Source organism: Neolamprologus brichardi, chromosome 6, assembly GCF_056152115.1.
Source record: "Neolamprologus brichardi isolate AB-2024 chromosome 6, ASM5615211v1, whole genome shotgun sequence".
NCBI classification, from domain to species: domain Eukaryota; kingdom Metazoa; phylum Chordata; class Actinopteri; order Cichliformes; family Cichlidae; genus Neolamprologus; species Neolamprologus brichardi.
In genome coordinates, this window is record NC_142109.1 from 20,243,797 (window position 1) to 20,314,361 (window position 70,565).

At 40.4% G+C, this 70,565-nt stretch overlaps 6 protein-coding genes across 11 annotated transcripts in view; 5 read left to right on the top strand and 1 right to left on the bottom strand.

The window, feature by feature from the left end:
* The first annotated feature begins 3,947 nt into the window (after positions 1-3,947).
* On the top strand, positions 3,948-16,537 carry fip1l1b (FIP1 like 1b (S. cerevisiae)). 6 transcript variants are annotated; one of them, XM_006787333.3, is made up of 16 exons: positions 3,952-4,253; positions 4,616-4,670; positions 6,566-6,632; positions 6,738-6,850; positions 7,552-7,616; positions 7,736-7,846; positions 8,842-8,972; positions 9,626-9,744; positions 10,164-10,217; positions 11,368-11,467; positions 12,202-12,358; positions 12,455-12,536; positions 13,858-13,913; positions 14,063-14,252; positions 14,607-14,753; positions 15,922-16,537. In XM_006787333.3, the coding sequence occupies exons 1-16, from the start codon at positions 4,175-4,177 to the stop codon at positions 16,064-16,066; spliced, it is 1,671 nt and encodes a 556-aa protein (XP_006787396.1). In that variant the 5' UTR covers positions 3,952-4,174; the 3' UTR covers positions 16,067-16,537. The 6 variants fall into 6 exon arrangements, with proteins under 6 accessions (XP_035762183.1, XP_035762184.1, XP_006787396.1 ...); XM_006787335.3 differs by having other exon boundaries at positions 15,925-16,537; XM_006787334.3 differs by having other exon boundaries at positions 3,955-4,253; positions 13,861-13,913.
* A 2,233-nt stretch (positions 16,538-18,770) lies between these two features.
* Positions 18,771-20,604, top strand: LOC102783772 (uncharacterized). The gene is made up of 6 exons (XM_006787337.3): positions 18,771-19,054; positions 19,431-19,573; positions 19,690-19,751; positions 19,865-19,978; positions 20,117-20,215; positions 20,305-20,604. Exons 1-6 carry the CDS (start codon positions 18,950-18,952, stop codon positions 20,430-20,432), a joined length of 651 nt encoding a protein of 216 aa, XP_006787400.1. The 5' UTR covers positions 18,771-18,949; the 3' UTR covers positions 20,433-20,604.
* A 15,070-nt stretch (positions 20,605-35,674) lies between these two features.
* LOC148102530 (uncharacterized) lies at positions 35,675-41,269 on the top strand. Its single transcript, XM_087841810.1, has 6 exons — positions 35,675-35,833; positions 38,880-39,025; positions 39,114-39,175; positions 39,329-39,442; positions 40,230-40,328; positions 41,014-41,269. Exons 1-6 carry the CDS (start codon positions 35,717-35,719, stop codon positions 41,181-41,183), a joined length of 708 nt encoding a protein of 235 aa, XP_087697936.1. The 5' UTR covers positions 35,675-35,716; the 3' UTR covers positions 41,184-41,269.
* A 9,049-nt stretch (positions 41,270-50,318) lies between these two features.
* On the top strand, positions 50,319-55,340 carry LOC148102531 (uncharacterized). Its single transcript, XM_087841811.1, has 6 exons — positions 50,319-50,476; positions 53,523-53,668; positions 53,757-53,812; positions 53,967-54,080; positions 54,678-54,776; positions 54,949-55,340. Exons 1-6 carry the CDS (start codon positions 50,360-50,362, stop codon positions 55,023-55,025), a joined length of 609 nt encoding a protein of 202 aa, XP_087697937.1. The 5' UTR covers positions 50,319-50,359; the 3' UTR covers positions 55,026-55,340.
* Positions 55,341-64,538: 9,198 nt separating this feature from the next.
* Positions 64,539-67,952, top strand: LOC102779920 (uncharacterized). The gene is made up of 6 exons (XM_087841812.1): positions 64,539-64,704; positions 66,123-66,268; positions 66,357-66,412; positions 66,581-66,694; positions 67,291-67,389; positions 67,562-67,952. The coding sequence occupies exons 1-6, from the start codon at positions 64,588-64,590 to the stop codon at positions 67,723-67,725; spliced, it is 696 nt and encodes a 231-aa protein (XP_087697938.1). The 5' UTR covers positions 64,539-64,587; the 3' UTR covers positions 67,726-67,952.
* A 2,015-nt stretch (positions 67,953-69,967) lies between these two features.
* chic2 (cysteine-rich hydrophobic domain 2) overlaps positions 69,968-70,565 on the bottom strand; it is a 4,692-nt gene continuing 4,094 nt past the window's right edge. The window contains exon 6 of the mRNA XM_006787338.3: positions 69,968-70,565. This exon is cut by the window's right edge and continues 579 nt beyond it. The gene's annotated coding sequence lies outside the window, so the exon portion shown is untranslated.

Genomic DNA, 70,565 nt, shown 5'->3' on the forward strand with positions numbered 1-70,565 from the left:
CTCCCCGGGAAAGTCTATGCCAGGGTGCTGGAAAGGAGAGTTCGTCCGCTAGTCGAACCTCTGATGCAGGAGGAACAATGCGGTTTTCGTCCTGGTCGCGGAACACTGGACCAGCTCTTCATCCTCTCGAGGATACTTGAGGGTGCATGGGAGTTTGCCCAACCAGTCTACATGTGTTTTGTGGACTTGGAGAAGGCATTCGACCGTGTCCCTCGGGGTGTCCTGTGGGAGGTGTTGCGGGAGTATGGGGTGTCTGGCCCATTGCTACGGGCCATTCGATCCCTATACAACCGTTGCAAGAGCTTGGTTCGCATTGCCGGCAATAAGTCGGACTCGTTCCCGGTGGGTGATGGGCTCCGCCAGGGCTGCCCTTTGTCACCGGTTCTGTTCATAATTTTTATGGACAGGATTTCTAGGCGCAGCCAAGTGGCGGAGGGCTTTCGCTTTGGTGGCCTCAGGATCTCATCTCTGATCTTTGCGGATGATGTGGTTCTGTTGGCTTCATCGGGTGAGGGCCTCCAGCTCGCACTGGAGCGGTTCGCAGCCGAGTGTGAAGCAGCGGGAATGAGGATCAGCACCTCCAAATCTGAGGCCATGGTTCTCAGCCGGAAAAGGGTGGAGTGCCCACTCCGGGTCGGGGATGAGGTCCTGCCCCAAGTGGAGGAGTTCAAGTATCTCGGGGTCTTGTTCGCGAGTGATGGGAGAAGGGAGCCGGAGATCGACAGACGGATTGGGGCTGCGGCTGCAGTAATGCAGACGCTGCACCGGTCCGTCGTGGTGAAGAGGGAGCTGAGTGTAAAAGCGAAGCTCTCAATTTACCGGTCGATCTACGTCCCTACCCTCACCTATGGCCACGAGCTGTGGGTAGTGACCGAAAGGACGAGATCGCGGATACAAGCGGCGGAAATGAGCTTCCTCCGAAGGGTGGCTGGCATCTCCCTTAGAGATAGGGTGAGAAGTTCGGCTATCCGGGAGGGGCTCAGAGTAGAGCCGCTGCTGCTCCACATCGAAAGGAGCCAGCTGAGGTGGTTTGGGCATCTGACAAGGATGCCCCCTGGGCGCCTCCTGGGTGAGGTGTTCCAGGCATGTCCCACCGGGAGGAGGCCCCGGGGCAGACCCAGGACACGCTGGAGAGATTATATCTCTCGGCTGGCCTGGGAACGCCTTGGTGTTCCCCCGGATGAGCTGGAGGAGGTGGCTGGGGAGAGGGAGGTCTGGGCCTCTTTGCTTAGGCTGCTGCCCCCGCGACCCGGCTCCGGATAAAGCGGATGAAGATGGATGGATGGATGGATGGATGATTACCTTGTCCAGTGAAGTTTCACTTCTATCAAAGCCAGCTAGAGGCAGAGAAATGCATGAACAACTTACTGCCCAGAATAGACTTTGAAATACTTTGATATAGCTGCTATCTTTATTCATTTTTGCAGCATATCAAAGTAGTATAAGCCGAACATTCAGCCTTGCAGTCTTGCAGAAACATTTCCAAAAGAGTGGAGGCTGTTCTACAAATGGAAGAGTGCTCATCTTCACAAAGAATATCTACATGTCCATGCACTTTTGTAAAATATATTCAGGGGTGCTTCCCTGGCTTTTTGTAGGTAAAATGTATCCTTAGAAGTGTATAACTTTATTTATAATAAAACTGTGTAATACATTAGTTGGCTTATATATTCAAATCTTCAAAATAATAAAGGTCTAAACATATTTCAGTGGAAGCCAGTACCACCTTTACCTCTGGCTAAACATTTTTCCATGGATAGACAGAAGCCAACAGATTATGAGAAACATCAAAACATTTTGAAGGACTAAATAGTTCAGCTGAAAACACATTGCACTATATTAAGTGTGGCATCCCATGATATACTAAAAACAAAAGTAGATTTATTTATGTCAATTTACCAGGCGGTAATGCAAACAAATGGGAGGCTGAAGCATCTACATGGCTTTTTACATGAGGTACAGTGTGTGCCCCAGGCCACTGGCTGTACTGCCTTCAGACTCAGACACAACTTTCTTAAACAGATCAGGCACTTTGATCATTTACAGCATAAGTGCAGGGGGGAGCTAATTTAATGAACGATGAAAGCACCATGGTAAGACGTGACACTGAGCCTTCGTGCAGGACAAGGAGCTTGAAACTCGCTCAGCTAAATGGAGTAACAGTGGCTTTTTTTAATCATCTGGACATGTGCTTATCCTGCTCTGCTATGCTTCGCATGTGGTGAGGCTCTGAGGGGCTTCATTTTTCCCAATGCTTGTGGAGATAGGAATATGAGACAATTTGCTACCAGGGTTTCAATCAATAACAACACTTATACTTTCTTTAATAAGATGAAAAATGTAAAGCACATTGCACAAGTCTTATGCCAACCCTAGTTTTGTAAATTTTTGCTTCCAAGGTGCCAGACTTTCTTCTTATTCTTTAAAGTGGTGTTGTTCAATACTTTTGTTCAACACTGCGCTTCCCGGGGGGGTTTTCTGTGGACATTGGCTGCTTTTTCACCAATATTCAGTCCAGTCTTTGTGTCTGACCTTTATCAGGTAAATGTGTTATGTCAACACATAATGAAGTCTTAGCAGAGAAGCTAAGATCAGATAATAAGCCGTATGCTTTGGCACTTTGGTAACTTGAAGCCTGTCAAAAACCACAAAATTTGTTCCCATTTATGAAGCGCAAGTATGTAAGTTCAATAAGGAAGATTAGTATTGACTCATCTGTCTGCTTTCCTACGTGGTTGGCTGTCAGTCTATTCTTTACATCACTTACATTTTCCCACTCTGTAAAACTCAGTGCTGACACCATTGCTTTAGTCCAGTCATCTTTCTACCAATCAGCCTCCACTCTATGTACTTTACATCGCACTGGGCATCTTTCATTCTTCCTTGCAGACTCCTTCATGCAACCCACCTCCTCCCCAATTCCGCCTCATGCAAACCACTCATCCAAGCCTCCATCTTATCTTCACCACCACGAGAGTCTAGACTGCGGAGCGAAAAACTTGACATAACTCAGGATATGTGCAGGGTATCCATTAAAACCATTTGAGGAAACTGGAATAGAACAGTAAAAAAATAATAAGTGGCAGGCCTAAAAAACTCTCTACAGCAGATGAACAATATCTGAACGCCATGTCCTTAAGAACTAGAAGAAAATCTCACAAAGACCTAACCCAGGAGCTGAGAGTTGCATCTGGCCTCTTCAGAAATGTTCTCAGTGGAAGCGCGGATAGCAAGAAGCCTTTCTTAGTGAAGGAAGGGAAGAGAAACAGGGACAAAAGGCTGAGGTATGCCAGATTACATGAGAACTGGACTGAAAATTAGTGGCAACGGATCTTTTGGAGTGATGAATCCAAACTCACTATGTACAGAGGAGGTCAGGAGAGAGCGTACAGCAGTGAGTTTTTAGGGCCAAATATAAGACATGATGGAGGCTCTGTCTGTCTGACTCGCATCTGCTTCATTTCTCATAATAACGATGATCCGAAGTACAGTGCCAATGCAGTAACAGTATACCTGGATTCAAAAACACAGAAGGATCATCATCAGATTGGCCTCCCCAGAACCCAAACCTCAACATCATTGAAGCAGTGTGGGATCATCTTCACAGTGAACAGAATGAAAAGGCAGCAAACATCTGCAGAAGAGCTTTAAATGCCCTTCAGGTTGTACTGAGTAATAAAGTTTATCATAGCAAAGTTTCACTTTCTCCTAAAAGAAAAGCAGAGCTGGAAAAGAGATTGAAGAAGCACTTTTGGGCATGCATTTGGTGGTTACTTTGAAAAATAATCTAACTAATTGTCACAGCACAAAATAACGTTTCATTTAATTCTCCTGAAAGTTAAACCGCCATCATTCCTGTTACTGAATTTTAGATTTTCTTTCACTGTTCATGTGTTTAAAAAAGCGACATAAAAAAAGGAGCCGTTATTCTGCCCGCTGGGGGCGCTGTATTTTCTCCTATCACTCTTGACATTAGCGGGGTGCCACCAATCTCTTCCGGGTTCACTCCGACTCGCAAAGGTTGGAAATGAACCTATGAAGACATAATTTATGTACATAACCACGTTTCCCCGATAAAGGGAGAAGTTGTACTGTTATTTTTGCACCTGTGAGCTTTAACGAAGCTTGTAGCTGTTGAAGCCGCTTCTGGTTTAGCTCTCCGTGTAAGTTGAATATGTCTGCGGAGGAAGCGGACAAAACAGCCACCACTGATGCCAGCGCCGGAGACGAGGAGGAGGAATGGCTGTATGGAGGTAAAAACAACCACCTGACGTCCGCAGAAACGGTTCATTCGAACCGACAGAGACGTGGAACACGATCTCTCTCGCTATGTTCCTAATTAACTGCTAACCAACAGATATCACTGTGCGCTATCCCGTTAATCACGAGCGTTAGCCTGGAAGCTAAGCTAGCAGCGGGTTTTTGGTCGGCCTGTTGTGGCTGCACCGCTCAAGTCAAATCATTTGAGTGTTACTCTGGCTTGTTATAACGTTTAACTGGACTATGAAGTGGCGTATGTATTTTCTGCACCTCACCTTGTTAGTAAACAAAAGTTTAGTTAAATATGTATTAGATAACGATAAATGAACTCAGTTGCTTTTAATTTCTGTTCCAGATGAGTCGGAGAGCAAAGACGAGGATGAGGAAGCCAAGCTGAACGCTGCTGTCAGGTAACTATAATTCAGTCTTAGCCTGGATTTAAAACAAAAACCCTCTGTGTGTAACACATTTCAGGGTCAACGAGCGTTGGCAAAGTAACTAGCAAAGGTAATATAGTTCAGTACAGCTATCACTTCTCACGAATTCTAGAAGTATTTACATTTTTAATAATTTTTAGATTTATTGAGGTGGATTTCAGCTGATGCTGTATCCCTGGGGAGGGACAAAAGGCACTATTAGTACACACGCAGAGGTCACTTTATTAGCTGCACCTTGCAAGTAAGTGGGTTGGACCGCCTTTTGCTGTCAGAACTGCTTTAATTCTTTGTGGCGTAGATTCAGCAAAGTGATGGATGATTTCATCGGAGATTTTGGTCCATGTTGACTTCATGACATCACGCAGTTGCTACTGATGAATCGCTGTACATCCATGAGAATCTGATGAGATATAGGTAGGCTGTACCCTACCTGAGAACCTCAGGTAGGATATGGTGTTTAAATAATGCTGAGTTGGTGTTATGGGAGCCAAACTAAAAATATCTCCCACTCCATTACATCACTAACAACGCTAAGCGGCAGCTACAAGGCAGGATTTGTCAATGCTGTCATGATATTCGTGCCTACCATCTGAATGTTACAGCAGAAATCAATTCTTTGGTTGGTTATTTGGTTATATGATCTACTGCTGCCGTCCTCAGCTTGAATCAACCCGACCATTTACCTTTGACCTTTGGCATTGAGAGAACTGGATAGTTTTTCTTTCTTTATTTTCCCAAGTCCATTCTCTGTAAACCCTAGAAATGGTTGTATGGGAAAATCCCAATGGATTTCTGAAATCAGCCATGTCATGCTCCCAAACTAAAATCACATGCTAGATGCATTTACTGCTATGTGATTGGCTGATTAAATTGCTTTACATCTAGTATGTTAGAATATTATTGAAAAGAGAAAATTATGAGGATGTTGTTTGTTAGTCGTTAAAGCTACACATCATCTCTTCATTTATACTCTGCTACATGTGCTGCAGATGCTGATGGCACTATTGCTGCTGTCATAGATTCATTGATCCTACAGGGGGAAACTCTGTTACAGCAGCAGCACAAAGAATAAAATTAGTGTAATTAATCTAATCTTGTTTAGTAAAGGTACCTCTGGCTCATAGTGAATGCTTTATAATGACACCATTATTAAATTATACCCAGCCTTAGACAGATTTATCTAACATATCTGTGACAGGCCAAAAATAATTTTGGCTTACTGATATATCATCACTTGGGCTCCACCTAACATACAGACATCTTACAGTTACATTATGTGCTTAAATTTGAATAACAAAAGTGGTTAAACATATTAAAAAAAACCAAAACAAAAAGGCAGCAGGTCACATGAGTATGTGTACATATCTAGTTTAATTAAAAGCTACTAAAGGAGACAAAAACAAAAACAAACTAATAGTCTTTTGAAACATAATTTTCTCCTAGTTTTTTTTTTTTTATTACATACAGATAGATAATAGGACAAAATGTAACACCTTGAACTCTACAGTGAGGTCATGCTGTGGCAGCTTTATGTTTTAAGTGACATTTTGGTGGCATGTTTTGTTTTTCTAATACTTGTTTTCTTTAAGATAAGGGTCACTGCAAGTAAATATAGTGTATAGTATAGTGATAATAAGTTATCCTTTGATTAACTTTTTCTTCCTTATTAGAATGGCCTCTGTTAGGATGTCAGTGCTCTGATGACTGAATAGTTTAAAGAGTATGAAAATGATGTAAATCAGATGTTGTGGCCTTCATAGTCACCAGATCTCCAACCAGGTGAAAAACTTTGTGAGATTTTGGACCCAGAAACTTTGGACTGAGAAGAAATTTTATATTTGGTCTGTTGTGTCTAATGTTTTTTTCAGTGCCCCTGCTGATGCTTCAACAGATGATGCTGCTGCGCACGCTACAGGAAATGGAGTTGCATCTGAGGTGTGTAGCTTACATGCACAGTTTCAATATTTTTTGTTTGTTTTTATTACAAACTTATTTCCAACTCAATGAATGTTTCATGTGTTTTTATTTCTGGATTTTCAGGCCACAGGTGAGGCTGCAGGCGAGGATGTGGAGAGCGACAGCGACAGCGATGATGACGACGATGATGTCCGTGTCACGATTGGAGATATAAAAACCGGAGCGCCACAGTACACGTACGTTTGAGGCAAATTGTGCTGTTGTACATATTTTTACAGTTTGTGGCTGGTTTATATAAAAGCTGCTGGGTGAGGTTTCGGATTCGGAGATGGCTCATCACCTTGCTTGTACCTTCCTTGTGATGTAGCGTGGTGGTGTCAGCATCGTGCTCTGTAAGGTGCTTCTCAGTAGCAGGAAAACTATTTAGAATTTAACAAATAAATAATTCAAAAAGAACCTCAAAGCAAACCTCACAATGCAGCAACTTTAGATTAGACTATCAGTGCCACAGTAAGTGTAAGGAAACTACGAACATGGAGTCGCTTCAGGAAAATTCTGACTGTCCTCGAGTCTCTGAAATAAACAGAGATCCCAATTGAACATTTGTGAAGAGATCTGTAAGCTCCTCCTGAGAGGATCTGCCAGGAAGAATCTCAAATGTCATAATGACTCGATATGGAATCCTAATGAGTGAGTCAACACTAGCTGTTTGTACTACAAGCTTCTTAATGCTTTGACATGACGGAGTTAATGGACTTTTTGATCCACTTATAAAACAGGATGCTTCAGTGAACACATAAGTTCAAGTGAGCTATCAACAGCTAAATAAATCAATTTGCTGAAAAACTGAAAGGGTAATGTGAATATGGTAATTGTAATTTGAAGTTTATGTTGGGATGTTTCATTCAGAGTCTTAATACTGTTGTTTTCCTCCCAGAACTTATGGAGCCCCACCTGTCAACCTCAACATCAAATCAACAGGCTCCAGACCTTATGGACAAGGTGTCGTTCTCTACTGGCTTAATCTCTTTTTTTCCTGAATAAAAACATACAATAAAGACAGTTTGCCTGTTTCATTACTGTGATGTCTTCTTGTAACTTGTTGTATTGTTTATTTTCAGTTTCCGCAAAGCTGAAGGGAGTGGATCTCGATGCACCTGGAAACATTAACGGTGTTCCAGTACTAGAGGTCGACATGGAGTCTTTTGAAGAGAAACCATGGAGGAAACCAGGTGCGTGTGTGCTTGTGTCTGTGTCTTTGCTTTTATAGACAAAATATTTAAAAGCCAGAGGCTGCCTCCAAAAGTGAGTAAATAAGCATTTTATATCATATGGAGAAAAAAATAAATGTCTTACAAATTTCATTTTTACTACCGATCTCTCTTTAAATGCTTTTTATTGTGTTAGAAATCAAACACACATTTTTTTTTTTACTCTAGTGTTCCCCCTTCCCAAAAATCTTCTATAGTAGAACAGCTCCAGCTAAAATGACCGAAAGAAAACATTGAGTCTACGAGATCTAGGTAGAAGAATTAAAACTTGCAAGATTTCCGTAGGTGAATCTATGAAAAGATTGTAAACAGTAGCCTGCTGTGGTGTTTGTCTATGGAGCCATCATCTTTCCACTTTCTGTAGCTGTACGACTCATGGTTGCCTACCCTGTTGGTCTTCCAAGTATTGCCAGCCATAAAAAAATGCTACATGGTGGAGGCACTCTTGCTTTGTGGTCATTAACACCCTCTAATCAGAGCCTAAAATGACTAGCATGGTTGTGCATTAGTCCTATGCACAGCTCTGCAGACCATTGTCTACATTTTGTATCTGCTTAATGTCACTGTCTGTGACAAGCAGAAGTCACTGCTCCTTTTATCTTTTGCATCAAGTCTGTAGTAGAGATTTTCTTAATATTTTAGACACCACAGTGTGCAAGTTGCAGGATGTTTGCTGTTTAGTACACAAATATGACCATGTGTCTCTAATTCCATTCCATAGTCCATAATTGTTAGTCAACAGAAATATGGGATTAATTTTTTTTAAACTGGTTGCTATTCCTTCCTTTTTGAAAATTGCATGGTTGACATCATGGATCCAGTCTTAGCCAAATCTGTAAATCCATATTTTCTCCTCAGTAAAAAAAGAAAAAGAAAATCAGAGCACCTCTGATGATTTTTGTACAGAATTTCATAAAATGTGCGTGTTGTTTTTTTTTTTTTTTTTTTTTATGTAGGAGCCGATCTGTCAGACTACTTCAACTATGGCTTCAATGAAGACACATGGAAGGCTTACTGTGAAAAACAGAAGAGGCTGCGTATGGGCCTGGAGGTCTCTACAGTTGGCTCAGTGACAAGCAAGATCACTGTAAGATATCACTGCACCACTGCTGGCTCTGTCTTTGTTTGTTTTTGTACTCCAGCTCCTGCTTCCACCAACCCTCAGTTTCTTTTTGAGCATTTTATTTGACTTTATACAACGTGTAAATGCCTAAACGTTAGCAGATCTAACAGCTAAATGTTTCATAGCTGTTCCATACAGGTCACAAGGCTACGAAAGCTGTCTGACCTCACTACATGTTTTAGCTTTTGTCTTCAGTTAACCACCAACGCAGAGCATGTGGTAATGTGGATAAATGAGTAAAGGCTTGCATTTTTAGGAGGCAGGTTCTACAGGGTGTTCACACAGGAAGCGATTAGCAATGTGGTAGCAACCAGAGTCAGTGACATACTGTGATGTCAGTTGACCTACAGGGGAAAGAACAAAGACATTTATGTCATGTTATTTTTGTATCTAGGTATTTTCCTGGAAATCTACCAGCATCTGAATTTTAATTATAAGAAACATAGCCAATGTGTTTCCAAAAACATGCAGCTACACAGTGACTTCAAAACCATGATGACAAATGTAGAATTTTGTGTACTGTTGCATGACCATTGCTTGACCGTATCTACTTTAAAATCAGCACCCTTGTTCTCCTTCAGAAGACACATGAATTTTTTTGTGTGGCTCTTTTCCAGGTTCAGCAGGGCAGAACTGGTAATGAAAAAGACATACCCAGTTTGCCAGTTCACACCTCAAAGCCAGACTTCACATCTCCTGTCAGCTTGTATAAGTCTGCTGTCAGTCAGGTCACCAGGTAAGACTCCTGCCTCTACATTCACATGTTTAATATTTGGTAGAGAAACACACTTACAGTTTTTCAGTAGAGGTTAAGCGCACAGTCAAATACATAATCCAGTTATGGGGCTAGGGACGGTTGGATGAAGATGCTTAAAACAACCACATACAGTTAACTGGCCATCTTTAACGGAAGGACGAGGAGTAAATTGTTGATGGTTTTGGTACAAGAAAGTTAAAATTTCATCAGTTTATTGTGTTAACAGTTTTTAAATCCAACATTCGCAGGCACCGTCTTGGGTCATAAGGAGACACAAACACACTGGGCCACTTCCAGAATAATCACCAGTGTGCCTGTGGTTAAAATGAGGCGCCTTCCCATGGTTTTTATTATGTGTGTTACTCTCATTACCCCTGTCCTTTGTCTCAAAATGGTAGGATCTCTCCCCCTCAGTGGACTGGCCCGCCTGCTCAGGACATGTCTTATTATACGTAAGTGGGCATGGCCTTGTCCCTCCGAGGTTAAGGGGGCCTGATGGGAAATGCATAGATGTTTAAGGAATGGGCTTCTCTGGGTGCTTTTGAAGCCTCAAAGACAGCTTGATTTTCACCCTTGTTTCTTTCTGTTTGTGTAGTTGACTTGCGTATGTGGACATCACATTTTGGGTTGTCTAGACAAAAATACTAAATTGTGCTCTACAAGGGCCTGATATCCACTTACGGGGACATTATCTTGCCACTGTTCTATCAAAATTTAAAACAAGTGTCCTCATTTGTGGATCTCATTTTTCTCATAAACAAAAATCAGGTAATTCGTTGTTTTACATTCATCAGGTCCCAATCAGCCCAAATAGCAAAGAGAAATTGAAAATGCATGCCATGAAAGAGTTCGGGTCTTAGGAGGTTAAAGCTAATAAAAATGACAAATACTTTCAACACAAATAGGTGGAAAATCAATTTAAAGATGTCTTCTCTTTTTAAACCACTATTTTCTTAAGTGTGTTCTTTAAGGGTGTTATAGTTTTTATCTGAGACCCAAAAGGCTGATTTAACCAAGCGTAAAAAGAAAGTTACAAATTGTTTTAGATCTAAACTTTGGCTGATTGTTGCAGATATGATGGTGTCATGGTGGCTCTGCAGCTAATTGAATTTTAATTTCAGTTAGAACGATGGCTTCTGCTGATTTATCAAAACAAGATAATCGAAATAAAACAATAATTGTGCCAAATTTTGTTGTGTTGTAATGCTCTAAAAGTCCTAAATCACTTCATGGCAAATTCAAATTTACTTATAATTTAACGTAAAAATTAAATTAATAATGTTTATCTCTAAATTTAAGAAGAAAGTGTGAGTATTCATGGTAAGTAGCCTTTATCTCAGTGTTGTTGTTTTTGCCATAGTTAATGAATACTGTCGTTATGTATGCTGGTAAAACAGCGTACATAACCATACGTACCCCTGGTTTACTAAATTACCAGACAGAAACTGACACTTTTTGGTGAATTTGGCTTATAGTTTATTTGCTCATTATTTTTGACTGTAGTACATTTGAAAGTAGCTGGAGCCCATTTTCTTTGGATCCTGCTCGGTACCTTAATGTACTTTTTTTTAAAAAATTGTCTTTTTTTTTTTTTTTTTTAAGGAAATCGAGCGGCACAATCGATGTGATTGGTGGACAGTTGGCAACTATCAGCAGAGTTGAGGGTCGACGCCGACATAATCTAGAGGGCAACAATATTCAGGTACAAGCAAAAACAGAAACTCACAAGAAAAACCTCCAGTTATAGTTTGTTTATGCGTCTTTCACAGTGAACATAAGGCCTGATTTAGATTTCTGTGGGGAGTCTTTTTGTAGCTTATGATGTAACCTACATAAGTGGCCAGCATTGTTGTTGGCATTTATGCTCGTGCTGGTGTGTTAATTATCTTGTGGTCGCGCCCCAGTGTTTTATATGCACACCCAGCCGATAGAAACAAATAAAATGCTTGGACTTTTTTTCCTTCATGGATTCCCACTCTTTGTTGTGGGTTTTTGTTTTGTTTTTCATCTTTAGAGGCAAACATTTTTTCTTCTTCTTTGTATGTTCCCTCACATCCATTAGGATGGTTTCAGCAATCTCCCTCCAGGAATTTGATGACATTTGTGAGTCCTATGAATCGTATTCCTTATACTGAGCAGTGATTGTTATTCTTTCACTGATGAACTCAAAAACAGCAGGGAAAAAGTAACTGGAAATGCACAAGAAGAGGAATCGACAGTACTGACAGTAGATCGGCACTTTGTCCACCTGACATGTTTCTGGTGAGGTGCACACTGGGTTACGCCTCAGGATTTTAGAAGACTTTGTGGTTACGGAGTATGGCAAACTCAACTTCTGATAGCATCAGTCAGCTGTTTTTAGTATGTTGACAGACATTAAAACTGTGTGATGTTTGCTCTCTCTGTGTTCCTCCTCATCTCTCTGTTGTTGTGCAGGTAATCTCTGAGCACTCGACATCAGAGGCTGAGCCTGCTCCTGCTAAGATTCCCACATTCTTCCCTCCCGGACCACTTCCTCCAAACATTCCCCCACCGCCATTTCTCCCTCCGCCACCAAACGTCAGTACTGCACCTCCACTCATCCCCCCACCCAGTAAGTTCAGTTTACTGTTCATTGTCATTATCATTATTATTGTTATGCAATATTTTCAGCATGTTTACTCTCTTCACTCCTTCTGCTTCTTTGTAGGGTTGCCCATTACTGTCCCTCCTCCTAGTTTTCCTCCACCAACTAGTGGGCCTCCTCCTTCTATCATCCCCACTATGGACAGGTAATGCGTCTGTACACACACACACACACACACACACACACACACACACACACACACACACACAGTTGCAGTTCAACTCTAGCACTTTAAATATGGATGTTTTTAAAGCTAGTGCAACATCATAATGTATAGCTTGAAAACAACTTGACATAACATAAATATAGACATGTATTCACAAGTGTTTTCAGCTGCATTTTACACCTGTGCACTAGAGGTGGGAATCACCCTACGTCCCACGATACGATATTATCACAATACTTGACGCACGATACGATATTATTGCAATTTTTTAAAATATTTTGCGATATTCAGATTCTGTACATAAAGGTAAACTTTATCAATATTCATTTTATCTAATATCAAAGTCTCACACTCAGTCTTTTTCTCATTTTAGTCAGTTTTATTGTTGACAAACTGAACGGTTTGTATTACAGTCTAGTCCAACTTAACTGAATGCAACCATCTGGTACAATTATAGCTATTCTGAACTATGCAATTTATGAAAACTATGCAGCCCATTCAGCAACTGAAGAATTTGAAAGTAAATTAAAACAAAATATAATTTTACATTAAATAAAAAAGTTTTAAACTTAATTAAAATAAAACATGTCTTAAATTAAAATAAGTAAACTGTCATGTTTATTGCTGCCATAAAAAAAGTTAAACACATTTGGACAGTGAAGGAATGTCAGGATTCTTGCTCAGAAAAAGGATCAACATGCTCTGAAGTCAGAGCATAAAAACCTTTTTTGTAACAAAATATTGATTTCTGCTGTCCCTGTATCGATACATTATTAGCAAACAAAATATCACGATACTACACAGTATCGATTTTTCCCCCCACCCCTACTGTGCACACACTTTAAGTCTGTTTTCTTCTCTTTACTACCCCAAACATGTGCACTGGTGCACTGACCTGCAGTTCAGTGACACTGTATAGGTATTATATAAAAGATTTGCCTTGGCCTTTTGTTTTTTTTCTTTTTGGTGCAAAATTTAAAGTACCCCCCCACCACCCCACCCACACACACACACACACACACACACACACACACACACACACACACACACACACACACAGTTATTCAAGCTGTGCAACCTTGGGTTAATGTGTAAGGAAACACAGCCTCATGTTTTTTAATGTGTTTTCATTCAGTTCTAAAACTTGAGAAAAGGTATGATGACTATATAACAAAACATATCAATGCCATTTGGTGCTGCATGACTTTGTTTGAACAGTAATCGTTGCGTCAGTGAAAAGGACAACACGCACACACACATACACACTGAAGTAATGTTTCCTTTCTGTGTGTTTTCGAAGCAGCCATCCAGGAGGTTATGATGGACGCTCTGTTCCTCCGTATCCGTTTCCTCAAGGTACAGACCAATGTAATCTGGCGCTGTCAGTGACAGATGTGGCCAACGCTACGAAAATGCATGTTGATGCATACATTTGCACCATCACCATTTGTAGTTACATATTTTTATTTAAATGAACTCCAGCTTTCCCTCTTATTTGTTTTCAGGTGCTTACCCTCCCCCCATGGTCGGAGGTGTGCCTCCTCCTTGGCCTCCGATGATAGATAACTCCAAACCTTGGGATTATTATTCCCGCCGAGATGACAAAAGAGACAAGGACAGAGAAAGACCCAGAGAGAGGACACATGAGCGGGAACGAGAGAGGGAGCACAGCCCTTCAGCTATGAGCTACACCAGGTACACCAGTGGGACAAAAACAGAGTAGTGAATGGGCTGCTGGGGGATTTGAATGGCATCTGTAAAGCCACAGAAAGGGATAAACAAATAATTTGAGCAGTTTGTTTTCAGCTGTTCGCGGGTATTGGTGTATCAGTGATCATACATATAGTCGTCACGCGGTTGTCAAACTCATCACAAATGTTACTGAGAGCACAGACAGAGAAGCTTTTACTAATAAACAACATCTAGGAGAGAAATTAAGAGTAATAAAAGAAAAGTGAACAATTGATGTTAAGACGCTGCTTTAACCAGAGACTGAGTTGTTTTATATGTAAATGAAGTAAATTCTTCTTTCCTTTTCGTCTTCTACAGCGACGAGGAGCGGTATCGGTACCGTGATTATCAAGAGCGTGGTTACGCAGAACGCCACCGTGACCGTGCAAGCCGGGAGAAAGAGGAAAGACACAGAGAGAGGCGGCACAGAGAGAAAGAAGAGGGACGCCACAAATCCTCACGCAGGTAAATGAGCACACAGTTTTTCTTTCACCCCTGTTGTGTAACTAGTTTATTTGCTAAACTGGAACATTTTATTTATTGGTTAGTTTTCTGGTCTTTTAAAAGTGAAAGCCTGTCACATAGATAACGCTGATGAAAGTTGCTCTCTGTTTTATTTATTGGGCTTATTTTAACTCCTGGGAATACTATAAATGGATACTTTATGTAAATATTCATGCATTTCTGCAGACAACAAATTTTGATTCTGGAGGTTCTGTGGTTTCCTGTTCAGGCCAATCATATATGAGCAGGCAAAAAAGGGATTGCATTAAATAAACTCTATTGCAATTTTTTTATTTTTTATTTTTTATTTTTTTAGAACTAATGAATCATATCTGTATCCTTAAACACTGATCACTGGGAGAAACAGGAAGTATTAGTCCTGATACACACCGACTAAACCAGAAGCCCTAAAATATTGGGTGTTATTGTGTAGACAACGCACAGACAACACACACAGGGTTCCAAGTTGATTGGACTTTTAATCACGTAGCGTTGGTGTTCTAGAGCTAAGCTTATGTTGTGAAATGAAATGTAAACATGTGAGTTAAACAGAAATATTTTAGTTTTTACGAATTTTCAGTTGTTACATATGAAAGTAGAGTTTAAACTAAAAGAAGTAGCAGTTCACTAAGTGTTAGTTTTATCGAGAACTGTCCTTCTAAAACGTTGAGAGATTCAGTGTTTTTAAACAATTAAAAAGTCAGCTGTAAACTGTGAAGTCACAGAGCTAACATCAGCAGTCGTAGACATCTCATTAACAACAACCCCCCAAGAATTTTCAGACAATTTGCTGTCGTCATTAAAAATGTCAAATGTGTGATATGAGGATCAAAATATCAGAGGAACAAAATTGCTCAACTGACAAACCCTGAAAATAGGAAGGTTTTTAATACTTTATTTTCTTTCCACCTCTCTGCCCTGTCTAACCCACGGTTCCTCTCTTCATTCTCCTTTGTCTTTGCCCTCTCGTCTCTGTTTCTCTTCTTCTCACCTTTCATCTGTATTGATCTCGACCTTTTTTTTGTCCATGTCTCTTTTTTACCTCCTCTTCCTTCCCATCTCCTTACACCTGCCCTTTACTTCTCTTCCGATCATTTTTTTCTCTCCTGTCCTCTTCACCTTTCATTAGCAGCAGTAGCAGGAGGAGGCACGACAGCGAGGAGGGGGACAGCCACCGACGGCACAAACACAAGAAGAGCAAGAGGAGCAAGGAGGGCAAAGAGGCCAGCGAGGAGATCAGCGCAGACCAAGAGAATCAGGAAGCCATGGAGTAGCGATGACCACTTCCCATCTTTCATCCCTTCATTTGTCTCCATGCTGACCAGAAAGGGAGAAAATGAACGAGAGACCAAGAAAACCAGAAAGTGGCTGAGTGACAGATGGACCTGTCACTCTCCTCTCCATCAGTCTCCATTCTCTTCCACCCTGCTGTCGTTCACCCTCACCATCACTTCAGAATAAATGGAGCAAAGGAGGAGGTGAAGGAGGAATGGTCATTCTCCTAACCCATCTTTTCCATCTGATCAGGCAAAACATCATTTGGTCTTTAACCACCTCATTTTTCTCTCTGCCCCTTCTTTCAGAGCACTGCTGTAAATTAGGCTCAAAGATTTCACTGTATAGTCGCTATGATCAGCAGAATTTGCTCTTCTTCTGTTGTTTGTATGTTGTCCATTTGTTCTTGTCCCCAATGAAGACTTCCTTAGAAAGCTGTCAGTTAAGTTCAATTAAACACTTTTTGATAAGATGTCTTTTTGTGACTTTTCTTGGAATAAATACTTGTCTTCTGTTTTCATTTCTCCAGAGCCTAATAATGTTTATCATTTTTAATTTTATAGTCTTCCCCATTATGCATCTTTAGTTCACAAATTGATAAAGTAGAAAATATGTATGGTTTTTTTCAGATTACAAGAGAACTTGATACACACTTTTCTATATTTTTATTCCTGGACTCTTTAAAAAAAAACAACAAAAAAAAAAACCAACCAACAAAAAACCTTTGCATGATTCAGTCTAAAAATAATCCTTATTTATGTAACAATGAACTTTGGAGTAGCCCCTCAGTTCATCCATCACCTGAATCCAGACTTGGGCCTTTAGACATCTTTCTTCTGACTGACTGCATCATAAAAGACGGAGGTCAGGTGGGTTGGTTTTTCTCTGCTCACAAAGAAGCTACAAGGAGAAAAAAATGTCTTAAGCTGAGGATTTTGAAGTTGATGTGTATCCTATGCACACGAACTTTAATATGAGGATCAACCATTGGAAGAGTACATGACAAAATAGAAATCACAATGGACCCTCTTTAACTTCAATCATTGAGTTCGTGTAGAACAGGTGCTAATTCCAGGCCTCAAGGGTCGGTGTCCTGGGTCAACACACCTGAATCAAATGATTAGTTCATTACCAGGCCTCTGAGGAACTTCAAGACATGTTGAGGAGGTCATTTAGCCATTTAAATCAGCTGTGTTAGATCAAGGACACCAACCCTTGAGATGTGGTGTAGAATAATATATGTACAGAGTTTTACATCAGAAAGCCTTCAAATATTAAAATCCCCTCATTATATATCAATTTAAGACTGGGCTTGTCAGTTAAGTTGGAAGCATCTTTTGTCCAGGAGTTAAAATATTGAAATGAAAACATTGTGTTCTTTTTGTCTTTCCAAGCATTTTCCGCATCTTAAAACGACTCTTCAAAATGTGACATTTTTTTCTGAATTTACTTTTAAAAGTTTTAAAGTGTTGGGTTGCAAACCTCTCTACTTTGATCTTGTCTCACATTGTCTCTGAAGTCTTCTGGTTTGTTGTAAACGTAAGACAAAAGCTTTCTGCTGGTAACCATTTCAAACAAGCCATACTTGTTTGTCCATTTTCTAATTATACCCATATGAACTTTAACATTTGGTATGCTAAGGCCTGTAGCTCTTGGGTTTTTTGTATTTTCTCTAACCCTTAACTGAATTTGCCAGGATATCCACTGCTTTTTTTGTGAATAATCTTGTTTTTTGTAGAATACTTAAAATTGTTTGGAAATGAATAACCCTTCCTAGATCGATGTGCATCAACAGTTGCATCTCTAAGATCATTGCCGATGTCTTTCCTCTTTGGTGTTTTTGTCCTGAATGCTCCAGACCTGCAAACTGCTAAAGATTTGTGCTTTTATAGAGTCTGTATTTGGATGAAGGAGTCAAATTTTTTTCTTTAATTTGTCATTTGTTATGGGTCCAATTACAGATGACTACCGTATGAGTTCTGACAACAATAAACTTGCCTGTTTTCAGTTACCTTAGAGTCAGTTAAATGCAAATAGAGGGTGTTACTACGGAAGTGCAGAGCTGCCACCCAGGCAAAAGAAAAATACAAGTGTATCACGTTATAACGTGAAAAGTTTATTGTTCTAACAAGATACTTTTTCTGTTTGTACAATATACTATCATGTTTGTACAATATACTTTTCACGTTTGAACAACATAATATCACGTTCGTACAATATACATAAATATCACGTTCGTACAATATAATTATCACGTTCGTACAATATAATTATCACGTTCGCACAATATAATTATCACGTTCGCACAATATAAATATTATATTGTACGAACGTGATATTTATGTATATTGTAATAACGTGATATTATGTTGTTCAAACGTGAAAAGTATATTGTACAAACAGGAAAAGTATCTTGTTAGAACAATAAACTTTTCACGTTATAACGTGATACACTTGTATTTTTCTTTTGCCTGGGTGGCAGCTCTATGCTTCTGTATGTTACAGATATGCAATAGTCCAAATTTTACTAACATAAAAGGATAAACTTGTGATCTCATGTATCCATGAGTATCAGTGACTAATCGGGGAAGATTATCTCAGTGAATAAAGAAAACATCAAACGCACTTTATTACAGCCCACACAATGCTCCCTGTTGCATGTGATTGGATCGATATTCCTCAAAGAGGTCAAAGTCTTCCTTCGATCATCCCCTGCTGTTTGCCTTTGCTGCAAAGGTTCACAGCACAAGTGAATAAATCCTGCATCCAGAGAAATCTGTGAGGCTGTGAAGTCAAAATAGAGCTTGGAGGCAAACAGGGAGGCAGTAACAAAAGAAGAAGAAGGAGGAAATCTTGAAAAGCAGAAAGGAGACATTTAAAAGATGAAGTGTGTTGTTCTGTTGCTGAGTCTGCTCTCGGTGGGACGCTCAGCTCCTGTGAGCAGCTGTGACCCTCTGATAAACCCAATAACTGTCAACACGGATGAGGTAAGTTGCTTTGGAGCAAACTTGTCCTGATATTGGCTCTTGGAGGGAGAAAATTTAGAAAAAAAACAATCCATTGTCAGAATTACAATACAATTAAAGACTTCATATTGAAATTTAGGGGTAGTGAAGTCCTGGGATTGCATCTAGCACCTGGCTGGTTGGTCTGTGTGGAGTTTGCATGTTCTCAACATGTTTACATGGGCGCTTTCGAAGTACTCCGGCTTCCTCCCACAGTCCAAATACATGCATGCAGCTCTTTTTATATCCAATCAATTTAAACATTTGATTTGGGTTTTTTTTAATGTTTTGTTCTGAATAAAATATAGGGTTTTGTATTTTAAACATACTTAATTCAACTTGTGCCTGTGTGCTCCAGATATTGGGAAAATGGATATATGTTGGGGGAAGCTCTGACCTCCCGGGAAGCCGTTCCCTGGCCTTCCTGCTGACCAGCGTCTGGTTGAATGTTACTACAACTGCCAACAGTAACGTCCTCAATATCCTGCAGACTCAGAGAATGTAAATGCTCCCTTAAGCAATTTTAACACAATAGCTGAAGTCATTTATACATATTTATTTTCTATGTTTATTTTGATATCTCTGAAGCTCTGATGCTTTTATTTTCTTCCTTACAGACATGGTGACTGTTCGAGCATGACGTATAATGTGGTCTTTGAAAACAGCACAATGTTAATCAGTGAGTAAAGAATGGCCACAGAGGTTTTACATGCAGAGGAAACCTGCAATCACATAGTTTCTTGTGATTTCCAATCTCAAGACACTGTTTGTTTTTTTGTTTGTTTTATACAGAGGAGCCTTTTTACCTAAAGGAGGTCTACCTGCCAACTGGCTGCTCTGACTGTCTGCTTGCTTATGAAGAAGTCATCTCTGGGAAAGATACTTTTACCAGCCTTCTTCTATTCAGTAAGAAACACACATCCCACTATACCATGTGTGAATCCGGAACTCTTTTTTTCTTCTTACTATTGCTTTTTGAAGCATGAAAATCTGTAGAAAAACATTTAGTTACACCCCCCCCCCCCCTTTGCTCTTTATTTCCAGGCAGGAAAACGAGTGTCTCTCCTGACGTTGTGGAGACGTTAAAGAAACAAGCAGAATGTCTCCGGATGTCATCACCCATTATGATGGACCCAAACAACGGTGAGAGTTTCAGCACATTTCTCAACATACTGTGTCACTATTATGTCATAAAAGCTGGTTTTTTTAATTTGTATTCTTTGCATATACAGAAATCTGCCCTGACAACCTCCCGCCCTCAGAGGGGCTCAGTGCCCTCAACAGCTTATTAGAAAACAAGATGGCACATCGAGTTGCAAGAGTCCTGGATGTTCTTTTTGATGTGTTTGTGAACTGGTAGTTTAGTTCCTTTAATCTCTGCTAAATGTCCCTTTAAATCGGAGAGATTGGCCAGTTTTTTTGTTTTTACTTTCATTCACATTATTTCACATCTGTAAAACATATTTAGACAAACTTATACGTGTTAGAACACAAAGCAGAAAACAAACTATGTCAAAACAACCATTAAAGGTGAGGAAATTATGAAATTTTGTCAAAGTCTGTGTTTTAATAGTTCATTATTTTTTTGGTTTTCCTTTTCTTTCCCTGTTCACATGTTATTTTGATTTTATTTATTTATTTTTGCTTGTTTTTATTTTTGGTCTCTCTTTTAGTTGCTGACAGTTCATCATATGAAACCTAAGCTAAGCTAAGCTAACCTAAGTTTGCTATGATGAACAAAACCTTGAAAACCATGTCACTTGACACTTGGATTAAAAAGGATCTGTAGGAAGTCTGTAACATCAATGTACCTCTTAGTAAATTCAGAATACAATATTGCAGTCCACAGTAAGTGGTTTTAAAATCAAAGGCTTTAATTAGAAAGCAAGACAATTTTTCTGCCTGACGTGTATTAATGAGCATATATGGAGAAATGTATTAAACTGTATTTTAGATATAAGATCTTGGATGGCAGAAAACCTTTTACAGCTTAACCAGGACAAAACTGAAGTTTTAATCATCGGTCCTGAGGCTCAGAGAGAGAAACTCTTGTCTAAATTAATTATTTTCACTATGCCCTTCGCTACAAGTGAAAAACCTGGGTGTTATTTTTGACTCTGAGCTTGGTTTTATCCCACATATTAAACATGTAACCAAAATCGGATTTTATCATCTAAAAAATATAGCCAGAGTCCGCCCTATTCTCTCTTGGGCCAACACGGTAGATGCTGATGCATGCTTTTATTACCAGTCGCATTGATTACTGTAATGCCCTGCTCTCTGGTCTCCCCAAAAAGAATATTTCACCCTTACAACTTTTACAAAACTCTGCAGCTCGTGTGCTGACGAAGACCCAAGGGCGGGCCCACATTACACCGGTTTTAGAATCACTGCATTGGTTCCCCGTGTGTTTCAGGATCGATTTTAAAGTTCTTTTATTGGTCTTAATTTATATGTCTTAATGGTCTTGGGCCTTCTTATCTCTCAGATCTGCTTTTACCATATGAAACCTCGCGGACCCTGAGGTCCTCTGGTACTGGCCTTTTGACTGTTCCCAAAGTCAGGACACATACTCACGGAGAGGCAGCTTTTCAGTGGTATGGTCCTCGTCTGTGGAACAGCCTGCCGGAGGAGCTCAGGGCCGCAGAGAACGTACATGTTTTTAAGAACAGGCTCAAGACCCACCTTTTTAATTTAGCTTTCGCCTAACGTTTATTTATTTTATGCTTATTTATTCTATCCTGTTATTCTATTTATTAATTTAGGTTTTACCTAATATTTATTGATTTTATTCTTATATATATTTTTATCTTAGTCAAAGGAGCTTGCAAAGAAAAGCGTCTGGACTTCTTTAAGTTACTTGAAGACGTTTCACCTCTCATCCGAGAAGCTTCTTCAGTTCTAAGGTCAAATGGTGGAAAGTCCCAGATATAAACCTAGTGGGAGTATCCCCCCAAAGAGGGACAAAAGGACCCCCTGATGATCCTCTAATCACCTGAGCCAAGGTGTGAAACTGGGTGTGGGTCCCAATCAGGCAGAGTTTCGGGTGAGTTCATTGTGAAACCTGGCCCCACCTTATCATGCAAATTCCTGAGGTCAGATGGCCCAGGATGTGAGTGGGTGTTAAGGCGTCTGGGGAGGGATCTCAAAACTGGATTATAGATGGCAGACAGTTGGTGTCGTAAACCACCGCCTCTGTTCAAAGATGGTCGCTCACAGTGGACATAGATGGCTTCTTTCACTCCTCTTTCAAACCATCTGTCCTCTCTGTCCAAAATGTGAACATTGGCATCCTCGAAAGAGTGTCCTTTATCCTTAAGATGCAGATGGACAGCTGAGTCTTGTCCTGTGGAGGTGGCTCTTCTGTGTTGTGCCATGCGCTTGTGAAGTGGCTGTTTGGTCTCTCCGATGTAGAAGTCTGGGCATTCCTCGCTGCACTGTACAGCATACACCACATTGTTAAGTCTGTGTTTTGGCGTTTTGTCTTTCGGGTGAACCAGTTTTTGTCTGAGTGTGTTGCTGGGTCTGAAATGCACCGGGATGTCATGCTTGGAGAAAACCCTCCTGAGTTTCTCCAATGTGTGTATTCATGTGTGTATTCATGATCGTTTATGTTAATGAGAGTGTGGGGAGTGAGTTGGAGGGCGGGGTGGGCTGCTTTTAACCATGTAAAGCACTTTGTGCTACATTTTTTGTATGAAAAGTGCTTTATAAATAAAGATTGATTGTGGTCAACAACAGACACACATTATGTCACTATCGTGGACTAAACCAATCAGAGATAGTCAGGGGCGGGACCTCTCTGATTGGCCGTGGTCCTTATAAACTTATCTTATAAACAGTACATTTGCATAATGACTGAAGTTTATAAGATTTGGGGAAACCTGCAGTCAGCTGAGACTGAAGAAGTCACTTGGATGAGTGACGAAACGTTTCTCCCACAAAACACTACGTCCAGATGAACAGAATCAACTTTTGGAGGTTTGTATTTTTGCCAAAACAAATCTGAATACTGAATTAAATTAATGACTTCTTAAAAAATATGTGTGAAACTATGGAAAAAACACCTACAAATGTTTAAATACTTGATAGCATGACAAGTAAAACAAACAAACAAAAAAGCCTCATAAATGTAGCTTCTGATTTCTTCTGCTTTATTTGGACAAACGATCACTTTTATGTTTTTACTGTATGTCTTTACTGGAACAAAAGTCAAGTCCAGTTTAATTACTGGATGAGTATCACTAATGCTAATAATGATATCTAAGCAGTAGGGGTGCAACGATACACAAAATTCATGGTTCCATAACGGCTGTCTAAATGACTCGGGTAAAGTTTGTAGAATGCGTGCTTGTTGTTTTTGTCTGCTTCCACTTGTCTTTGCACTAGGATGATGTCGGTGTAAATGGGCAGTCATATTCATTTTGTTCCCACTAGTGCGGTCAGCGTTAATCTGAAATGACGTTAACGCCACAACACGGCAAATCTCAGTTAACGAGCTACCGCGGATCGCCCCGTGCGTGGGGCTGGACGCCGTCAACACGTTAACGAGCAAACTGCGCTAACGCAGTAGTTCCCACCAATGTAATTGAGCATTGGGTGGCACATCCGACATACTATTTTACTTTTGTCCATGACGCACTTACCTTCAGGGTCATACGTCACATGAAAACCAAAATAGTTCCAAAGGCCAGATCTGAATCAGGGTGCGGGAGGTTCAATTTGCCATGTTGCAAGGAGAGCTTAACTTCTGTCTTGCTAGCTTGCGCTGCGCTCAGTGGATCTGTGCTCAACAGTACAGCCTAGGCGGAGTAGTCGAACGCAGATCCACTGAGTGCTCAACACAGACAGCACCGTCAGAAGAAAAGTTGATCAAATAAATTAAAAATTTTGTATTGTTCGATACTTATGCGTACCGAACCGAAAGCACTGCATCGAACGGTTAAATATCAATACAAGTATCGTTGCACCCCTACTAAGCAGCATATAAAAACTTTTACTTGGAGGACTAATTGGCACCTGAAATGAGCTTCCTCTAGATGGTGGCGGATGGTCTCTCTTAGTGATAGAGTGAGGAGCAGGGCCATTGGGAGGGACTCATAGTTTATCACTATTATCACTAAATATCAAAATAAATCAGGTGAGGTTGTTCACCCCAGTGGTTGGATGTTTGTTGGGTCACTGGTATGAATAATATGTATCTGATAAATTCTCATATGTGCAAGTAAATGGGGTTTCTTCTTCACACACAAGAACTAGTCACAGTTGCAATGCTTTTTATATTATACATGCTTCTCTTAGGTAATATTATTAGAAAACACTACACATACATTTATTGCTATACAGATGACACCCAGCTTTATTTATTAATGAAGCCATATGATAAAAACCAACTAGTTAAAGTACAGGCATGTCTTAAAGACATAAAAACCTGGATTAACTGTAATTTTCTGCTTCTAAATTCAGACAAACCTCAGGTGATTGCACTCAGTCCTGAAAATCTCAGAAACATTGTGTCTAACCAGATACTCACTCTGGATGATGCTATCTTGGTCTCCAGTAACATTCTTATCACTGAAATTAGAAACACGCTGTCTCAGAGTGATGGTGAAAAGCCAGTTCATGCGTTTATTACTTCTAGCTTGTGAATTAGTATTATCAAGTTGCTCTAAACCCCCTAGTAAAAAAGATTTACTACAACCCAAAGATTGTAGTAAACCTTTGGGGTAAAGGTTTACTACAGAATGCTGTAGCAATTTGCTTTCTGTTAAATTCAGAATCAAATTTAAAATCCGCCTCCTCATATCTTTAAGACCTCACAGTTCCTTGTGAGAGCACTTCACTTTCAGATTGCAGGCTTACTTGTGGTTCCCAGAGTTCCTAGAATGCAAAGCAGGCCCCTCTTCTGTGGAACCAGTTCCCAGTTTGGATTTGAGGGACAGACACTCTCTCTACTTTTAAGATTAGTCTTAAAATTTGTCTTTTGGATAAAGCTTATGGTTAGGGCTGGATCACATGACCCTGAACCCTCCATTATGCTTCAGTAGGCAGTGGTAGGTAGTGGTTCTTTTTGGATCTGGATCTTTCTCTTTGCCTTTGACCTGTCACACTCTGCTGTTCGCAGCACATGACTATTACCTGATGAGCGTGTTTCTGCTGGAAGTAAGGGTCTTTACCTTTCAATATAAAGCGCCTTTAGTTAATTGTTGCTGTGAATTGGCACTATATTAAAAAAAACTCAATTACCATGAAAAACATTTTAGTTCAATTCAATAGAAATAGTGTAAGGGGTGTGTATGGATTGCTGGCACAATACTTCAGCATTTTTTCATTACTTAGGTTGATGCAGTTTTTCTGTCATCTTCCTTTCCTCAGATTACGACACAAAAACAGACGAATACGTCACCTAAACTGGGCTGAGCCTCATAACTAGAGAACACACTTCAAAGTCTGAACTCATCAGCAGATGAGCCATGATGGAGTTTATTCATGTTGCTGTCGCTGTTCTCAGCCTTCTCCCTCTTGGGCGCTCAGCTCCTGTGACAAGCTGTGAGAATCTAATCCAGCCTCGTGAAATCCACGGAAATCAAGTCATATTCTCATCACTTCTTTTAAAAAAAAAAATTCAATATGAAATGTTTGTTATCTTATATACCTAATACCATCTGTTTCAGCTGCTGGGCAAATGGATAATACTTGCAGAGAGCACAAGCATACCTGGATCCAAAATGCTGGTACAGATGCTTAGGGAAAATACCTGGGTAAACATCACCGCTGCCAATGAAGCCAATACATATAACACTTTCCTAATTTAAAAAAGGTAATGAACAGGATCATGTTTTGCCCGAACTGACACTGTTTTCAAATAATATTAATGTAAAAATCTCTCTAATTTTATCTTGTAAAAGGATGGGCATGTGCTTAACATTGAAAACCAACATAACTTTGGTTAACAACACTCTCACTCTGGGTGAGTATTACTGAGGGAGCAAACATTTGGATGATCGGATTTAGACTTTGTGCCGAGCGTTGCCACAACACTTTCAGTATATATCGATTGGTGTGTATTTGCACATGTCCACAGTGCACACTTACCGAATTTCTGCTGTCTTGCTGAATACTGGCTGCCCCGACTGCCTTGTTATCTATTCAAATAACACCATCGGAAGAACCACAGTCAGAGCTCTTCAGCTCCTGAGTAAAAGCAATGACACAGCTAAATACTGTAATGTCAAAGTACTTAAGTAATATTTGTTATGGTCCAACTTCATGCATTTAATTTATGAAAGCTGAAAGAGATGCTGGTGACTAATTTCCAAATTACAACAACATTAACAACATTAAAACAATGATTAACAGTTGTTTGGACAACCAAATAACAGTAAAAGGCAAAATTTTAAACTCACTGAGAAAAGAAAAAAAAAGTATCAAGATGTACATTGCTGTGAGAAAGTTGGGTTGGAATTGCTTTTTCCCCACAGGACCTGTGCCTGCCTTTTTCTCTTAACAAAGTAAAACCATAATTTAAAAACAGCATTTTGTATTTAATTATGTTTCTTTGATTAATATTCAGATGCGGTCGATGATCTGAAACGTTTAAATGTGACAAATGTAAAAAATCAGAAAGAAGCCAAATATTTTTTCACTGTACATAATTGTACTAAAATACCTTACAAAATATTGCTGATTACAAATGGATGCAGTAACGTTTGAAAATTGTCCCCAATGTAATTTTATTCTTGATAACTTAAATACTTCTGTGCCATCGTAGTGCCCTGACATGAGCCCCCAGTGCTAACACTTTTTCTGTCTCTCAGGTAGGAGAGTTAGGGTGTCTGCTGCTGAGCTGAAGGAGTTTACAAAGCAGACAGAGTGTCTGAACCTACAACCACCTGCTATCATGGACTTGGAAAAGGGTATCAACTATGGAACTCCAAAGAGTTCAAAATTAAATAAATAAATAGGTCATGATGAAATAAATAACTATGTGAATCAATAAGACACAGATATGTAATGTGAGAATGATATTGTGAAATAATGGAACACATTTTGAAAAAAATGCTCATTATTGTGAAATATATTACGTTCTGCTATATAAATTTACTTATTATTGTGAAATATTATTTCATGGTCTTTATTTTTCCCAATAACAGAGATTATTGCTGAGGCATTTTATTTATTTCCAGCCGTTTATATTCCAAAATGTTGGTTTTTTTTTTCAAAGTCAGTCTTTACTTCAAAATCCCATTTTTCCCAATGGTCTATTTATTTCATAATGCGACTTTTCAGCAGAATGACTTTGTCTGTCAATCAAGAGAGACAGGGCGGAGCCAGTTGTGTAATTGGTTGCTCCTTTACTCAGACATAAGTAATAGCACATGAAGTGTCAATTTAGGTTTAATGGTGCAATGCGTCTCCTATGCAGCTGGCGGCAGTATGCAGCTCAAAATAAAGTTAAGGCACCGACAAATGCAAAACACTGGGCGCGAATAACGTTACAGGTGTATCAATTCTTGTGAAGGACATGGCTTCAGGAGACAAGTCCATTTCTGAGTTACTCAGAGAACTTGCTAACCGCTTAGATTGTACGTCTTCACCTCAGTTTGAGAGAGTATTGCAGCAGTGTACTGGAGATGAAGCAGACCCTGGTCCAAGTTCTCATCACAACCGCACAGTGTTAACGTTAGCAAATGCTAACGCTATCACAGCTAGCTCCACTCCACGAAACGCTGTTCAGGGTAAGTAACGACAGGGCTGGACTGGGACAAAAAATCGGCCCGGGCATTTTGACTATAGACTGGCCCGCCATTATAGGAAAAATCATAAAGCCTTTGAATGAAAACAAATGCTGTTGTGACAGTGATGTACACAGTTTTGATGGTATATATTTATCAATCTATCAATCATTTGTTTTAAGATCCAGATAATTCTTCTTTAAAAGCTAGACATTTTAAATGAGAATAAGAAAGAAAAGTACTTCTTTGTGCCCCCCTTTCCCTGTTAATGCCCTACCTGGCCCCCTGGCAACACTTTGCTAGACCCGCCCCTGCACAGTTACCAGCTGTCTGCTACTTAGAAAAGCATCCTGGTTTTATTTGTCTCTCATAAACAGTTCATAACTTCCCTTTAACTCATTCATGTCACCTAAAAGGTAAACCTGTTTCTCCATCACCTGTTCAGCTCTGATGATTCAGTAAGGACATCTCCTGGTTTCATCTTCATGTTTCCCTCTCACCAGATAACCAAACCGATATCATGACCAGCAGCTTTTACAGCTGTGGCTCCAGCAAACATCAGCTGATACTAGAAAGTAATAAAGTAATAAATTCTAACAACAGCTGATCAAGCTTAAACGTGCTGCTGTTGTTTAGCGCTACATCCACTGGTTTCTTCTTTCTGGCGCAAAGTGGGTGATAAACAAACCAATCAGCTGATCACTGATCAGTTTCATGATTGAAGTAGAAACGGGAGAGGGAGGGGAGAGAATGAGAGAAGAAGAGGCAGCTGACAGCGTAAAGACGCAGAATAACTCCAGTTTTTCATTCTAGCTGAAGTCCGGGACAAACTGCATTCCTTTTCACCTCAATACAAAACGCGTAATTTTCTCTGAATACGGAATTATTCCGTTTTTTACGGGATGGTTGGCAACTCTAATAATTAACCTTATGAACAAAATAAAGTTCAACATCAGTAACATCATAGCACCCACCCAGCTGTATAGAAACTCTGTCATGCCAGCTAGTACGCAGTACGGAAAAGTCAGCATAACGGAAATAAACTCCACCTAAACTTGGTTTATATCTGACCCAGATAGACTGCAGGTCATAACTTCTTACCTGAAGTTCAGTTCACCTGACACTCGGACTGGCGGCCACTTTGGGTCTCTCCTCTTGCCTCCCCTTTCTCTCATCCACCTGCTGGCCCCCACCGCTTGCTAATGTTACTGAATCTGTGGAAGCTCCGCGATAGCCACCACACGAAGTAACGAATAACGAGCCTAACTAAATCCCAGTAACGATTAACGCGTTCCTGATTTCGGCATAATAACTAGTTACTGTTCTCGTTACCACAATAATAACATAGTTACTGTAACGCGTTACTTAATAACGCGTTAGCCCCAACGCTGGTTATTCACCTCCTATCAAGTTCACAGTTGATAAATGTACTAAATGTGCTAGCAATTATCTTATGTCTCATGAATCTCACACCCTGTAAGTACACAATGAATGTCAACAGTCAAAAACAGGAATTAGCATTTTTCAAAATCATATACCACCAAGGCCCAGACATCAACCAAGCTATTCAGCCTTGTGGTGCATCTCCTCCCGGTGTGTAAATCACACATATCCCTGCAGAGTGATTGAGTTCTGCAGTGCTCCATAAGTGCCTCTTCCAGATGTTTCCTTGTCTAAATGTATGTAGAAATGAGCATTCAAACACACCAGTTGGTTTTGTTGTTTATCCATATGGCTTTCGGCTATCTTCAAAGCTTTGGGCCTGATCAGCAGCCCCCAAATCTTCTCACTACAAGCATTCTTCCTGTTTGGGGAACAAAGCCACTTGGCAGATCATCTGCATTTACAACTCCTGTAATTTCATCTCTGCAGAAAATCTTTTTTGAGAAGGAAATTGGAGTTATTCCAGTTATTTTGTTTTATGGCTGTTATGCTCTTCTCCCTCCTGTTGAGTCATGGCTGGACCATGGCTCAAAATTTCAGCCAGCTTGAAGAAGTATTCATGATGCAAATGAAACACAGGAAAGACCCTCTTCAGAGTGCCAAAGTACGCATGTCACAGTGACGCAACATTAGGTGGTCCTTCATCCTTTGGAAACTACTGTCAGTCATTCCCAGTCTCCTGGTGTCTGTGCTGTTCACAGAACCAATATTCCATCGCTGAAATCCCTCTATGCGCTGTCGATTGGAGCTTAGCACGCTCCCTTCATCCTTCAGTTTCCCGTTCCAACGCTGCTGAAGATTTAGGGCAGAGCAAGTCTTACACCCTACTTGTCTTCCTCAATGTCCAATGTCTTTCTTTTGGATTTCACTGTTAAATCCAGAATTGAATTCAAAATCCTGCTCCTCACATACAAGGTCGTAAATAATCAGGCCCCATCTTATCTTAATGACCTTGTAGTACCATATCACCCTATTAGAGCACTTCGCTCTCGCTCTGCAGGCCTACTTGTTGTTCCTAGAGTATCTAAAAGTAGAATGGGAGGGAGAGCCTTCAGTTTTCAGGCCCCTCTTCTGTGGAACCAGCTTCCAGTTTGGATTCGGGAGACAGACACTATCTTTACTTTTAAGATTAGGCTTAAAACTTTCCTTTTTGCTAAAGCATATAGTTAGGGCTGGACCAGGTGACCCTGAATCCTCCCTTAGTTATGCTGCAATAGATGTAAGCTGCCGGGGGATTCCCATGATGCATTGAGTTTTTCCTTTCCAGTCACTTTTCTCGCTCACTATGTATTAACAGACCTCTCTGTATTGAATCATATCTGTTATTAACCTCTGTCTCTCTTCCACAGCATGTCTTTTATCCTGTCTTCCTTCTCTCACCCCAACCGGTCGCAGCAGATGGCCGCCCCTCCCTGAGCCTGGTTCTGCCGGAGGTTTCTTCCTGTTAAAAGGGAGTTTTTCCTTCCCACTGTCGCCAAAGTGCTTGCTCATAGGGGGTCATATGATTGTTGGGTTTTTCTCTGTATCTATGAAGCGCCTTGAGGCGACTTTTGTTGTGATTTGGCGCTATATAAATAAAATTGAATTGAATTGAATTGAACTGTTGTCCACAATCCAGTCTTGATCAAGTGGCACAGCCCTCTGTGGGTTGTCAGCTGTGCTGGAGGTGATCTCTGCTCCTCACTGGTCCTCTTGAAGCCTCTCTCCTGGCCTCAGCTTCCATCTTGTGGACGATCTCCTCAGTCACTTCACCTCACGACACTTGCAATTTCAAACATGACAGCTCTCCAGAAAACCCTCTTTTGGCACATGGTCCTTGCCATATGTCAACTCAACTCAATGAGACATGCACGAGAGAGAAATAAACGAGAAAGTTGCACATTCTCTCTTAAACATTCCCCAGGGCTTGTCCCTTAGAGTAGCTCTATTCCAAACCTGTAACCCTGCGTTAAAGAAAAAACATTAGCCAGCGGTTAAATGTTAAGCTTGTTTAACTCCCAGCTCCACCTGGAGCCTGTATCCTAGAAGACAAATCCTGTAAGTTGAAACAAACTTCACATTTGCAAACAACTGTGTCATAAGAGTAATAAAGTATTCAGCACCACAGAGACAAATGCAGTTTTCTCCAAATCATTAAACCACTACTATTACCATAATTCGCCTCAAATCATGGATCCTCCCATGTGTTCATTCCACATTGGAATCAGTGACTTTCCTTAAGTTTGTCACTCCACTTATTTTATGTCTATGAGCTCAATAGTGGTCAAATAATGAGCCCAACTTTAAACCATTCTGTAATCACTGCATCTCTTGCTTTTCTTCTGTCACTTGTCTGTCTGTGCTGAATCCTTTACAAGCACTCTTAGAGAGAAAACAAATGTTAGCAGTAGCATCTTGGAGGTCAGGCCTAGGTCAACAGACTCCAGAGGTGCTGTAAAAGGTCATAAAGTTAACACTCTGCTGTAAAAGAAGCAATACTGGTTTTAACACAGTATGTGTCTCACACTGTATGCTCATTTTCCCACTGTAATATTCACCATTTTCCCAATAACACAGCGTAATAGCCTAATCAACATATAGCCTGTAAACACAGTTTCCTGCACGCATAAACCCAGAAAAATTACAGCTAAAAGGTTAAATTTGCAGGGCCCACACACTCATGTGTAAAGTCTCTCCCTCTGGCCTCTGTCATCCTCCTGTTCCTGCAACAAAAGACATACATCCATACATCCATCCACCCCTTTGTCCAAACTAAGGTGGAGGTGCAACCTTACATGTTGATGTCAAGTCAATCAAGTCAGTCAACTTTTGTCAACGTTTACCAGTCGAGTCGCGGGCCACGTAATGACTGAAAACAGTGGTGAGATCTTTAACCAGGTCTTCCCATTAACACCTGGCCTGTCCAGATGTTCAGTCAATGAGCTTGTCAATAGCTTCAATGCTAAAATGTTAAATATTATGGACACTATTGCTCCCATTAAGGTTCTCTGGAAGGAAGAAGTCTCCATGGAGAAACTCCACACTGATGAAAAAAGAAAAAAGAGAGACCTGAGGAGGTCCTACTTCTCTGACATCATCACCAGAAACAGTCATAATGCTCGGGTCTTATTTGCTACAGTTGACAGGCTAACAAACCCTCCTGTGCCAGTCGCAGCTGAACTTCATTCAACCATGGCCTGCAATGACTTTACCAAATTCTTCACAGACAAAATCCAAAAGATTAGACAAGCAATTGGTACATCAACAGCATATTCAGAATATGTATGTCCACTGAAAAACTGTTTAAACACCATGAAACAGTTTCACCCTATTAACAGCAAAGACCTGGAGGACATCTTAGGTCAACTGAACTCCTCCTCTTGCTGTTTAGATGTCCTGCCAACAAGTTTTTTCAAAAAGGTCTCAAAAACTTTGGAGTCACCCTGTTACAGATCGTCACCTTTTCCTTAATGTCAGGTGTGTTTCCAGAACCTCTAAAAACTGCTGTAATTAAACCTATACTGAAAAAGGACAATCTTGACAAGACACAAATGAACAACTACAGGCCGATCTCAAATCTTCCATTTTTAAGCAAGATCATTGGAAAAGCAGTTTCTCAACAGCTCAATTACTTCTTAACACAGAATAACTGTTATTATGCCTTCCAGTCAGGTTTTAGACAGAACCACAGCACTGAAACTGCTCTGACCAAAGTGTTTAATGACATATGTCTGAATACAGACAGTGGAAAAATGTCAGTCTTAGTTTTACTGGATCTCAGTGCAGCATTTGATACAGTTGACCAAAACATATTACTCAAACGACTAGAAAACTGGGCAGGTCTCCCAGGAACTGTACTAAACTGGTTCAAAACATACTTAGAAAACAGGAAATACTTTGAATCAATAGGTAACTTCACATCTGAGCAGACAAGTATCACATGTGGAGTTCCCCAAGATTCCATCTTGGGACCCCTTCTTTTTTAACACTTACATGCTTCCACTGGCACAGATTATAAAGAACAACAAAATAAACTATCATAGCTATGCAGATGACACACATATATACATTACAATGTCACCAGGAGACCGAGGCCCTGTACATGCTCTTGGTAAATGCATTGAGAAAATTAATGACTGGTTGTGCCACAATTTTCTCCAGCTAAACAAAAATAAAACTGAAGTAAGAAGTAATAGTCTTTGGCGCCAAAGAAAAATGATTACAGGTCACCAGAGAACTTCAATCTAAACACCTAAAAACCACAAACCAGGCAAAAAATTTGGGTGTAGTAAAAGTGGACCACATCAGTCCAGCTCTGAGGTCTTTACACAGGCTGCCTGTCCGTGAGAGGATAGACTTTAAAGTTCTGATGCTGGTCTATAAAGCTCTGAATGGTATTGGACCAAAATACATCAGTGACCTCCTGACCCAGTATGAACCTTCCAGATCCCTCAGGTCACCTGGATCACTCATTCAAGACCCCTCATCAGCATTCTGTTTTCCCCCCAGCTATAATGCAATCATCTTTTCCCCAAACAATACTCATCCACTAGTCTATGTATCACTTTTCATCTTACTAAGTGAACTGGACAAGATGATAAACAGAAACACATGCTTAAGATGCTGTCTGGTCTTCATGAGTTTCATTCTATGTGTATATATGTGTTAGTAGGGTTAATGCATTTTCTGTTTGTGTGATTTTATGTACCTCTCTCATTTTGTGGTCCAGACTCCTTCTCAGTTTACCCACTTAAAGCAGTCAGTTTCCCTTTTCCCAGGTTTGCTAACCCAAATTTGATTTCCCACTCTAAACAACAGCATTCCTCTGTGTCCTCACCTGCTCTCCCCTCCCACTTCAACAGTCCAATGGTAGTTCTTCTTTTCAGCTTTGTCCTGTGTATTCTCCCACTGTCTCTTTCATTACCACTGAATTACAAACGTGGCAAATGTCAACTCAGACAGTCTTTTCACAGGTCCTCTTCACACACAGTGAAGTTGCAGCTTGCTGGAAACGCACTCGATCCAGTCAAAGTGATGGTTTTTCTCTCTCTGATGCCGTTTGCACATACTGCTGCTTGCTGGGTCTCTCTGCTCAGGACTCTGCTGTTGTGTCTTGGACTGCCATGTTGTTGCTCTTTGCAACTGCATTTCTTGTCTTCAGGGAGCTTGCTTTCTCAGATATTATTCTCAGCTTATTTTCATCAACAACACAAATTTTATTTCTTTTGCGTCCACTAGGGTAGCTGGTGACCTGCAGAGTCACCCTCTTCCCAACTGGAGACTGCTTCATACACTTTCACACTCCTCTGGAGCGCACACACACACAGTGACGTCAGGCACATTCACACTCACTTTTTCATCTGCTTTGTGCACATTTCACTTCTTTTCTTCCTTCAATGATCTGCATACTACGTGCTGCCCGTTGAATACTTTGCAATATATTTAATCGCCTTTCAAGGCAGTCTTACACAGTTTATTCCCCATTACAAGACAACAATCAGCGCCACAGACCACGTCTGGTCCGTACTCACTCGTGCTCATTCAGGGCTTTCCTCAGGCGTCCTGGCTTCTAGCAAACTTCAGTGTGTCGTCTCCCCCTCCTCGGTGGAAAGCCATTTGTTGGACTCCGGCTCGAATGACCAAATAATGTTGGGTCTGCGCTTCAGCAGGCCCACTAATTCAGACTTATTCCTTGGTGTTCCTCCACCTCCAAAGAAATGTAAGAAGGAGTCCGAACCACAATTACTTTGCAATTACTTTGGTGGAGTAACACCAAAGTAATTGCTTACGGAGCTTGCTTCTTCTTAACAAATGACTGTCCTCCTCCAGAACATCTTATGTATGCAAACGCACGTTGCAACTACTTATCTGGTGCGCGTCTTTTATTTTCACAGCGAATGCGCACCTGCGGACCACTTATGTGCACCCCTGCTTATAAACACATTTGCATGAAACTAGCCCACTGAATGAGCAATGGGCTGTGAGGTCAGTTCCTTTATTTATAAAAACATAAAAACATGTCCAGATGAACAGAATCAACGTTTTGGGATTTACTTACTTGGATGATTGAGCATTCATCAAGACATTTCTTGGCACTGATTTGAGGACACTATTAGGCTGAAAGACAGTCTTTCCATTCCATTTAACTTTTTATTGTATTACTTTCAATAAAGCGTTCTTTTTATCATTGAATCCATCTCTCTTGCCAGGATGTGTTTTCAAACCCAGGTAGCTTTTAATTTAATTTGTTACATTTTCAATCTTTTTATGTCCTAGGGGTGAAATTCCCTTAGGTGGCATTGCCGCAACACATTTACATAACCCCCCTGACTGTACTGCCACAGAGTAAATATTTCTGTTATGTTCTTTTAAGTACAATTACAACACATAAGTAAACAATTGAGCAATACGTCACCTAAACTGGGCTGAGTCTCGTATGTCTAGAACACACTTCAAAGTCTGAAGCCACACTATCAGCAGATGAGCCATGATGGAGTTTGTTCACGTTGCTGTAACTGTGCTCGGTCTTCTGTCTCTTGGACACTCAGCTCCTGTGACAAGCTGTGAGAATCTAATCCAGCCTCGTGAAATCCATGGAAATCAGGTCAGACTCTCTCTTATCTCACCTTTCACTTATCACTTTCCGCTGAGTAAAATAAGTTTTGAACACGTCACCAAATTTATATGAAATTTACACCAGATGTGGGTAACCACCCATCCAGTCCACACATACAAAGAAGTAAAACCAGCAATGTCCATAAATTAAGCTATGTGTAATAATAAGATTACACAAGGAAAACTATTGAACACATGAAGAAAGGAAGTTGCAAAAAGGCATGGAACGTCATGACACCAGCTGAAATCTATCAGCAATTACAAAACAATCCTGCCCCCTAGTGCAAATTAATATCAGTTGGTTCTATTCTAACTAATGGCCTATAAAAAGAGGTCTCATTACCAAGGTGTCACACAAACTCCTACTGTAACCTTGCAGGTGGAGATGGAGAAAATGACACTAGGGCTGAGGAGGGAACAGCTTAGATTGACTTATTGGGCAAACTTACAGGGTCAGGGGAAGGATCACCCTACACTAGAAGTACTTAAACCTTGCTGGGAGAAAGGCAGGAGGAAATTAAAGAGTTTTGGATGGGTGGTGGGGGAAGAGCTAGAGAACTTAAATTAGATCAGTTAGACATATGCCAGCGAGTGCCGTGGCCTGCAATCCCTCCACGGATACTTCCTGAAGCAACTGTAGATTTTGCTTTATTGCACCAGAAGAGTCAGGATAGGGCAGGCGGTCTACACTCAAATTCAGTTCAGGGTTACACTGAACAGTATTGTGGGTATGTGCAAGTATATACAGATGCTTCAAAGAATCCAGCTAAGTCATGTGGGGGTAGCAGTAGTAATTCCGGACTTTATGGTAGAAATTAGGAAGAGGATTAATGATGGATTGTCTGTGTTTACAGGAGAAATGATAGCAATTCTATTAGCGGTTCAATGGGTGGAAGAGTTGAGGCCGTTGAAAGCAATTATTTGTTCAGATTCAAGCGCAGCCTTGGTCAGTCTACAGAAAGGTCATTCGGAAGGTAGATCAGATATTTTAATAGAGATTCAGCAAACTCTTTTCAGAATACATATGATGGGTCTGTCAGTAGTGTTTGTATTGGTCCCAGCTCACTATGGGGTAAGGGGGAATGAAGCAGAGGATAGGTTAGCAAAAGAAGCCACTAATCATAGGATAGTTGATCTGGCAGTGAGTTTTGGTCAGCTGGAAGTTAAGAGTATTATTAAGCTAGAAATGAGGGGTAGATGGCAGAAACAGTGGGAAGAAGAAAGGTGGGGAAGGTGGTTATATAAAATTCAAAGGTGGGTGGGAGTAAGGAGAGCCACAGGAAGGAGTAGGCGAGAGGAGGTGGTGGTGTCAAGACTGAGATTTGGACATACAGGATTGAATTCTATACTATTCTTGATAGGGAAACATAATTCAGGGAAATGTGATTGTTGTGGAGAGGAGGAAACTTTGGAGCATGTTATTTTGCAGTGTCGGAAGTACAAGGTTGAGAGGACACAACTGGTTCGAAGTCTCAGTAACATTAACATGAAATTGGATCTTATTAAGTTATCACAACAGGAGTCGGGGAATAAAAGTTATCAGGCTTTGTTTCAGTTTTTGAGTGAAGGAAGATTGTTTGGAAGGATATGAAGTAGGTTGTTTTTAATAAAATATTTTTTTAATTTAATTTTATTTATTTATTTTAATCCTGTCCACACTCCATACCAGTGGTGGCAGAAATGCACCATGCAGTTGTTTGCCAACTGCCAATAATACTTACAAGAAGAAGAAGAAGAAGAAGGTGTCACAAAGAAACATATCATGACCTTCATAATCTTATTGTTGCAAAACAAATTGATGGCATTGGTTACAGAAGAATTTCTAAATTACTGAAGGTTCCAGTGAGCACTGTTGGGGCAGGAGAGAACATAATTTCACCATAAAGTGTCCAGAACCAGCTGCTCCCCGCCAGTTTTCAGACAGGGGAGTGAAAAGAATTATCTGAAGAGTTGTCCAAGAGCCAAGGAGCACTTGCGAAGAGCTACAAAAAGACTTGAAATCCTTTCAACTGCCATGGCCTGTACGCACGCTCACCATGCAAGACTCCATTGCTGAAGAAAAAAACATGCTAAAGCACATTTAAGGTTTGCTGAACAACATTTAGACACACCTGTGAAATACTGGGAAAAATATACTCTGGTTAGTTGAGACCGAAACTGAACTGATGCCTTAATACACGCCATGTCTGGAGGTCAAAAGGCCTCACCCCAAAAACATTACACCAAAAGTGAAGTTTGGAGTTGTATGGGGCTGTTTTTCATCATGTGGCACTGGAATGTTTCATATAAATGGAGGAAGATGAATGGAAAAATGTTCTGCTGCCATCTACCAGGATGTTGAAGATGAAACGCTGACGGACCTTTCAGCAAGACGATGATCCAAACACAGAATTTGAAGACTGTTTGTGTAGAAGAATGAACCAAAATCACACCTGATCAATGCCTGCGGCTAGGAGGGTTCTTGAAGTTGTCATTACCAACAAAAGCTTTTACATGAAGTATTAAATACAATTTCAGTAAACGTGTTCAATACTTTTTTCTTCTTTCATTTCTCATTATGGTAAATGGCCTGTGTTTATATAGTGCTTTACTAGTCCGTAAGGACCCCAAAGCACTTTACATATCCAGTCATCCACCCATTCACACACTGGTGATGGCAAGCTACATTGCAGCCACAGCCACCCTGGGGCGCACTGACAGAGGCGAGGCTGCCGGACACTGGCGCCACCGGGCCCTCTGACCACGACCAGTAGGCAACAGGTGAAGTGTCTTGCCCAAGGACACAACGACCGAGACCGTCCAAGCCGGGGCTCAAACCGGCAACTTTCCGATTATAAGGCGAACTCCCAACTCTTGAGCCACGATCGCCCCATCTATGGTTTGATTTCTTTGCATGTGTGGACTGGCTGGATTGTTACCAACATCTGGATAGAATTTTACGTCAATAGCACCTTTAGAAATGTATGTACTGAGAAATTTGGTGATGTTTTCAATACTTATTTTACCCCCTGTATATTATACACCATCTGTTTCAGCTGGTGGGAAAATGGACACAAATAGCAGAGAGCACAGGCATACCTGGATCCAAAATGCTGACGAAGATGCTTGTGGATACCGCCTGGATGAACATCACTGCTGCCAATGAGGCTAATACGTTCAATAATCTTCAAATTCAAAAAATGTAATAAAAATGATAAAGCCTTGCCTGAACTGATACTGTTTTCAAATAATCCGAATTTAGAAATCTCTTTAATTTTATCTTCTAAAAGGATGGGCATGTGCTTCACATTGAAAACCAACATGACTTTGGTTAACAACACTCTCAATATGGGTGAGTATTAACATTTGGATGACCAGATTTAGACTTTGTGCCTAGCATTGCCACAACACTTTCATTATATCGATTGGTGTGTATTTGCACACTGCACCCTTACTAATGCTAAAAGGATATGAAGTGTGGCCATCATCTGTCATCTGTCCACAGTGCACAATTACCAATATTCTGCTGTCCTGCTGAATACTGGCTGCCCTGACTGCCTTGTTATCTACTCAAATAACACCATTGGAAGAACCGCAGTCAAAGCTCTCCAGCTCCTGAGTAAGAACAATAACACACCTAAATAATGTAATGTCAAAGTACTTAAGTATTTTTCATGGTCCAGCTTCATGCATTTAATTTATCATAGCTGAAAGAAATGCTGGTGACTAATTTCCAAGTTAAAACAGTGATTAATCATTGAACAGTGGTTTCCCCTGCATTAATGAATCAAATCCAAACACTGCCCTTTGAAATACCAGTTACAAATAATAGTTGCCCATTAAAGGCATTTTTTCAGAAAACAAATTTAAAAAGAATAAAGCATCAAGAATAAAGTGCAGTGATGTGAATGTATTTGCCCCCTTCCTGGTTTCTCTCTATTTTGTGTACTAGTCACACTTACATGTTTCAGATTGTCAAATAAATTTGTATATGTGACAAAGATAACCCAAGCAAATACAAAACACAGTTCTTAAAGAAATATTTCATTTACTGTGTGAAACTGTAATTGTCTCTAAATCTAACAACTGGTTAGCAAGAACTGATATCAAGCATTTGCAGTGATTGGCAATGAGTCTTTTCTTCTCACTCTACTATGTAGAATCCCTTCAATTCAGCTGCACTGGATTGGATTTTCAAGCATGAACGGATTTTAAAGGCCATTCAGACGTGGCCTTGCTCATGTGCTCATGGCCAAAAATTCTCCTTCAATATCATGGTTGCTTCAATTACAGCAAGTGGTTCAGGTCCTGAAGTAGCAATAGCAGTTGTTTCTTTGTGTTTTAATTTTTTTATTTACTTGGTGTCACTGTGTAGGCCCCGTGCTAACACTGTTTCTGTCTCTCAGGTAGGAGAGTTAAAGTGTCTGCTGCTGAGCTGGAAGAGTTTACAAAGCAGGCAGAGTGTCTGAACCTAGAATCCCCTGCTATCTTGGATTCAGAAAAGGGTATGAACCTTTATATAATATGAAAGCTTAGAAACTGCAGTTGAACTGAATATTACTTCTTCAGTCTAATATTATCTGTATACAGTGGCTTGCAAAACCATTTGGCCCCCTTGAACTTTTCCACATTTTGTCACATTACAGCCACAAACATGAAACAATTTTATTGGAATTCCACGTGAAAGACCAACACAAAGTGGTGTACACGTGAGAAGTGGAACGAAAATCATACATGATTCCAAACATTTTTTACAAATAAATAACTGCAAAGTGGGGTGTGCGTAATTATTCAGCCCCCTGAGTCAATACTTTGTGGAACCACCTTTTGCTCCAATTACAGCTGCCAGTCTTTTAGGGTATGTCTCTACCAGCTTTGCACATCTAGAGACTGAAATCCACTTTTCAGTTATTTATTTGTAAAAAATGTTTGGAATCATGTATGATTTTCGTTTCACTTCTCACATGTACACCACTTTGTATTGGTCTTTCATGTGGAATTCCAGTAAAACTGATTCATGTTTGTGGCTGTAATGTGACAAAATGTGGGAAAGTTCAAGGGGGCCGAATACTTTTGCAAGCCACTGTACTCTTTATATTTTTGTAACCGCCATGTTTGATAAGTTCATAGATTAATCAAATTTATTCTTTCTCACTTGAATGAACTTTATTTACAAATGTCTTCTTGCAGGGTTTTGCCCAGATCCAGCGCTCGCCCCAGGAACAAAGACTATTGATCTGTCCTTGAGCAACATAATGCCTGATGATCTCAACCTATCGGAGAAGCTTTTCACTGACAGTGGAATGAAGACCATTTTGGACATGGTCCAAACTAGCGTGGATCTATTAAAGGAAGACTGACGTGGTCATAAATGTCACTAAGTGTTGATGAAGAAGCCATGTCTGTCAAGAGCATTACCACTAAAATTAAACATGCTAAAAAAATATGAGTGGCCGTCATCTGTCATCTTTCTTCCAAGCAATTTAGATTTAGCTTCACTGAACTGTCACAATAAATGAAAATATTCATTTGCTTTCTGAATAAATGGCCCCAAAACATTTCTACTTTCTCTATTTTAAGGACATTATAGTGCATGAGTAAATACCGATCAGGCTCCATAGTGCCAGGCAGCGAGCATGGCCTGCTAGAGGAGATTGGGCCCTCAGGCCACCCTCATGAAGTCTGTTTCTGATTGATTGGTCAGACACATTCACACCAGTGGCCTGCTGGCAGCTCTCATTTTCTTCCTCCTTGCATAAGGGAGGAGATATCGATCCTACTGATCGGTTAAGGACCTTCTACGGCCCTGTCCAGCTCACCTAGAGTAACTGTGTGTCCCCTAGTGTCTGCTCCATCCTCCTGAGTCTGTGCTAGGAGACAGAGCATACCTTCTTGTGATGGCTCGTATTGATGTGCCATCCTAGAGGAGCTAGACTAGCTGTGCAACCTCTGAAGGGTCCAGGTATTGCCTCATATAACTAGTGGAAACACTGACCTAAGCCAAATGCAAAACCAATAACAATACCAGTAATAATAATAAATTGAAATGTGAATGTTCTCGCTCTGCTAAAAATTAGACTCAGCATCAGAATCACCTGATAATCTCCTTTGTAAAAAAAAGTTTAACCCGTCAGTTTTGTTAGTCTGAGCAGTTGGCGGGAACGATGAAAAATAGGTTACAGGTTGTTCGGAATAGTCTCCCAGTTAGCTCCGTCGCTCTGCTTTATGCCCTTCTCCTCCCACACCTGTTTCCTTGCTTCCTGCATCCATTTAGTGGATGCAGGAAGCAAGGCAGCTGCGGCGGAGTCCTTCTTTGATGTTCATTGTGGTTGAAATGTGGCCCCAGAGTGTTACCAGATGATGATTCCAAGATTTTCCATGTAATTGGCTCCATGCAAACCTTCTTGCAGTGGCACATATCGATGTGCCATCCTGGAGCAGCTGGATTATCTGTGCAATCTCTGTAGGATCCAGGTATTGCCTCATATAACGAGTAAAAACACTGACCTTAGCTAAATGCCAAATTATTACTACTTATAATGAAAACTTAAAATGTGAAACCTCTTGGTAAAAATTGCATTGAGCATATCAATACCAGACAGAATGCAAAACTAAATAAAAATTAAAGTTATTTTCATGTATATGTTTATATTATTTTAATGTAATTGGTGGTGTAGATGTGCGATTGCTTCAAGGAACAAAGTGGAACTGATATACTGTAAGTTCGCAGCATATTTGTTGAATTTTTATGGACCTTTAACAGAGACTGATGCAACAGAGAAAAATACTCAAGAATTATTATAGGTGAGAATGATTAAAACCACAACTTGCACGAGGGGAAAATAAAGCAGCTGTATTTAAGGGTGGCTTGACTCTGTTTTTCTAACAAACTGAGCTTGAGAGTTTTTTTTATTTCTCTGGTACTTTGACCTCTTGTGCTGGGCTATGAATTTGTTTGGTACTGTATGCTTCTCATTGAAGGCTGAGCTGGTGTCAACTGGGCTCACACTCAGGTGGGGCAAAGACTAAACCAGCAAAACCTTTATGTACAGAAAAATGTTTATGGTTTACAGAAACAATTGGGACGCTGAGTAGAATATAAACAAAACCAGAATGCAATAAAAAAAATTGAAATAGCATACAGACAACATACAAGTTTGTATTGTTATGTTTAAAAAAATTGCTATATGCTCAGTGTTGAAAGTCACCAACAAATTGAAATAGGAGCCATGTTTACCTCAGTGTTACATGGCCTTTCCTTTAAAGTGTCTAGTAACTGAAGGCACCAGTTGTTGCAGTTTTAAAGTCCAAATGTTTCCCTTGCTGAGTATAGGATTTCAGCAGTGTTGGGCCTCCTTTGTGGATTCCATCATTTATTAAATGAGAATAAGAAAGAAAAGTACTTCTTTGTGCCCCCCTTTCCCTGTTAATGCCCTACATGGCCCACTGGCAACACTTTGTTAGACCCGCCCCTGCACAGTTACCAGCTGTCTGCTACTTAGAAAAGCATCCTGGTGTTATTTGTCTCTCAGAAACAGTTCATAACTTCCCTTTAACTCATTCATGTCACCTAAAAGGTAAACCTGTTTCTCCATCACCTGTTCAGCTCTGATGATTCAGTAAGGACATCTCCTGGTTTCATCTTCATGTTTCCCTCTCACCAGATAACCAAACCGATATCATGACCAGCAGCTTTTACAGCTGTGGCTCCAGCAAACATCAGCTGATACTAGAAAGTAATAAAGTAATAAATTCTAACAACAGCTGATCAAGCTTAAACGTGCTGCTGTTGTTTAGCGCTACATCCACTGGTTTCTTCTTTCTGGCGCAAAGTGGGTGATAAACAAACCAATCAGCTGATCATTGATCAGTTTCATGATTGAAGTAGAAACGGGAGAGGGAGGGGGAGAGAATGAGAGAAGAAGAGGCAGCTGACAGCGTAAAGACGCAGAATAACTCCAGTTTTTCATTCTAGCTGAAGTCCGGGACAAACTGCATTCCTTTTCACCTCAATACAAAACGCGTAATTTTCTCTGAATACGGAATTATTCTGTTTTTTACGGGATGGTTGGCAACTCTAATAATTAACCTTATGAACAAAATAAAGTTCAACATCAGTAACATCATAGCACCCACCCAGCTGTATAGAAACTCTGTCATGCCAGCTAGTACGCAGTACGGAAAAGTCAGCATAACGGAAATAAACTCCACCTAAACTTGGTTTATATCTGACCCAGATAGACTGCAGGTCATAACTTCTTACCTGAAGTTCAGTTCACCTGACACTCAGACTGGCGGCCACTTTGGGTCTCTCCTCTTGCCTCCCCTTTCTCTCATCCACCTGCTGGCCCCCACCGCTTGCTAATGTTACTGAATCTGTGGAAACTCCGCGATAGCCACCACACGAAGTAACGAATAACGAGCCTAACTAAATCCCAGTAACGATTAACGCGTTCCTGATTTCGGCATAATAACTAGTTACTGTTCTCGTTACCACAATAATAACATAGTTACTGTAACGCGTTACTTAATAACGCGTTAGCCCCAACGCTGGTTATTCACCTCCTATCAAGTTCACAGTTGATAAATGTACTAAATGTGCTAGCAATTATCTTATGTCTCATGAATCTCACACCCTGTAAGTACACAATGAATGTCAACAGTCAAAAACAGGAATTAGCATTTTTCAAAATCATATACCACCAAGGCCCAGACATCAACCAAGCTATTCAGCCTTGTGGTGCATCTCCTCCCGGTGTGTAAATCACACATATCCCTGCAGAGTGATTGAGTTCTGCAGTGCTCCATAAGTGCCTCTTCCAGATGTTTCCTTGTCTAAATGTATGTAGAAATGAGCATTCAAACACACCAGTTGGTTTTGTTGTTTATCCATACGGCTTCCGGCTATCTTCAAAACTTTGGGCCTGATCAGCAGCCCCCAAATCTTCTCACTTCAAGCATTCTTCCTGTTTGGGGAACAAAGCCACCTGGCAGATCATCTGCATTTACAACTCCTGTCCTTTCATCTCTGCAGAAAATCTTTTTTGAGAAGGAAAATGGATCCAGTTATTTTGTTTTACGGCTGTTATGATCTTCTCCCTCCTGTTGAGTCATGGCTGGACCATGGCTCAAAATTTCAGCCAGCTTGAAGAAGTATTCATGATGCAAATGAAACACAGGAAAGACCCTCTTCAGAGTGCCAAAGTACGCATGTCACAGTGACGCAACATTAGGTGGTCCTTCATCCTTCGGAAACTACTGTCAGTCATTCCCAGTCTCCTGGTGTCTGTGCTGTTCACAGAACCAATATTCCATCGCTGAAATCCCTCTATGCGCTGTCGATTGGAGCTTAGCACGCTCCCTTCATCCTTCAGTTTCCCGTTCCAACGCTGCTGAAGATTGAGGGCAGAGCAAGTCTTACACCCTACTTGTCTTCCTCAACGTCCAATGTCTTTCTTTTGGATTTCACTGTTGTCCACAATCCAGTCTTGATCAAGTGGCACAGCCCTCTGTGGGTTGTCAGCTGTACTGGAGGTGATCTCTGCTCCTCACTGGTCCTCTTGAAGCCTCTCTCCTGGCCTCAGCTTCCATCTTGTGGACGATCTCCTCAGTCACTTCACCTCACGACACTTGCAATTTCAAACATGACAGCTCTCCAGAAAACCCTCTTTTGGCACATGGTCCTTGTCATATGTCAACTCAACTCAATGAGACATGCACAAGAGAGACATGCACGAGAAAGTTGCACATTCTCTCTTAAACATTCCCCAGGGCTTGTCCCTTAGAGTAGCTTTACTCCAAACCTGTAACCCTGCGTTAAAGAAAAAACATTAGCCAGCGGTTAAATGTTAAGCTTGTTTAACTCCCAGCTCCACCTGGAGCCTGTATCCTAGAAGACAAATCCTGTAAGTTGAAACAAACTTCACATTTGCAAACAACTGTATCATAAGAGTAATAAAGTATTCAGCACCACAGAGACAAATGCAGTTTTCTCCAAATCATTAAACCACTACTATCACCATAATTCGCCTCAAATCATGGATCATCCCATGTGTTCATTCCACATTGGAATCAGTGACTTTCCTTAAGTTTGTCACTCCACTTATTTTATGTCTATGAGCTCAATAGTGGTCAAATAATGAGCCCAACTTTAAACCATTCTGTAATCACTGCATCTCTTGCTTTTCTTCTGTCACTTGTCTGTCTGTGCTGAATCCTTTACAAGCACTCTTAGAGAGAAAACAAATGTTAGCAGTAGCATCTTGGAGGTCAGGCCTAGGTCAACAGACTCCAGAGGTGCTGTAAAAGGTCATAAAGTTAACACTCTGCTGTAAAAGAAGCAATACTGGTTTTAACACAGTATGTGTCTCACACTGTATGCTCATTTTCCCACTGTAATATTCACCATTTTCCCAATAACACAGCGTAATAGCCTAATCAACATATAGCCTGTAAACACAGTTTCCTGCACGCATAAACCCAGAAAAATTACAGCTAAAAGGTTAAATTTGCAGGGCCCACACACTCATGTGTAAAGTCTCTCCCTCTGGCCTCTGTCATCCTCCTGTTCCTGCAACAAAAGACATACATCCATACATCCATCCACCCCTTTGTCCAAACTAAGGTGGAGGTGCAACCTTACATGTTGATGTCAAGTCAATCAAGTCAGTCAACTTTTGTCAACGTTTACCAGTCGAGTCGCGGGCCACGTAATGACTGAAAACAGTGGTGAGATCTTTAACCAGGTCTTCCCATTAACACCTGGCCTGTCCAGATGTTCAGTCAATGAGCTCGTCAACAGCTTCAATGCTAAAATGTTAAATGTTATGGACACTATTGCTCCCATTAAGGTTCTCTGGAAGGAAGAAGTCTCCATGGAGAAACTCCACACTGATGAAAAAAGAGAGTGTTGGAAAGCTGAGCGCAGATGGAGAAAAACAAACCTCCAGGTTCATTATGACATCAATAAAGAGAAACTTTTCACAAGTATAATTTACAACTGAGGAGCTCCTACTTCTCTGACATCATCACCAGAAACAGTCATAATGCTCGGGTCTTATTTGCTACAGTTGACAGGCTAACAAACCCTCCTGTGCCAGTCGCAGCTGAACTTCATTCAACCATGGCCTGCAATGACTTTACCAAATTCTTCACAGACAAAATCCAAAAGATTAGACAAGCAATTGGTACATCAACAGCATATTCAGGATATGTATGTCCACCGAAAAACTGTTTAAACACCATGAAACAGTTTCACCCTATTAACAGCAAAGACCTGGAGGACATCTTAGGTCAACTGAACTCCTCCTCTTGCTGTTTAGATGTCCTGCCAACAAGTTTTTTCAAAAAGGTCTCAAAAACTTTGGAGTCAGACCTGTTAAAGATCGTCACCTTTTCCTTAATGTCAGGTGTGTTTCCAGAACCACTAAAAACTGCTGTAATTAAACCTATACTGAAAAAGGACAATCTTGACAAGACACAAATGAACAACTACAGGCTGATCTCAAATCTCCCATTTTTAAGCAAGATCATTGGAAAAGCAGTTTCTCAACAGCTCAATTACTTCTTAACACAGAATAACTGCTATGATGCCTTCCAGTCAGGTTTTAGACAGAACCACAGCACTGAAACCGCTCTGACCAAAGTGTTTAATGACATATGTCTGAATACAGACAGTGGAAAAATGTCAGTCTTAGTTTTACTGGATCTCAGTGCAGCATTTGATACAGTTGACCAAAACATATTACTCAAACGACTAGAAAACTGGGCAGGTCTCTCAGGAACTGTACTAAACTGGTTCAAAACATACTTAGAAAACAGGAAATACTTTGTATCAATAGGTAACTTCACATCTGAGCAGACAAGTATCACATGTGGAGTTTCCCAAGATTTCATCTTGGGACCCCTTCTGTTTAACACTTACATGCTTCCACTGGCACAGATTATAAAGAACAACAAAATAAACTATCATAGCTAGGCAGATGACACACATATATATATCACAATGTCACCAGGAGACCGAGGCCCTGTACATGCTCTTGGTAAATGCATTGAGAAAATTAATGACTGGTTGTGCCACAATTTTCTTCAGCTAAACAAAAGTAAAACTGAAGTAATAGTCTTTGGAGCCAAAGAAAAATGATTACAGGTCACCAGAGAACTTCAATCTAAACACCTAAAAACCACAAACCAGGCGAGAAATTTGGGTGTAGTGATGGATGCAGACCTAAACTTAGAAAAACACATTAAGACAATAACAAAGTCAGCTTACTATCACCTCAAGAATATTTCAAGGATAAAAGATCTGATGTCTCAACAGGACCTGGAAAAACTAGTCCATGCATTCATCTTTAGTAGGCTTGATTACTGTAACAGCATATTTACAGGTCTACCTAAAAATTCAATCAGACAACTACAGCTCATTCAGAACTATGCTGCTCGAGGCCTCACTAGGACCAAAAAAGTGGACCACATCAGTCCAGCTCTGAGGTCTTTACACAGGCTGCCTGTCCGTGAGAGGATAGACTTTAAAGTTCTGATGCTGGTCTATAAAGCTCTGAATGGTATTGGACCAAAATACATCAGTGACCTCCTGACCCAGTATGAACCTTCCAGATCCCTCAGGTCACCTGGATCACTCATTCAAGACCCCTCATCAGAATTCTGTTTCCCCCCCCCCCAGCTATAATGCAATCATCTTTCCCCAAAACAATACTCATCCACTAGTCTATGTATTACTTTTCATCTTACTAAGTGAACTGGACAAGATGATAAACAGAAACACATGCTTAAGATGCTGTCTGGTCTTCATGAGTTTCATTCTATGTGTATATATGTGTTAGTAGGGTTAATGCATTTTCTGTTTGTGTGATTTCATGTACCTCTCTCATTTTGTGGTCCAGACTCCTTCTCAGTTTACCCACTTAAAGCAGTCAGTTTCCCTTTTCCCAGGTTTGCTAACCCAAATTTGATTTCCCACTCTAAACAACAGCATTCCTCTGTGTCCTCACCTGCTCTCCCCTCCCACTTCAACAGTCCAATGGTAGTTCTTCTTTTCAGCGTTGTCCTGTGTATTCTCCCACTGTCTCTTTCATTACCATTTAACTCCAAACGTGGCAAATGTCAACTCAGACAGTCTTTTCACAGGTCCTCTTTACACACAGTGAAGTTGCAGCTTGCTGGAAACGCACTCCATCCAGTCAAAGTGATGGTTTTTCTCTCTCTGATGCCGTTTGCACATACTGCTGCTTGCTGGGTCTCTCTGCTCAGGACTCTGCTGTTGTGTCTTGGACCGCCATGTTGTTGCTCTTTGCAACTGCATTTCTTGTCTTCAGGGAGCTTGCTTTCTCAGGTGAGAAACACATGGGAGTTAAGCTGTTAACACAATTTGGCCAAAACTCAGCCTTAGTGTTTCTAATGATTTTTAACCTATAATTTTCTTCCAACTGCTCCATGTGGAAAATTGATTTGCAATATATTTAATCGCCTTTCAAGGCAGTCTTACACAGTTTATTCCCCATTACAAGACAACAATCAGCGCCACAGACCACGTCTGGTCCGTACTCACTCGTGCTCATTCAGGGCTTTCCTCAGGCATCCTGGCTTCTAGCAAACTTCGGTGTGTCGTCTCCCCCTCCTCGGTGGAAAGCCATTTGTTGGACTCCGGCTCGAATGACCAAATAATGTTGGGTCTGCGCTTCAGCAGGCCCACTAATTCAGACTTATTCCTTGGTGTTCCTCCACCTCCAAAGAAATGTAAGAAGGAGTCCGAACCACAATTACTTTGCAATTACTTTGGTGGAGTAACACCAAAGTAATTGCTTACGGAGCTTGCTTCTTCGACATCTTTAAGAGTTCTGAACAAATGACTGTCCTCCTCCAGAACATCTTATGTACGCAAACGCACGTTGCAACTTCTCATCTGGTGCGCGTCTTTTATTTTGACAGCGAATGCGCACCTGCGGACCAATTATGTGCACCCCTGCTTATAAACACATTTGCATGAAACTAGCCCACTGAATGAGCAATGGGCTGTGAGGTCAGTTCCTTTATTTATAAAAACATAAAAACATGTCCAGATGAACAGAATCAACGTTTTGGGATTTACTTACTTGGATGATTGAGCATTCATCAAGACATTTCTTGGCACTGATTTGAGGACACTATTAGGCTGAAAGACAGTCTTTCCATTCCATTTAACTTTTTATTGTATTACTTTCAATAAAGTGTTCTTTTTATCATTGAATCCATCTCTCTTGGATGTGTTTTCAAACCCAGGTAGCTTTTAATTTAATTTGTTACATTTTCAATCTTTTTATGTCCTAGGGGTGAAATTCCCTTAGGTGGCATTGCCGCAACACATTTAAATAACCCCCCTGACTGTACTGCCACAGAGTAAATATTTCTGTTATGTTCTTTTAAGTACAATTACAACACATAAGTAAACAATTGAGCAATACGTCACCTAAACTAGGCTGAGTCTCGTATGTCTAGAACACACTTCAAAGTCTGAAGCCACACTATCAGCAGATAAGCCATGATGGAGTTTGTTCACGTTGCTGTAGCTGTGCTCGGTCTTCTGTCTCTTGGACACTCAGCTCCTGTGACAAGCTGTGAGAATCTAATCCAGCCTCGTGAAATCCACGGAAATCAGGTCAGACTCTCTCTTATCTCACCTTTCACTTATTACTTTCTCCTGAGTAAAATAAGTTTTGAACACATCACCAAATTTACATGAAATTTACACCAGATGTGGGTAACCACCCATCCAGTCCACACATACAAAGAAGTAAAACCAGCAATGTCCATAAATTAAGCTATGTGTAATAATAAGATGACACAAGGAAAACTATTGAACACATGAAGAAAGGAAGTTGCAAAAAGGCATGGAACGTCATGACACCAGCTGAAATCTATCAGCAATTACAAAACAATCCTGCCCCCTAGTGCAAATTAATATCAGTTGGTTCTATTCTAACTGATGGCCTATAAAAAGAGGTCTCATTACCAAGGTGTCACACAAACTCCTACTGTAACCTTGCAGGTGGAGATGGAGAAAATGACACTAGGGCTGAGGAGGGAACAGCTTAGATTGACTTATTGGGCAAACTTACAGGGTCAGGGGAAGGATCACCCTACACTAGAAGTACTTAAACCTTGCTGGGAGAAAGGCAGGAGGAAATTAAAGAGTTTTGGATGGGTGGTGGGGGAAGAGCTAGAGAACTTAAATTAGATCAGTTAGACATATGCCAGCGAGTGCCGTGGCCTGCAATCCCTCCACGGATACTTCCTGAAGCAACTGTAGATTTTGCTTTATTGCACCAGAAGAGTCAGGATAGGGCAGGCAGTCTACACTCAAATTCAGTTCAGGGTTACACTGAACAGTATTGTGGGTATGTGCAAGTATATACAGATGCTTCAAAGAATCCAGCTAAGTCATGTGGGGGTAGCAGTAGTAATTCCGGACTTTATGGTAGAAATTAGGAAGAGGATTAATGATGGATTGTCTGTGTTTACAGGAGAAATGATAGCAATTCTATTAGCGGTTCAATGGGTGGAAGAGTTGAGGCTGTTGAAAGCAATTATTTGTTCAGATTCAAGCGCAGCCTTGGTCAGTCTACAGAAAGGTCATTTGGAAGGTAGATCAGATATTTTAATAGATATTCAGCAAACTCTTTTCAGAATACATATGATGGGTCTGTCAGTAGTGTTTGTATTGGTCCCAGCTCACTATGGGGTAAGGGGGAATGAAGCAGAGGATAGGTTAGCAAAAGAAGCCACTAATCATAGGATAGTTGATCTGGCAGTGAGTTTTGGTCAGCTGGAAGTTAAGAGTATTATTAAGCTAGAAATGAGGGGTAGATGGCAGAAACAGTGGGAAGAAGAAAGGTGGGGAAGGTGGTTATATAAAATTCAAAGGTGGGTGGGAGTAAGGAGAGCCACAGGAAGGAGTAGGCGAGAGGAGGTGGTGGTGTCAAGACTGAGATTTGGACATACAGGATTGAATTCTATACTATTCTTGATAGGGAAACATAATTCAGGGAAATGTGATTGTTGTGGAGAGGAGGAAACTTTGGAGCATGTTATTTTGCAGTGTCGGAAGTACAAGGTTGAGAGGACACAACTGGTTTGAAGTCTCAGTAACATTAACATGAAATTGGATCTTATTAAGTTATCACAACAGGAGTCGGGGAATAAAAGTTATCAGGCTTTGTTTCAGTTTTTGAGAGAAGGAAGATTGTTTGGAAGGATATGAAGTAGGTTGTTTTTAAAAAAATATTTTTAAAATTTTATTTTATTTATTTATTTTAATCCTGTCCACACTCCATACCAGTGGTGGCAGAAATGCACCATGCAGTTGTTTGCCAACTGCCAATAATACTTACAAGAAGAAGAAGAAGAAGAAGGTGTCACAAAGAAACATATCATGACCTTCATAATCTTATTGTTGCAAAACAAATTGATGGCATTGGTTACAGAAGAATTTCTAAATTACTGAAGGTTCCAGTGAGAACTGTTGGGGCAGGAGAGAACATTATTTCACCATAAAGTGTCCAGAACCAGCTGCTCCCCGCCAGTTTTCAGACAGGGGAGTGAAAAGAATTATCAGAAGAGTTGTCCAAGAGCCAAGGAGCACTTGCGAAGAGCTACAAAAAGACTTGAAATCCTTTCAACTGCCATGGCCTGTACGCACGCTCACCATGCAAGACTCCATTGCTGAAGAAAAAAACATGCTAAAGCACGTTTAAGGTTTGCTGAACAACATTTAAACACACCTGTGAAATACTGGGAAAAATATACTCTGGTTAGTTGAGACCGAAACTGAACTGATGCCTTAATACACGCCATGTCTGGAGGTCAAAAGGCCTCACCCCAAAAACATTATACCAAAAGTGAAGTTTGGAGTTGTATGGGGCTGTTTTTCATCATGTGGCACTGGAATGTTTCATATAAATGGAGGAAGATGAATGGAAAAATGTTCTGCTGCCATCTACCAGGATGTTGAAGATGAAACGCTGACGGACCTTTCAGCAAGACGATGATCCAAACACAGAATTTGAAGACTGTTTGTGTAGAAGAATGAACCAAAATCACACCTGATCAATGCCTGCGGCTAGGAGGCGTCTTGAAGTTGTCATTACCAACAAAAGCTTTTACATGAAGCATTAAATACAATTTCAGTAAACGTGTTCAATACTTTTTCCTTCTTTCATTTCTCATTATGGTAAATGGCCTGTATTTATATAGCGCTTTACTAGTCCCTAAGGACCCCAAAGCACTTTACATATCCAGTCATCCACCCATTCACACACTGGTGATGGCAAGCTACATTGTAGCCACAGCCACCCTGGGGCGCACTGACAGAGGCGAGGCTGCCGGACACTGGCGCCACCGGGCCCTCTGACCACCACCAGTAGGCAACGGGTGAAGTGTCTTTTCCAAGGACACAACGACCGAGACCGTCCAAGCCGGGGCTCAAACCGGCAACCTTCTGATTATAAGGCGAACTCCCAAGTCTTGAGCCACGATCGCCACATCTATGGTTTGATTTCTTTGCATGTGTGGACTGGCTGGATTGTTACCAACATCTGGATAGAATTTTACGTCAATAGCACCTTTAGAAATGTATGTACTGAGAAATCTGGTGATGTTTTCAATACTTATTTTACCCCCTGTATATTATACACCATCTGTTTCAGCTGGTGGGAAAATGGACACAAATAGCAGAGAGCACAGGCATCCCTCAATTCAAAATGCTGACGAAGATGCTTGTGGAGACCGCCTGGATGAACATCACTGCTGCCAATGAGGCTAATACGTTCAATAATCTCTACATTCATAAAATGTAATAAAAACGATAAAGCCTTGCCTGAACTGATACTGTTTTCAAGTAATGTGAATTTAGAAATCTCTTTAATTTTATCTTTTAAAAGGATGGGCATGTGTTTCGCACTGAAAACCAACATGACTTTGGTTAACAACAGTTTGGGTGAGTATTAGTGAGGGAACAAACATTTGGATGACCAGATTTAGACTTTGTGCCTAGCATTGCCACAACACTTTCATTATATCGATTGGTGTGTATTTGCACACTGCACCCTTACTAATGCTAAGGGTGGCCATCATCTGTCATCTGTCCACAGTGCACAATAACCAATCTTCTGCTGTCCTGCTGAATACTGGCTGTCCTGACTGCCTTGTTACCTTCTCAAATGACACCATTGGAAGAACTGCAGTCAAAGCTCTCCATCTCTTGAGTAAGAACAATGACACACTAAATAATGTAATGTCAAAGTACTTAAGTATTTTTTATGAGACGCCGGCCACTAATTTCCAAAATAAAACAATGACTAATCATTGAACAGTGGTTTCCACTGTTCTACGGCTTAATAAATCGGAAAACTGCAGTGCTTTGAGAATGTATTTGCACCCTTCCTGGTTTCTCTCTATTTTATATATTAGTCACACTTAGATATTTCAGATCATCAAATACATTTTTAGATTAGACAAAGATAACCCAAGCAAATAGAAAACACAGTTCTTAAAAGAATATTTCATTTACATGGCACTGTGTGAAAAGGAAATTGTCCCTAAACCTAATAACTGGTTAGCAAGAACTGAAATCAAGGGTTTGCAATGATTAGCAATGAGTCTTTCACATCGGTGTGGAAGAATTGAAAAAAAACCCAAAAACTCTACTATGTAGAATCCCTTCAATTCAGCCGCACTGGATTGGATTTTCAAGCATGAATAGACTTTAAAAGCCATTCAGAGGTGGCCTTGCTCATGTGCTCATGGCCACAAATTCTCCTTCAATGTCATGATTCCTTCTGTCTACTTTTTCTGTCTCCCAGGTAGGAGAGTTAAAGTGTCTGCTGCTGAGCTGGAAGAGTTTACAAAGCAGGCAGAGTGTCTGAACCTACAACCACCTGCTATCTTGGATTCAGAAAAAGGTATAAACCTTTATATAATATGAAAACCTAGAAACTGCAGTTGAACTGAATGTTACTTCTTCAATCTAATATTATCTTTATACTCTTTATATTTTTGTAACCGCCATGTTTGATAAGGTCATAGATTAATCAAATTTATGAATTAACTTTATTCACAAATGTCTTCTTGCAGGGTTTTGCCCAGATCCAGAGCTCAGCCCAGGAACAAAGACTATTGATCTGACCTTGAGCAAAGATAACGCCCGATGATCTCAACCTATTTGATAAGTTTTTCACTGAGAGTGGAATGAAGACCATTTTAGACATGGTCCAAAGTAGTCTATTCAAGGAAGACTGAAGTAGTCATAAATGTCACTAAGCCATTCTTCTCTGACCTCTGGCGTTAACACATTTTCTAAATCTAAAGCCTACTTGATCTCTTTGTCTGACCACTCTCTGTAAACCCTAGATCCATGCTATGTTAAATGTTACTCAAATCAACTGTCTTACCTATTCTGATGTTCCGATTTGAGCTTCAGCAGGTTATCTTGCATCTTCATGCTTAAATAAACGGAGTTGCTGTCATTTGATTGGCTGATTAGAATGAAAGAGCAGGTGGACAGGTGTACCTTACAAAGATGCCTGTCAGCGCTTATTATCTAGCAAATAATAGCAGCCAAGGAAGCAGTTAATAAAAAAATGAGTTGAAGATAAGAATGTTCATACCTTTGTTTAATTAAGTTTATTCCTTTACATACATCTGCTCATGAGTCATGTATATACATTTTCTGTCTCTCAGACACACACGCACACATACGACCACTCAAGATTATATAAAAAGGACTCATTTTTTGTGCAGGATTTCATCACAGTCAGATCTACATCGGAACATTTGCTTCTGCAAACATCATGCACACACACCACAAATATGCATACGGCCCTATGCCTCGCTTTACACAGAACAGTTCAAAGTATAGAAAAGTGACAGATGAGCCGACAGGCAAACCAGCAGTAATCAAGTGAATTTGGGTCTTTTAACATAAAAAGTCTAAATCTGTTTTTTCTTGGTGCATGTGCTTCCTTCACTTTCTAAATAGGAAGACCACAGAAATGTTATAAAGGTTATTCTTTTTTTTCCTTAGGGATATTTCCAAATCTTCAAATGCATCGTTTAGCAATTACTCAAAGTAACGTGTGACGCGTGTACTATATGCGACACCCTGGTGTAACAGTGAGATTTTGCTACATTTTGGGGCTTTTCAAAATCTAGTGCAATCCCCTGAGTGTGATCCATGCAATCACCAGACCTCAGTGAACAAAAACTAAGTGGCTTAGCTCAAATTCTTGACATACATAACCTCATAGTCTTCTTATGCTTTCACAAAGGTGTGTGGAGCAGGGAAAGACAATTATGCAATCTACTCAAAAAGGCCTTCTTTCAGATTTCCATCTGTTCCTCTCTTTGTCAATGTCAAACATATGCAAGATATGTGATGTGCTTCACGTTGTGATCTCTGACATGGAAACATTTGTTGAAGTAACCATCATGAAGTAGGATTACAGGCTAAATAATAGAATAACTCACTCAGAAACAAGGCTTCATAATCAACATTTTATAACAAAGTGGACTTCTCTGGGGCTGAAAAATCCTGCTAACATTGAACTGCCACCGGCTGCAGCTCCTCATATGACCACCTGAGGCAGGCTCCAAAAGACCTTTTAACCATGTTTGCGGCACTCAAACCTTTTTGGGGTGCTTTTAATGGATTTACGTGAAAAATAATAACTGCCTATTATTTAACAGTTATTTCTGCTAAATATGGCCTATAAATGCCCCTTGCTTGTCAGGCTAACTGATAACTATAGATGATATAAAAAATGGCTCCAAGACCTGAAAAAAAAATGAAGCCAATGTGGAAGAGCCAATACTTGCACTCAGTTGTGATTCAAAAAAACAACAACAACAAAAAAAAGAGTTCAGGTTCTATAGAAGTCTTTGGAAAAACTGCAATCAAATTAGACACACTTTACTACTATACGGAGTGCATTTTGTTACTTCCCTTTGAGGTCTGTTACTGGTGTTCACTAACTTCTGCTGGAAAGAGCGGCATGTTTACATATTAGCAGACTGTGTAGAGTCTGAGCTTCGTTTCTGAAAACAACTGGTTCAAACCAGACTGATCGGTGACAGTGAACCAAAGCAGTAACACTTCAGGACAGAAAACCACAACAACTCACTGGAAGACAAAAACGCCTCATAAAACAGAGTAGGGCTGATAACTTCTTTACACATATTAGACCTGCTTCATTTCCTTGTTGATTGTTTGAGTTTCCCCATACTATATTGAACGCCCAAATCCTGCTTCATGACACAGATCACTTGTACCACATAACACCTCACAAGGTGGAACTCTTATTCTTTATGCTCATCTCGAGTAAGTTTACATCTAAAACAGAATATCTGCCTTGTACACATCCACATCCTTTAGACACGAGTAAGCCAAGGTTAGCAGATAATCAACACCTTTACTTGGCCTCTCTTATGTACAAAGCGATTGTGTGCTTTAGTCACGACACAAGACCCCAGAGAGAAATAAAACAACCAAGGCATTCCTTTGCAGTTACACAAAAGATACTTATTTCATCAATGCACGCTCACATTTATAAATTACTTAAACTAAAAGATTGAAGTATTTTTTTTCCATTACCAAAGAAGAGTATCCTGTGTTTGATTTGTCCAATTTTGGTTATTTTTTTTTGCTTATGTTTGACACACATACAAAAGTTTTGCAAACATTGTCTGTCTTTTCTTTCAACAAAACAGAAAACAAACCTTCAAATAATAAAAACAAAGAACAAGAAAACAAAAAAAACCCCAAGCTTTTCTTTAACACCGGTGGCCATCTCTTCAAGAGTCAGCCCACCACCTGGACACACGTTTAAAACAAACTGTTCCACGTAACCTGTGTAGCATAAAGACACATTCATACAGTACAGTCAAAGTGTGTGATTGTCACTGGGTTAGGTTGATGCACAGTGAAGTGATGTGAAAAGAGGCCAGAGGATGCCTGGTATTTGAATAGTGACATTGAGTTCAGCTGTTTTTGCCACTGACCCAACATGTTCCCGCAGGACCCCCACGTTCCGCTACAGCGTCAATTTGGATGAAGGCTCTTTTGAAGTTCAGTGTTGCGTTGCTTCCTCTGCCTTTAACAAATCGAAAGCACCAAACCAACTGTTACAAATGCACTGGCGTGTACTTTTTGCAGGTGAAGTTGGTGGTGTAACATATGAAAGTGTTTTATTGATTGATATTTTTTTAATCATGGTCTGTCTGTGCCATGTGCTTCGGTTAGGAAACATAAAAATGACAAATTTCCAGTCGTGGCTTCCAGAACTCAATTTGAGAGTCTAGTCTCCAGGTATAGTTCGCCCAGGGCACCAAACAGGCTAGGACCGCCACTGATTACACATTTAATTCACTCTGTTCACATAATTATGGAAGACTTTTATGTTCTTTCCAACAGAAACCACACCATCACTTCACCACACGGCATATAGCATTTTACAGCCTGTTACCCTCACTCACATTATGGATGTGTACCTCGGATTCCTGTTAAATAAATGAGTGAATGACAGATACCTGAGTGGCAGTGGATTTTGTGGATAAGCCATCGGCTCTTATCGGACAACCCTGGTGAGATTGTGGATTCATAGAGTCAGCACCTTATCATCTACATCATTCATAGTCAGGAGGTCAAGTCCATCCCTCTTAGAGTGACATCCTCCATTACACTCACCATTTTAATGTGACTTCTGTGTCTGAAGTTCGCTGCAGATCTTCCCTATGTCGGGGCTGTAAGATGTGACTTTGATCTTCATACAGGACTGTAGGCTCTCATCTTTGAGGCGGGAGCGGTGTTTGGACTTTATAAAATTCATGCTTGAGAAAACTTGTTCACATAAGTATGTTGAGCCAAAGATGGACAAGACTCCAAATGCATACTTTTTCATGTTAATATACGTTTCAGGAATGGCACTCCATGTTTCAAAAACAAGTTTGTCGGGGTGGGGGAGTTTTTCCATATCATTCTTTTGTGCTCTTTAGCGAGCGTAGCCTTCTGACGGGCGACTTCTTCAAGATCCGCCGTCAGTGTTTTGAACTTATTTACCCACAAATCTTTATCCACTATGTTGGCCAGTTTGATTTCTAGATCAGACTTACATACTCCGGTGAATGCAACTGTGTTCAGCAGAGATGGGTCGATGTCCAGCGGTGTGACAGGGAAAAAGAGAGAGTATGTTTCTCCTTTCTGAAATCACTGAATCTTTCTCCAAATGCAGCTTGCATTACACTGATGGCACGGCGGAAATATTCATAATTTATTTCCAGTGTTGGGTAAGTTACTTTAAATTAGTAACTTAGTTACATTACTAGTTACTTCTATCAAAAGTAACTCAGTTACTTCAAGTTACTCGTTACTTTCAGAGTAACTAGTTACTAGGGAAAGTAACTTTGGTTTTACTTAGAATTCTCTTGTTAATGTGTTGCTTCCGTAACTGGATACCCAGCAAGATTGCCAGTCTTCTAGCTTGCTTACTTGCCACAAGTGCACTGTGCCACCTACCAATAGAAAGGAAAAGATAATGTGCATATTTCCATGAGAGAAATCCCACGCCTGATTCTATCCTAGCCTGCTTTTTACATCCAACACAAAAACTGCAGTCGTGGTGCTTTCGATTGTACTCAGAACTCGGAAATTCTGCCTTCTGAATAGGAAGATGTAGGTAACACCAGACTGCAGATGAGCTGCATACAGAGCTGGACTGGGACAAAAAAATCGTCCCGGGCATTTTGACTAGAGACCGGCCCACCATTATAGGAAAAATCATAAAGCCTTTGAATGAAAATAAACACTGTTGTGTCAGTGATGTACACTGTTCTGATGGTATATATGCATCAATCTATCAATTGTTTGTTGTAAGACTCAGATAATTATTTTTTTTAAAAGTGAGACATTTTAAATGAGAATAAGAAAGTATTTCCTTGTGCCCCCCTTTCCCTTTTAATGCCCTACATGGACCCCTGGCAACACTTTGTTAGATCCGCCCCTGCACAGTTACCAGCTGTCAGCTACATAAAAAAGGATCCTGGTGTTATTTGTCTCTCAGAAACAGTTCACAACTTCCCTTCAACTCATTCATGTTAACTAAAAGGTAAACCTGTTTCTCCATCACAGCTCTGATGATTCAGTAAGGACATCTCCTGGTTTCATCTTCATGTTTCCCTCTCACCACATAACCAAACCGATATCATGACCAGCAGCTTTACAGCTGTGGCTCCAGCAAACATCAGCTGATACTAGAAATTAATATTAAATAAATTCTAACAACAGCTGATCAAGCTTAAAAGTGCTGCTGTTGTTTACCGCGACATCTGCTGGTTTCCTCTTTCTGGCGCAAAGTGGGCGATAAATAAACAAGAGAGAAAAGCCAATCAGCTGATCATTGATCAGTTTCATGATTGAAATAGAAACAGGAGAGGGAGGGGGAGAGAATGAGAGGAGAAGAGGCAGCTGACAGCGTAAAGACGCAGAAAAACTCCAGCTTTGTGTCTTTTTCCATTCTAGCTGAAGTCCGGGCACAAACTGTGTTCCTTTTCACCTCAATACGAAACGCGTAGTATTTTCTCTGAATACGAGACGATTCCGTTTTTTACGGGACGGTTGGCAACTCTAATAGTTCAACATCAGTAACATAGCACCCACCCAGCTGTATAGAAACTCTGTCATGCTAGCTAGCACGCAGTACGAAAAAGTCAGCATAACAAAAATAAACTCCACCTAAACTTGGTTTATATCTGACCCAGATGGACTGCAGGTTATAACTTCTTACCTGAAGTTCAGTTCACCTGACACTCTCGGACCAGCGGCCGCTTCGGGTCTCTCCTCTTGCCTCCCTTTTCCTTCATCCACCTGCTGCCTCCACCACTTGCTAATGTTATTGAATCTGTGGAAGCTCCGCGATAGCCACCACACGAAGTAACGAATAACGAGCCTAACTAAATCCCAGTAACGAGTAACGCGTTCCCGGTTTTGGCATAATAACTAGTTACCGTGCTCGTTACCACAATAATAACGTAGTTGCTGTAACGCGTTACTAACTAATAACGCGTTAGTCCCAACACTGTTTATTTCATTGTTCGCTTCTTTGAACTCTCTTAGGGAGGGGAAGTGAGAGAGCGTACGTTTTTGTGCATCTCTTGCGAACACTTTCATCTTGCGCTCAAATGCCAAAACATTCTCAAGCATCTGCAGGGCCGTGCTTCCCTTTCCTTGTAGATTTTTATTCAGCGTGTTCAAGTGACTTGTCATATCCACCATGAAGTAAAATTTACCCAACCAATCGAGGTCTTCCAGTTCAGGATAGTGGAGGCCTTTGCTTTCCAAGAACGTTTTCACATGCTCCAGACAGGTAGTGAAGCGTTTCAGCACCTCTCCCCTGGACAGCCACCGGACTTTGTTGTGCAGCAGGAGATCTGAATATGCGTTATCGACTTCTTCTAACAATGAACAAAACTGTCGGTGGCTTAACCCGTTCGCAATTATTTTGTTCACTATCTTGATAACGACGTTCATCACTTCGATACATTCGGGGGGGGGGGGGGGGGGGGGGGGGAGGAATGTTTGTGCGCACAGTGCTTCTTGGTGGAGGATGCAGTGAAACACCATCAGCTCTCGATCCAGTGACTTTTGAAGCAAATTCACAAAGCCCTTCTGTGCTCCTCTCATACTGGGTGCCCCATCAGTAGACACTGACACCAAGTTATTCGAATGGTGTCAGTCAGGAACTGACACCATTCCTTTCGATTCTAGACAACTCACAACAGCCTCACAAATGTCCTGCCCTCATGTTTGGCCCTTTAGTTCAATCAGTTCTTCCTGAGACCCATCACAGTTGACATATCTGCATAACAGCTTACCCCTCTTTACAATCTCCAGAGCTGCCACACAACTAGCAGTGCTAGTTGGCTGTGGAGAGCTGATCCACTTCTTGAAAGATAGTTTGCTCTCTTCAGCTTTTCGCAGCAGTTCCGAAATTGCTCTCTTTTGCTCATCTTCGGTTGGGTATTTTTCAGCGAATGCAAAATGCTTGTTTTGAAAGTGTCTTTCAACGTTACATTTTTTGTTGTTCGATATTCTCTCGCCACATATCAAGCACACAGGTAAGCCAGCGTTGTTGGCGGTGAATGCAAATAAATATGTCCAAGCTGAATTAAACTCTCTATTTTCTTCCGAAACTTTTCTTTTTTGGGATTTTTTCATGGTTAGCCTTTTGCAGGGTTAGCATACTCTAAAATCCACCAGCAGGTAAAGGCAGGGTCTGTTGACGTTGATGTGACGTATATTTTTGTTGAAATATTATAAATTAAAAATTGCTTTTTTAAAATTAGATAGTATCAACTCAAACTCCAAGATAACTAGGCAAAAATAGTAAACTAATAATCATCTATGAATAAAAATGAGTTTTGAAATACCTTTGTTTTTTTTCCGTTTTTTTTTTGTCAAGTCCAGAGGGAGCCGCTACAAGATGGATGACGTATAGAATTAAACAAGTTGGAGGTGAACAGTTTCACCCCTGACTTGTTAAAATTAAATCCATTTGCTTTGGTGGATAGTGTGGAATTGAACAAATTATTTTACTGCTACAATATAATCAGCATACAGCATTAGCATTGCATTAACAATATAACAGATAGCTTTGACAGGGCCTTAAGATGTTTAAACATGCAGGCACCATATTAACCTTTATTCCAGGTGCAGTTATAACTATTTTTATACACACCTTGCAGTTTGTGCTTTTAAAGAGTTGAAGCTCAGTCAGTTAATTGAGGGTCAGAAGCTTCGTCCGGCACTATGTCCAGATGAGCTATTGTGCAAAGGGACTTAGAGCTATGGAAGGATTGCCTACACGCTTACAAGACACATATGCCATGTTATTCATTATTATCTTTTATTCGTTTATATCCTTTTTATTAAGCTTTGAGTAGTGGCATTTGATTAAAGCATTTATTCAATAGATTACATATATAGTTTCAGTTAGGTTGTTACACATGTGAGAGTGGCTTCTGTCTGGTAAGAGGTCATGAGTTTAGTTGGCGAGGTGAGACAGAGTGCATTTGAGGTCGAGACACACACACACACACACACATAGGAGGTAGACTCATTTTTAGGTAAGAGTTCAGACATATTTTGCTTGTAACTGCATTTTGTGCCTGCATAAGTGACAGTTTGTTGTAGGACGTGCATCTGATGTTCCAGAGATAAGCGAGAGCAAGGAGCATCTACAGGAAGCACCTGGCGTGGAGACGATGTTCTTTTCAACTGTGTCAAAAGTCGTCAACAGAACGTTTGTGGTTTTAACTTATGCATGTGATGTATCTGCTTGACGCATGAGGGGGCGTAAGAATACCCTAACAATAAACAACTGCTTGTGTATTGTTAGGTGGAGATCGACGCTGATTGTGTAACAGTATTCATCTCCCCACGCGTGTGTTCATTAAAATCATCGTTTGACCTAACTCTTCTGGACCATCGTTGTTTTGTTCTCATCCTCAATATTCTGAACACGCGACAATAGTCCTCACCAGCTGCTATCAGGGCAGGAGATGTTCACACCTATGCGTCCAAACTGCAAATGAATCGCGCATGAGCGAAGCCGCTGTTCCCGCACTGACTGTAATGCAGTCAGTTCTTCTTTTACTGTTATGCTGTTTTGTGGATCACAAAGATTAAAACTACTAAACCTTGTGATCTCGTGGCTCAAGAATTGGGAGTTCGCCTTGTAATTGGAAGGTTGCCGGTTCGAGCCCCGGCTTGGACAGTCTCGGTCGTTGTGTCCTTGGGCAAGACACTTCACCCGTTGCCTACTGGTAGTGGTCAGAGGGCCCGGTGGCGCCAGTGTTCAGCAGCCTCGCCTCTGTCAGTGCGCCCCATGTAGCTTGCCATCTCCAGTGTGTGAATGTGAGTGGGAATGAGTGGATGACTGGATGTGTAAAGCGCTTTGGGGTCCTTAGGGACTAGTAAAGCGCTATACAAATACAGGCCATTACTAATAAACACACACATAAAGTAACTCTCCCAGAGTGCCAATTCGGGTCACTTTTGCCGGTCCAAGCCCGGGTAAAGGAGCAGGGTTGGAATTGTGACATTAAAAAACAATAATTGCTAAAAGAAATTTAATTTGTAGTTCTAAATAAATTCTAAATGCCTTTAGGACGTTTTTTTACTCACTTTATGTCTCTTCCACGATGTTATTTCTCTCTCCAACAACGTAGGTTACAATTACATTAGCATGACCAATTATGCAAATTAGGCGATGACATCATTTAACGACTTCTAGCGATTTTTAGGACAGCCAATACCGATTTTCCTTACTGAGGAGTTGGCAACACTGGAGCACTCAAAGTGCTTTACACAACTTGTGCATTCACACCCATTCGCACAAGCACATTTTCTTGGTGCTTTCTAACTAACATTAACACACCCGTTCATTCGGGGTTAGTATCTTGCCCAACGATATTTGGCATGCAGACTAGGGGAAGGCAGGAATCGAGCCTCCAACCTTCCGATCAGTAGATGACCTGCTCTACCAGTGTCGCAACACATTTAAATAACCCCCCTGACTGTACTGCCATAGAGTAAATATTTCTGTTAAGTACAATTACAACACATAAGTAAACAATTGAGCAATACTTCACCTAAACTGGGCTGAGTCTCGTATGTCCAGAACACACTTCAGAGTCTGAAGCCACACTATCAGCAGATAAGCCATGATGGAGTTTGTTCATGTTGCTGTAACTGTGCTCGGTCTTCTGTCTCTTGGACACTCAGCTCCTGTAACAAGCTGTGAGAATCTAATCCAGCCTCGTGAAATCCACGGAAATCAGGTCAGACTCTCTCTTATCTCACCTTTCACTTATCACTTTCTGCACATATACGCTGAGTAAAATAAGTTTTGAACATGCCACCAAATTTACATGAAATTCACACCCGATGTGGGTAACCACCCATCCAGTCCACACATACAAAGAAATCAAACCATTGATATCCATAAATTAAGCTATGTGTTATAATAAGAGGAAAAGTATTGAACATATAGAAAGGAAGGTGCAAAAAGGCATGGAACGTCATAACACCAGCTGAAATCTATCAGCAATTACAAAGCAACCCTGCCCCCTAGTGCAAATTAATGTTAGCTGGTTCTATTCTAACTGATGGCCTATAAAAAGTTGTCTCATTACCAAGGTGTCACACAAGAAACATCTCATGATGGATAAAAACCAATCCATCAGAATTACTAAACTAGTAAGTAGCAAGTAAGTAAATTTTATTTATATAGTGAAACAGTGAAAAATTTAATTAAAAGCTTGTTTGTATAAAATTGTCTTCAGCTGCTTTTTAAAGGAGTCAGTGGAGTCTAGACAGCGTAAAGACAACAGCAGGGACTTCCACAGCCTTGGTGCCAGTGCCTGAAAAGCCAGATCTCCATGTCTTTTAAACCTAGTACTTTTCAGATTAAACATAACCAGAACGGTTATGGTGGATCTGAAGGTTCCAGTGAGCACTGTTGGGGCAGGAGAGAACATAATTTCACCATAAACCGGCCAGGACCAGCTGCTCCCCACCAGTTTTCAGACAGGGGAGTGAAAAGAATTATCAGAAGAGTTGTCAAAAGCAAAGGAGCACTTGCGAAGAGCTACAAAAAGACGTGGAATCAGCTCAACTGCTGTGCACTGGAATGTTTCATATAAATGGAGGAAGATGAATAGAAAAATGTTCTGCAGAGCATCTACCAGGATGCTGAAGATGAAATGAGGACGGACCTTTCAGCAAGACGATGATCCCAAACACAAAGCCAAAGAAGCTGCTAGAATGACAGCCAATCACCTGTCCTGAATCTAATTGAAAATCTATAGATATAATTAAAGTTTAGAGTTCATAGCAGGGCTCACAGAACGTTCAGAATTTGAAGACCATTTGTGCAGAAGAATGAACCAAAATCACACCTGAGCGATGCCTGCAGCTAGGAGGCGTCTTGAAGTTGTCATCACCAACAAAGGCTTTTGCATGAAGTATTAAATACAATTTCAGTAAGCGTGTTCAATACCTTTTCCTTCTTTCATTTTTCATTATTACACATAACATCTATGGTTTGATTTCTTTGCATGTGTGGACTGGCTGGATTGTTACTGACATCTGGTGAGAATTTATTTCAATAGCACCTTTAGAAATGTATGTAGTGAGAAATCTGGTGATGTTTTCAATACTTATTTTATCCCCGTATATTATACACCATCTGTTTCAGCTGGTGGGAAAATGGACACAAATAGCAGCGAGCACAGGCATCCCTCAATTCAAAATGCTGACGAAGATGCTTGTGGAGACCGCCTGGATGAACACCACTGCTGCCACTGAGGCTAATACGTTCAATAATCTCTACATTCAAAAAATGTAATAAAAACGATAAAGCCTTGCCTGAACGGATACTGTTTTCAAGTAATGTGAATTTAGAAATCTCTTTAATTTTATCTTTTAAAAGGATGGGCATGTGTTTCACACTGAAAACCAACATGACTTTGGTTAACAACCGTTTGGGTGAGTATTAGTGAGGGAACAAACATTCGATGACCAGATTTAGACTTTGATTTAGACTTTGGACCTAGCATTGCCACAACACTTTTAGTATATATCGATTGGTGTGTATTACCCTTACCAATGCTAAAAGAATATGAAGCGTGGCCATCATCTGTCATCTGTCCACAGTGCACAATAACCAATCTTCTGCTGTCCTGCTGAATACTGGCTGTCCTGACTGCCTTGTTATCTTCTCAAATGACACCATTGGGAGAACTGCAGTCAAAGCTCTCCATCTCTTGAGTAAGAACAATGACACACTAAATAATGTAATGTCAAAGTACTTAAGTATTTTTTATGAGACGCCGGCCACTAATTTCCAAAATAAAACAATGACTAATCATTGAACAGTGGTTTCCACTGTTCTACGGCTTAATAAATCGGAAAACTGCAGTGCTTTGAGAATGTATTTGCACCCTTCCTGGTTTCTCTCTATTTTATATATTAGTCACACTTAGATATTTCAGATCATCAAATACATTTTTAGATTAGACAAAGATAACCCAAGCAAATAGAAAACACAGTTCTTAAAAGAATATTTCATTTACATGGCACTGTGTGAAAAGGAAATTGTCCCTAAACCTAATAACTGGTTAGCAAGAACTGAAATCAAGGGTTTGCAATGATTAGCAATGAGTCTTTCACATCGGTGTGGAAGAATTGAAAAAAAAAAAAAAACTCTACTATGTAGAATCCCTTCAATTCAGCCGCACTGGATTGGATTTTCAAGCATGAATAGACTTTAAAAGCCATTCAGAGGTGGCCTTGCTCATGTGCTCATGGCCACAAATTCTCCTTCAATATCATGATTCCTTCTGTCTACTTTTTCTGTCTCCCAGGTAGGAGAGTTAAAGTGTCTGCTGCTGAGCTGGAAGAGTTTACAAAGCAGGCAGAGTGTCTGAACCTACAACCACCTGCTATCTTGGATTCAGAAAAAGGTATAAACCTTTATATAATATGAAAACCTAGAAACTGCAGTTGAACTGAATGTTACTTCTTCAATCTAATATTATCTTTATACTCTTTATATTTTTGTAACCGCCATGTTTGATAAGGTCATAGATTAATCAAATTTATGAATTAACTTTATTTACAAATGTCTTCTTGCAGGGTTTTGCCCAGATCCAGAGCTCAGCCCAGGAACAAAGACTATTGCTCTGACCTTGAGGAGCATAACACCCGATGATCTCAACCTATTTGATAAGTTTTTCACTGAGAGTGGAATGAAGACCATTTTAGACATGGTCCAAAGTAGTCTATTCAAGGAAGACTGAAGTAGTCATAAATGTCACTAAGCCATTCTTCTCTGACCTCTGGTGTTAACACATTTTCTAAATCTAAAGCCTACTTGATCTCTTTGTCTGACCACTCTCTGTAAACCCTAGATACTTGCTATGTTAAATGTTACTCAAATCAACTGTCTTACCCATTCTGATGTTCCGATTTGAGCTTCAGCAGGTTATCTTGCGTCTTCATGCTTAAATAAACGGAGTTGCTGTCATTTGATTGGCTGATTAGAATGAAAGAGCAGGTGGACAGGTGTACCTTACAAAGATGCCTGTCAGCGCTTATTATCTAGCAAATAATAGCAGCCAAGGAAGCAGTTAATAAAAAAATGAGTTGAAAAGAAGAATGTCCATACCTTTGTTTAATTAAGTTTATTCCTTTACATACATCTGCTCATGAGTCATGTATATACATTTTCTGTCTCTCAGACACACACGCACACATACGACCACTCAAGATTATATAAAAAGGACTCATTTTTTGTGCAGGATTTCATCACAGTCAGATCTACATCGGAACATTTGCTTCTGCAAACATCATGCACACACCACAAATATGCATACGGCCCTATGCCTCGCTTTACACAGAACAGTTCAAAGTATAGAAAAGTGACAGATGAACCGACAGGCAAACCAGCAGTAATCAAGTGAATTTGGGTCTTTTAACATAAAAAGTCTAAATCTGTTTTTTCTTGGTGCATGTGCTTCCTTCACTTTCTAAATAGGAAGACCACAGAAATGTTATAAAGGTTATTCTTTTTTTTTCCTTAGGGATATTTCCAAATCTTCAAATGCATCGTTTAGCAATTACTCAAAGTAACGTGTGACGCGTGTACTATATGCGACACCCTGGTGTAACAGTGAGATTTTGCTACATTTTGGGGCTTTTCAAAATCTAGTGCAATCCCCTGAGTGTGATCCATGCAATCACCAGACCTCAGTGAACTAAAACTAAGTGGCTTAGCTCAAATTCTTGACATACATAACCTCATAGTCTTCTTATGCTTTCACAAAGGTGTGTGGAGCAGGGAAAGACAATTATGCAATCTACTCAAAAAGGCCTTCTTTCAGATTTCCATCTGTTCCTCTCTTTGTCAATGTCAAACATATGCAAGATATGTGATGTGCTTCACGTTGTGATCTGTGACATGGAAACATTTGTTGAAGTAACCATCATGAAGTAGGATTACAGGCTAAATAACTCACTCAGAAACAAGGCTTCATAATCAACATTTTATAACAAAGTGGACTTCTCTGGGGCTGAAAGATCCTGCTAACATTGAACTGCCACCGGCTGCAGCTCCTCATATGACCACCTGAGGCAGGCTCCAAAAGACCTTTTAACCATGTTTGCGGCACTCAAACCTTTTTGGGGTGCTTTTAATGGATTTATGTGAAAAATAATAACTGCCTATTATTTAGCAGTTATTTCTGCTAAATATGGCCTATAAATGCCCCTTGCTTGTCAGACTAGCTGACAACTATAGATGATATAAAAAATGGACATGGCTCCAAGACCTGAAAAAAAAATGAAGCCAATGTGGAAGAGCCAATACTTGCACTCAGTTGTGATAAAAAACAAACAAACAAAAAAGGAGTTCAGGTTCTATAGAAGTCTTTGGAAAAACTGCAATCAAATTAGACACACTTTACTACTATACGGTGTGCATTTTGTTACTTCCCTTTGAGGTCTGTTACTGGTGTTCACTAACTTCTGCTGGAAAGAGCGGCATGTTTACATATTAGCAGACTGTGTAGAGTCTGAGCTTTTTTTCTGAAAACAACTGGTTCAAACCAGACTGATCGGTGACAGTGAACCAAAGCAGTAACGCTTCAGGACAGAAAACCACAACAACTCACTGGAAGACAAAAACGCCTCATAGAACAGAGTAGGGCTGATAACTTCTTTACACATATTAGACCTGCTTCATTTCCTTGTTGATTGTTTGAGTTTCCCCATACTATATTGAACGCCCAAATCCTGCTTCATGACACAGATCACTTGTACCACATAACACCTCACAAGGTGGAACTCTTATTCTTTATGCTCCTCTCGAGCAAGTTTACATCTAAAACAGAATATCTGCCTTGTACACATCCACATCCTTTAGACACGCCAAGGTTAGCAGATAATCAACACCTTTACTTGGCCTCTCTTATGTACAAAGCGATTGTGTGCTTTAGTCACGACACAAGACCCCAGAGAGAAATAAAACAACCAAGGCATTCCTTTGCAGTTACACAAAAGATGCTTATTTCATCAATGCACGCTCACATTTATAAATTACTTAAACTAAAAGATTGAAGTATTTTTTTTCCATTACCAAAGAAGAGTATCCTGTGTTTGATTTGTCCAATTTTGGTTAATTTTTTTTGCTTATGTTTGACACACATAAAAGTTTTGCAAACATTGTCCGTCTTTTCTTTCAACAAAACAGAAAGCAAACCTTCAAATAATAAAAACAAAGAACAAGAAAACAAAAAAAAAAACAAGCTTTTCTTTAACACCGGTGGCCATCTCTTCAAGAGTCAGCCCACCACCTGGACACACGTTTAAAACAAACTGTTCCACGTAACCTGTGTAGCATAAAGACACATTCATACAGTACAGTCAAAGTGTGTGATTGTCACTGGGTTAGGTTGATGCACAGTGAAGTGATGTGAAAAGAGGCCAGAGGATGCCTGGTATTTGAATAGTGACATTGAGTTCAGCTGTTTTTGCCACTGGCCCAACATGTTCCCGCAGGACCCCCACGTTCCGCTACAGCGTCAATTTGGATGAAGGCTCTTTTGAAGTTCAGTGTTGCGTTGCTTCCTCTGCCTTTAAC

Bases quoted from the DNA above. Each gene is read 5' to 3' on its own strand.
- fip1l1b (XM_006787333.3), top strand. From the start codon at position 4,175: ATGTCTGCGGAGGAAGCGGACAAAACAGCCACCACTGATGCCAGCGCC. The intron at 8,973-9,625 runs GTAAGATATCAC...GCTCTTTTCCAG, and splicing joins CAGTGACAAGCAAGATCACT to GTTCAGCAGGGCAGAACTGG. The intron at 11,468-12,201 runs GTACAAGCAAAA...GTTGTTGTGCAG, and splicing joins TAGAGGGCAACAATATTCAG to GTAATCTCTGAGCACTCGAC.
- LOC102783772 (XM_006787337.3), top strand. From the start codon at position 18,950: ATGAAGTGTGTTGTTCTGTTGCTGAGTCTGCTCTCGGTGGGACGCTCA. The intron at 19,055-19,430 runs GTAAGTTGCTTT...TGTGTGCTCCAG, and splicing joins TAACTGTCAACACGGATGAG to ATATTGGGAAAATGGATATA. The intron at 19,752-19,864 runs GTGAGTAAAGAA...TGTTTTATACAG, and splicing joins AAACAGCACAATGTTAATCA to AGGAGCCTTTTTACCTAAAG.
- LOC148102530 (XM_087841810.1), top strand. From the start codon at position 35,717: ATGATGGAGTTTGTTCACGTTGCTGTAACTGTGCTCGGTCTTCTGTCT. The intron at 39,176-39,328 runs GTGAGTATTAAC...ATCTGTCCACAG, and splicing joins TAACAACACTCTCAATATGG to TGCACAATTACCAATATTCT. The intron at 40,329-41,013 runs GTATGAACCTTT...GTCTTCTTGCAG, and splicing joins TATCTTGGATTCAGAAAAGG to GGTTTTGCCCAGATCCAGCG.
- LOC148102531 (XM_087841811.1), top strand. From the start codon at position 50,360: ATGATGGAGTTTGTTCACGTTGCTGTAGCTGTGCTCGGTCTTCTGTCT. The intron at 54,081-54,677 runs GTAAGAACAATG...TCTGTCTCCCAG, and splicing joins CAAAGCTCTCCATCTCTTGA to GTAGGAGAGTTAAAGTGTCT. The intron at 54,777-54,948 runs GTATAAACCTTT...GTCTTCTTGCAG, and splicing joins TATCTTGGATTCAGAAAAAG to GGTTTTGCCCAGATCCAGAG.
- LOC102779920 (XM_087841812.1), top strand. From the start codon at position 64,588: ATGATGGAGTTTGTTCATGTTGCTGTAACTGTGCTCGGTCTTCTGTCT. The intron at 64,705-66,122 runs GTCAGACTCTCT...CATCTGTTTCAG, and splicing joins GTGAAATCCACGGAAATCAG to CTGGTGGGAAAATGGACACA. The intron at 66,695-67,290 runs GTAAGAACAATG...TCTGTCTCCCAG, and splicing joins CAAAGCTCTCCATCTCTTGA to GTAGGAGAGTTAAAGTGTCT.